Source organism: Oryza sativa, chromosome 2, assembly GCF_034140825.1.
Source record: "Oryza sativa Japonica Group chromosome 2, ASM3414082v1".
NCBI classification, from domain to species: domain Eukaryota; kingdom Viridiplantae; phylum Streptophyta; class Magnoliopsida; order Poales; family Poaceae; genus Oryza; species Oryza sativa.
Genome location: NC_089036.1, coordinates 11,428,320 through 11,499,545, shown reverse-complemented (window position 1 = coordinate 11,499,545; position 71,226 = coordinate 11,428,320). Strand labels below are relative to the sequence as shown.

The following is a 71,226-nucleotide window of genomic DNA, read 5'->3' as shown; positions in this document are numbered from 1 at the left end:
TAAATTTTAATCAAACAACCATGAAAAAAAAATATTTTTCAACTTTGATAATGGTGCTATATGTCCCTAAGAAATTTCAGCGCCAAATACAACTTGTATAAATAGTAACAAAAAAGACAAATGTTATTAAGTAGTAAAGTGATCTATTTTCAATAGTTTAATAGTTTAAGAGAGGTAAAAATGAACCAAAAATATTTCAACGGGTTAAGTGATACATTGAATTAAGTCGAGGGAGTAAAATGGAGTTTTTTCTTTTCATTTTATACTGACATGTCCTTGAAAAAGAAGAGTAAATTTCACAAAACTATAAGTATTTTGACCAAATTATCACAAAACCACATATTTAAGACATTGTATCTCAAAACTCTAAATTTAGCACCAAATTTATCATAAAACTGCAGATTTAAGGTAAAGCATCACAAAAATGCATATTTAATATTGAAGTTATCACAAAACTACAACTTTTGGAGTTTAAATTCTTAGCACCATTGTTACGGTGAAGCTATAAACATTATTGCTTTGTAACTAAATTGTTTCTAAACATATAGTTTTGTGTTAATTTAGTTACTAAACATATAGTTTCATGACACTTCATCTTAAATGTGTAGGTTTGTGATAAATTTGGTGTTAAATGTGTAGTTTTGTCATACACCGAGTTAAATATGTAGTTTTGTGATAATTTGATCATAGTTTCTATATTTTTGTGAAATTTACTAAAAAAATATGCTATACTTGCTAAGGGTGTGTTCTAAATAGCCTTTTGAGATGGCTACTTCCTAAATTCATAAATGGTGTGTTTCGTGTAAAACAAAAAATATATATATTTTCTTTAAAATAAAGTTTATAATAATTAATATTCTATTAATCATGCACTAATAATTTATCTCATTTCGCGTGCCGCCTGGCAATCTCAGTCCAAATGCTGAAACGAATAAGCCCAAAAGAACCATTCGTGACAAAGTTTAGACTTCACTATGGGTGTGTTTAGTTCACACCAAAATTAGAAGTTTGGTTGAAATTGAAACGATGTGACGGAAAAGTTAGAAGTTTATGTGTGTACGAAAGTTTTGATGTGATGGAAAAGTTGAAAATTTGAAGAAATAGTTTGGAACTAAACTCGGCCTATGTGGCAATATTTGAAACAATGCGTTTCTTTAGATTGAAGCCAATTTTTACCCACCCAAAATTTTGGCAACAATGTTTAGTTTCTACCATAGTTTAGATTCTATATTATTAAATTTGGTAATACTAAAACTTGCCAAGGCAAGTTTTTGGCACTATTAAAATTTTAGTAGGGCAAAAATTGGCTCCAGATCAAACGAGCCCAATATTATCATGTAAAGATTAATTCTTTTCAAGAGGATAAAAAATGGGATAAGTAGTGAAGAATTTCTTACACGAAACTGTAGGGAATCTGCAACGTTTGATTCTGAAATTCAGTGAAGTCAAAGATAATCTGGTCAGATGTCCTGCAGGGCTGCTTATGACTTTCTCAGTTAATTGAAAACCACATGAGGAGAGCTCCGATACGTCGTTTTCAGGCAACTTAACTTGTGAGGAAAGGAGGCTACTTTTTCTGTGAAGATAAGAACAGAGTAATGGACAAAAATTGTTCGAATTTAAAACATAGAAAAATCCCAAAAAATTCCTTATAATAGTATATGATTTTTAATGATACCTGGTAATAAAATTTTGTGGAAATGCTAAGCTAACTCCATATTTTGGCATGATGACGAAGTCAGTGGACATTATACCGTGAAATGGTAGTTGTGGACGACGTAAAGTCCAAATCCATTGGCATTAGTCCTTATCTTTTCGCCTCAAAGGCCCTAGCGAAAGACGGTGTCTTGGGCGGAAAAAAAAAAGCTTCAACTCCTAGCCCCTTCCGTTCCTTCTCCGGCAGCCTCCCGGTCGTCGGTGTTCAGGTGAGACGGTCCGGCTCCTTTCTCCACTAGTAGATAGGTTAAGATTTAGACGGGTTTCTCCCGTTCTTTATGTAGCTAAAGAGGGCCGCCGACGTTCGACTCTTCTTGTCTCAGCTTGACAGACATATGATGGACATCGTTAGCGTTCTTGCTGGCATCGTCTTCTTACCGGTGAGGTTGGGTTTACCTCCAACATGTCTTCAGTTGGGAATTTTGCTGTTTTGTTTAGGGTTGAAGACCTGTCCTTTAGACTATCGAAGAAAAGTTTGCGCTAGTTATTTGCTCCATCTCCTATGAGTCTCTGGCACCTACGATGGTCGTCAACCTCGTCTCCAACGGTAGCTTTACAAAAGGTGGCTGATGATTTCTCCTATGGGCCAAGACTTCAACCTCCATCGAAAAGCCCCATTTGGACATGCTCCTTGGCTCTACACATTGCAGCTAACCATGGTTCTTCTGCTCCTGCTGTTGCCGTGCGTGAGGATCCAACCATCGCCGATGTGGTCGTTGCAAGAACCTGATTGTTTTTTTATCTTCTTTTTAGGTTCTCCTTCGCATATGTTATGTTTGAAGTGTAATTTGCTTATCATTCAGGGGCTTTTATGTAAAACCAGCCATTCTCTTAGCTTTACGGTTTTACCACGCTAGGGAATGTAAATCATGTAATTTGTCCTTAATCAATAAAACATATGAGTTTCTTTTTTTGAAAAAAACATAGTTTTGGACATTATATTATAGCATTTCTATTGTTGTCAAATGTGAAGTTATGTTTTTCTTTTTTTTTCGTGATCCTCTTTTCCTCAAGTTAGAGACTGTGGTTATCAACCCTTACCGTGGTTACGGTGGTAACCATGACCTTACCATTGAGATTGAAAAATTTTGAATTCAAATCTTTGAAGATGAAACCGTGGTAGAAAGACAAGCCTCTGGTTAAAGATGTGAGACATTCTTACGTGCAGCCACTGCACATATATAGCAAGAGCCAAGAGGCACGCCAATGCTTAAGACAGTGGGTCCATTTCAAGCTGCAAAGTCTGCAACATTGAGTTACGATAGTATTCCATATTACTTGTCGTGGTAGATTTGTTATAAGTTAAGCATTGGTATCTTTTTCACCATTAATTCTTTTTAGAAACATATAGCACAAACACAAAGACGTTTATAACGGACGCACGCTCACCCCTATAAATACACACATACATCTTAATTACCCATATGAGCTCCTTCGAAAAGCTAAGCCAACATATCACTGCGAATGTCTTGTTGTTGGTGGATACGTTGTTGGGAATCTCTCCCTCTATCTGGTGCTATATACTCACTAACCCAAACACTTAAGCTTTGTTTGATAGGCGCACACAAAGAACAAGACAAGAGAAGCAATATTTGGTGACGCAGCTATTACAGCTCACGTCTCTTTTTTCTCTTGTTAAATTAAAGTAAACTGACGCGCAGTACATACACACATACATGTATACATATATACATACATACATACATATAGACAGACAGACAGACAGACAGACAGACAGACAGATAGCCACACAAGCGGGCACTTCAGCAAGACCCACTCACAGCACGATCTACCTAATGACCAGGTAATCACTCACCTGCATGCACTAACAAGCTAACCCTCGGCAAGGCTGCATGTACGCCTACACGCCAGCTAACAACCAGAACGTGCATCGATCTATCCATGATGCAACTAACTATACTAAGTTACTAATTAACCAGCTGCTAAACTCATGTACTGTTGCCACACATGCCACACACGCATACATTTTTGCCGTCTCACACGACACCTCGGCCCTCTCGCCATGTACACTCCATCTCAAAATCACCGGCCGCGTCTCACACGTTCAGAGGCGTTTTGATCCACTGCTTCCACATATATTGCTCGTGCAAACTCCAGGAACACTGATCACTACATGCATGATCTAACCTATCAACCTATTCTCTTAAGTACAATACATGCAACAAGATAAACCCAATATACGCCGCCTACCACTGAATAAAGCGAGCATCTGTATCAAGTATAGGACTTGAATTCAGGTAGGCTAATTTTACCATAAGAAACTTGGCCAGTTGAGATACACTCACTTCGCTTTGACCATTGATTTTTAAAAATTCATGTAGTTTAATTTATATAATTCATATATTATGAGATATTTCTCATATTGAATCTAAAAACATAAATAGTATGATGCCAAACTAAATAGATTTCTAAAAATTAATGACCAAAGATAAAAAAAATTGGCTATGAAGCTAGAATGGTAAGTATTTTGAAAACTAATCGAAGGATTTTATTTTTCTCAGAGAAATTTGGGTATAAAATCTTGGTTTAGACATGTACACCGCTCAAGATGAACACTATTTTCTTAATATGCTACTTCATCCGTTTCAGAATATAAGACTTTTTAGCATTGTCCATATTCACATAGATGTTAATGAATCTAAGCATATATATGTGTCTAGATTCATTTACATCTATATGAATATGGGTAATGCTAGAAAGTCTTACAATATAAAATGGAGGGAATACACTAGAATTAGGTTATTTCAAAATGTGGATACATATGTATATATACTAAGGCAGAGCCTAGTATCAACACTCTCAAAGAAAGAAGCAACATACTTTTACCCAATTTTTTATTTCCGGAGAGGTGTTTGATCGGCACCTGCTCAAACTAGTGTGCCAACCGAGCTAGCTAGCTATACGCAACGCTCTGCCCTCAAGTCACTAAGTCAGGTTGCTTTGAGGATGGAACTACTATATACTGAATTATGTCTGTCGTTCCTACCCTCGCTACACCCACTTGAATTTGACCACGTATATATAGTATATTTTGTTATGAACACACTTTCGCACAGCGCCAATTACATGCATATATATCGCTGTTTCAATTCCATCCCTTTGAACAACACAACACTATTGACTGTATATTTGACCAGATCAGTCCATCCTTTTCTTCTAGATCAGGCAATGCCATGACCCGATGAGCTTTGGAATGCTGCTTCCGACTGTGCCTGCTTGCTAGTATTAGTTTCCCCAGTTGCCACCCTCCCCCTCAGCTGGTCTGGTCAGCCATGCATGCGGTTTAGAGGGGGTCACATGTCCCCGTCCCCGCCCTCGTCAACCATGACGGGGCTATATTTTCTCCAGCCCCGATCACCACGCGGTGAATTTATCCCTGTGGTTCCACCGTCCCCGGTTAAACAAAACAAATCAACTCAACACGAATCAGCACTTCAGTAGTTGATTTCTTCAACAACGGAGGCCGTTGGCTGCAGATGGTGTTCTAGCGAGTGGCGACGAAGGGCGCTGGCGGCGGATGGTGGATGGACGGCAGGACGACGGCGGCAGGTGCCGCGCCCGCGTCGACGGCTGCAGGTGCCGGGCGGCGTGACAACGGCGGCTCCCGGCGGCGCGATGACGATGGCTGGGGCGGTGCATCCACAACTTGGCCGTCTGGAGCGGCGGCGTGCCCAGTGGCTGGCCGCTGGCGGAGTGGCGGTGCACGCGTGCAGCGCAGCCACTGCCGCCGAGCGCCCGATCTGAAGGAGTGGAGGATTTGGAGTTTTAACTGATTGACTAGGGTTAGGTTTTATATATACCTATTATTTGGGCTTCAATATTATGGGCCAAAACATCTAAAAAGTGTAGAATTGGTCCTCTCTACAGTAAAGTCGAGTCACCGTGAGTGGATTAAGCCGTATACATTTTGGTTAATTGTAATTCCATTGAACTTTGTCAAATCGTTGTGACTTGTGTAGATACTTTTCATGTTCTATGATCAAGATCATACAAGAGCCATGGAGAGGGGTAACAAACAAGAGCCCTACAGGTGGGAGGAGTGAGCGATGAAGAGGAGTAGAGAGAAGGCACGCACCGTGAAACGACGGGGACAATGAAGAAACGGATGGGGAGGAGGAATATAGGTGTATGTGGAGAATGATGGTTGGGGATCAAATAGGGAGGAGTCACGGGGTTTTGATGTGGAGATAGGAGGCTGGGGATGGGGTGTGGTCCTTGCAGACAAGACGTGCATGCATGGAGATGGGGTGAGGGAGAGTGGAAGTAGATGTGTTAGTATAATTTGTAAAAAGTGTGGACACATGTTGATTATACAATCAATATCCAACACCTCAAAAGATCAACTGAGATTGGGTGGAAAACAATGCCTAACCAATCTACTTTCCTTGCATGCATGAGCTGCATTTCTAATTCTCTATATAGAATTAATTCAACAACAAAGACATACTAGTTTTATCTTTAACCTTGAGATGTTCATGGCACATGAGCTTATAACTTATTAGTTTATTGTGTGGTCTCACAATGTATATCTATACTAATATAAAAAGTAGAAGTTGTACCCTCCAATCCTACAGGCCAAATGACCTCCTCTAATCTCATCCGTTCATCCGCATCTCATTGGAGTCAGACCCTATGCTCTCCACCGCCCGCACTCGCGTACCTGCGAGCCCGTCCCCGTGGGGCCACGCGCTAATTGCTCCCTCCCGGCCCTATGCGGTAATCGCTCCGCCCCCGCGCTATTACGTGCCGCGTGCCTCCTCGATCCGCCAATCGCTCCCTCCTCCCGTCCCCACGCGCTATTCGCTCCGCCCCCCGCGCAACTCCTCGCGGCGCGCCTCCTCGCTCTGCGCCCTCATCTCTTGTTCCTGCCGCCGCCGCATTGCACCACGGCCTGCCCCCGCCGGCGCCGTGGTGGTTCCCGCACGGGAAACCGGTGCCGACAGCCATCGTTGCCGCGTCCATCAAGGTGCTCAACGTCATTCTCTCTCTCTCTCTCTCTCCGTGATCTCTCTCGGTTGGAGTTGGTGAACTGTCTCCCGATTAGCCCAGTTCGGCTTATTCGACTGGAATTATTTTATTTCTGTGCATGAGGAATTATGGAAGGTTCGATCTGATGATTCTGATCTGGACGCGCTTAAGGTCAAAGTATCTTCGAGTTTCGCTGAAGCTTGTATTATTGTTCGCTGTTAGAATTTGTTAGCTTATTGTGACATGTGATGTGTTTCTGTTGGTTTGCATCACTGCATTGAAAGGTGCGTGTGCTGCTTCTGTTGGTGCTTGATATAATTGCTTTAAAATTAAGGGAAAGGGAGAGATGAGATGTGAGTTCCGGAGCTTTGTTCATTTCCCTCTTGTTGTGCTATTGATCGCATTTTAGTGGACAAAATTAAGGATATAGGTATGATTTCTTCTGCCTAGCTGCCTGTCAGTCCACGAGGAGTTTCATATGCTTTATTCCTGCATGTTGGACTTGTTGCATCTCCTGCTTCCTTTTCCTGGATCCATGCATGCTTGATTCTCTATAAACACATAGGGTGGATCAGTACAAAGCTAGCATCTAGTTAAACTACAATTTAGGGGGATAGAGAATACCAAGGGATGTATTATTGTCGGGGTTTCAAAATTCGTGTAATATTGCTAGCACCTGTAATGTTTGATGGCAGTTTGATGGTTTCTCTACAATTAGAAAATATAATTTCTCTAAGCAGCTGCCATCTTTTGATAGCAGTTTGAACAGATGGTTTCTCTACAATTAGAAAAGGAGAAGTGAAAGTGCATCTAGGACCCCTCATTTATTTTGGTGTTAATGACAACACAATTAGAGGGTAACTAATGCTTTTTGTTGAGATGTATGCAAGGATGAAAAAGGAGTGGATGTCAACACAATAAGTATTGCGGCATCTTTTGTGGTAATTGTCTTCTAATCCATGTATATCTTGTGTTCTTGAGTATTAGGATGCCGTACTATTAAGAGGGATGCCACATGCATATAATTGGTAGAACACTAGTGCTCAAAATCATTTATTTGAAGTGTTCCTATTTTATGTCTGTCAGACTATCCGATGTTGATCAGACTATCCGATGCTCAGACTATCCGAAATTTCACAGAACTTTGCTCACTGTCTTGGGTCTGAGTGTTGGCTAAAAAATATCGGACTATCCGATATAAGGTCGGACTATCCGATATGTTGGACTATCTGAAATTTCTCAGAACTTCACTCTCTGTTTTGAATTGCTTTTTATTCCTTTTGAATGAGTTTTAAATCAGACTATCCGATGTGATCGGAGTATCCGATGATTCAGAGACTCCGAAATTCAATGGAACTTGAGTCTCTGTGAGAGGATGAAATTCTTGGTTCAAAAATAACGGAATATCCGATATGACATCGGACTATCCGATCGATCGGATTGTCCGAAATTCTCCAGAATTTCGTTCTCTGTCTCTGGCCTGCTTGGGGGTCAAAAACATCAGACTATCCAATGTCACCTCGGACTTTCCGAGGTGGGATAAAAAGATTCTCTCCCAACGGCCACATTTTGGGGGCTTCTATAAATACCCCCCACCTAACCCTTTTCTAGGGTTACCCAACTCATTTCATTCTCATTCACTTTGGGTTGAGCTTGGTGCTAAGGTGCTTTGGATCTTTGAGCTCTTTCTCCCTCTCTTAAATCCCTCCTCGTTCTTTGTGTGGTGGATCTTGGTGGTTGTGGATTTGGTGTTTGAGGGCTTAGTGTGTGTTTCACTCGATCTTGAGCACTAGGGTTTGACCAAGAGTTGTGTGGTGTTTGTTACTCTTGGAGGTTGAGGACTCCTAAACGGCTAGGTGTCAGTCCCGAGCCACCGATCTACGTGTGGTTGGCCGGGAGAAGTTTGTGAAGGCCGGATCTCGCCTCCGCAAGGAAAGAGATACCCCTTAGTGGAAAGAGGAGTGCTTAGTGCAGCCTCTTGAGGAAAGGGTTAGCAAAGACCCGGCTCTTAGTGAGCTCCTCAACGGAGAGTAAAATCCCCTCAAGGATTTGAACTCCGAGAACAACTTCGTGAACTTCATCATTGGTGATCTCCCTTCATCCTTCTTTTAGCTTTGCTTAATTGTGCCGCTATAGATCTAGTCGCTGTTTGTGCTTTACTCTTGTTTGTGTGATAGATCTACTTGTTGTGCTTCATTGGTGGATCAGACATTCTGATCCAACATCAGACTGTCTGATATTTTTGGATAGTCTGACTGTGGATCAGATTTTCCGACCTTATTTCAGTTTTAGCTTCCGCATAAAGTTTTAAATTAGCATATTCACCCTCCCTCTAGGCCTAATTGACCCTTTCAATAGGTATCAGAGCCTAATCTCCTAATTAGGCTTAACCGCTTGGAGAGATCATGTCGGGTCAAACGGGGAATGGCAAGGATGGTGATAAGGGAGCTACGTTTCCTTATGACTATCCCTCCACATCTACATCTTATGTGAGCACCTATAGCGGCAAAGCTCCGTACTTCAATGATACGGACTATGCCACTTGGAAACATAAGATGAAGATGCATTTGAAATCTATTAACCCTTTGATTTGGAGAATAGTCGAAAAAGGCTATGTTTTGCAGAATCCCGAGGAACCCACCAAAGAGGACGACGAGAACGAGCACAAGAACGCTCAAGCCGCTAATGCAATTCTTAGCGCCTTGAGTGGAAGTGAGTTCAACCGTGTGGACGGCATTGAGAGTGCCAAAGTGATTTGGGACACGCTTCGGAATTTGCATGAAGGCACGGATAGTGTTCGCGAGTCCAAGGTGGAGATTCTCAAGGGGCAATTTGAGCGGTTTGTGATGTTGGATGGTGAGAGTCCAAGCGACATGTATGATCGATTGAGCAAGATCGTTAATGAGATCAAGGGACTTGGCTCCAAGGACATGACCGATGAGGTTGTGGTCAAGAAGATGGTTCGGGCAATCACTCCAAGGAACTCTACCTTGGTGACCATCATTCGTGAGCGTCCGGACTACAAAACTCTCACACCTCATGACTTGCTCGGGCGTATCCTTGCCCATGACATGCTCGAGCAAGAGTCCAAGGAGGTCATCCAATACATCAACCAAACCTCAATCACAAGCATCAAGAAGGAAGACTTGGCATTGAAGGCGAAGGAAGAAGAAGAAGAGAGTCGCAAGAGCAAGAGCAAGGCGGAGATCGATGATGAAGAGATGGCTCTCTTCGTGAAGAAGTTCGGCAAGTTCATGAAGCAAAGCGGCTTCTTCAAGGGAAGTTCGTCCAAGTATTCCTCCAACAAGTCAAGTGGAAGACACTCCGCAAGGGTGTGCTATGTGTGCAAAGAGCCCAGGCACTTCATTGCGGATTGCCCCCACATCAAGGATTGCCTCCACTTCAAGGAAGACAAGAAGCTTGAGAAGAAGGAGAAGCACAAGCATAGCAAGCATGATCGCTATGGCCAAGCTCACCTTGGGATGATCTTCGGCTCCGACTCCGAGTCAAGCTCAAGTGATGAAGAAGGAGTTGCCACGTTCGCCGTCAAGCCTTCATCACCACCGAGATTCTTCAACTACTCAAGTGATGAGGACGCTCCCATTTGCCTCATGGCAAAGGAGTCTAAGGTACCCTCTCCCCTCAACTCATTTAATGTTGATCTTGTTAGTGATGAGGAGGAAGATGTTGAGGATGAGGTTATGGATGACGAGTTGTTCAAATCCATAACCAAGGAATCTATACCACACTTGAGTGAGTTGCTTGGGAGACTTGAGGACCAATATGCAACTCTTGAGAGGCAAGAGGCTTTGCTCATTCGTGAGAAAAAGCGATCTCATGAACTCAAGAGTGAGCTTGCTAAGGAGAGAGAGAAAAATGAGGCTTTGGTACGGCTCTACAAGCAAACCAAAGAGTCTCATGCTAATCTTGAGGTGGCGAACGCTCAACTTCAAGAGAGAGTGGATGGCTTGGACAAAGCATACCTCTCTCTTGAAGAAAAGTTCGAAACCTTAAAGAATAGTGTCTCTCTCCCTAGTGAGCCGTCTTGTTCCAAAATTGTCCCAAGCAATGAATCATGTGTGAGATGCAAAAATATTGATATTGAAGCTTGTGCTACTAACTCTATTTCTTTGAGTGCTTTGCAAAAGCAAAATGAGAAGCTTATGTGACTCTTTCACAATGGCACTACTTAAGTGCCATATGGGTAGTAAGGCCCTAAAGGAGTACCTAGGCTATCAAAGGGACAACTTCAACCATGAGGGTCTTGGGTATGTTCCTCCACCAAAAGGAAAGGTGGACAAGAGTGTGATGATCAAGAGGCCCCAAGGTCTTAGCAATTTTATTAAGGCCAAAAGTATCCTTCCTAATGATTATGCTTCACATTGTTCTTTTGATGCATCTTATGTTCTTAGGAAGAATGCTAGTGGTCGTGTTGTTGCTAAGTATGTAGGCCCGAGGGGCAAAAATGTTTCCATTAAGAGAGTTCTTTGGGTGCCTAAGGCACTTGTCACTAACATGAGAGGACCCAAGCAAGTGTGGGTACCTAAAACTAGAAATTGATCTCTTGTAGGAATCTCTCTCCGGTGGAAGAAGTTGGGTGATTGATAGTGGATGCACAAATCACATGACCGGAGAAGAATCAATGTTTTGCTCCCTTGATCTAAATGGCACTTCGCAAGAGAACATAGTCTTTGGGGACAATGGAAAGGGAAAAGTAATGGGATTGGGTAAGATTGCAATCTCCAATGATCTTTCCATTTCTAACGTCCTTTTGGTAAAATCTCTAAACTATAATCTCTTGTCCGTTTCTCAATTATGTTCCATGGGCTATAATTGTCTTTTTACCGATGTTGATGTGACCGTATTTAGAAGGGATGACTCCTCGGTAGTCTTTAAGGGTGTTCTCAAGGGCAAGCTTTATCTTGTGGATTTTTCCTCAACTAAAGCCAAACATGAGACATGCTTAGTGGCTAAGTCCGACATGGGGTGGCTTTGGCATCGGAGGCTAGCCCATGTTGGTATGAGGAATCTTCACAAGCTTCTAAAGCACGATCACATCCTTGTCTAACAAATGTACTTTTTGAGAAAGATAGGGTGTGTAGCGCGTGTCAAGCCGGAAAACAAATTGGAGCTCATCACCCGGTCAAGAACGTAATGACAACTACAAGACCGTTGGAACTTCTACACATGGACCTCTTCGGGCCAATTGCTTATCTAAGCATTGGAGGTAACAAATATGGTCTCGTTATTGTTGATGACTTTTCACGCTTCACGTGGGTGTTCTTCTTGCATGACAAGAGTGAGACACAAGCAATCTTCAAGAAGTTTGCAAAAAGAGCCCAAAATGAGTTCGACCTCAAGATCAAGAACATTCGAAGCGACAACGGCAAGGAGTTCAAGAACATGTGCATCGAGAGTTTCCTTGATGAAGAAGGCATCAAGCACGAGTTCTCGGCTCCATATTCACCTCAACAAAATGGAGTAGCCGAGAGGAAGAATAGGACTCTCATCGAGATGGCGAGGACCATGTTGGATGAGTACAAGACATCGGACTGTTTTTGGGCCGAAGCCGTCAACACCGCATGCCACGCCATTAACCGCCTCTATCTTCACCGCCTTCTTAAGAAGACTCCCGATGAGCTTCTTACCGGTAACAAACCAAATGTCTCTTACTTTCGTGTTTTCGGTAGTAAGTGCGACATTCTTAATAAGAAGGCTAGGTCCTCAAAGTTTGCTCCTAAAGTTGATGAGGGGTTCTTGCTTGGGTATGGGTCAAATGAATGCGCATACCGCGTTTTCAACAAAACCTCCAATATTGTTGAGATCGCGCGTGATGTGACATTTGACGAAACTAATGGCTCTCAAGTAGAGCAAGTTGACTCACATGTGTTAGGTGAAGAGGAGGACCCTAGCGAAGCAATCAAAAGATTGGCTCTTGGAGACGTGCGTCCTAGGGAGCCACAACAAGGGGCCTCTTCCTCAACACAAGTGGAGCCACCTACATCAACCCAAGCCGACAATCCCTCCACTTCAAGCTTGGATCAAGGTGAAGAAGGCGAGCAAGTGCCACCCTCTCCGATAAATCTAGCTCACCCAAGAATCCACCAAAGTATCCAACGAGATCACCCCACCGACAACATCTTAGGAGACATCAACAAGGGAGTATCCACTCGTTCTCGTATTGCAAATTTTTGTGAGCATTACTCGTTTGTGTCTTCTATTGAACCTCTAAGGGTGGAAGAAGCTCTTAATGATCCAGATTGGGTGATGGCGATGCAAGAGGAGTTGAACAATTTCACCCAGAATGAAGTGTGGACTTTGGTGGAGCGACCTCGGCAAAATGTGATTGGCACAAAGTGGATCTTTCGCAATAAGCAAGATGAGGCCGGGGTCGTAATAAGGAACAAGGCGAGGTTAGTGGCGCAAGGGTTCACCCAAATCGAAGGATTAGATTTTGGTGAAACTTTTGCGCCGGTAGCTAGACTTGAGTCAATTCGCATATTGCTTGCTTTTGCTACTAACCTCAATTTTAAGCTATATCAAATGGATGTTAAAAGCGCCTTCCTCAACGGGCCCATCAACGAGTTGGTATACGTGGAGCAACCACCGGGCTTCGAGGATCCGAAGTATCCCAACCACGTGTACAAGCTCCACAAGGCACTCTACGGGCTTAAGCAAGCCCCTAGAGCTTGGTATGAGTGTTTTCACAATTTTCTTGTGAAAAACGGCTTTGAGATCGGGAAAGCCGATTCAACTCTTTTTACTAAAAGACATGATAATGATATTTTTGTGTGCCAAATATATGTCGATGACATTATATTTGGTTCTACTAACAAGTCTTTTAGTGAAGAGTTTAGTAGGATGATGACCAAATGTTTTGAGATGTCCATGATGGGTGAATTAAAGTTTTTCCTCGGCCTTCAAATCAAGCAACTCAAGGAAGGAACCTTCATTTGCCAAACAAAGTATTTGAAGGACATGCTCAAGAAGTTTGGAATGGAGAATGCGAAGCCAATCCACACTCCCATGCCATCAAATGGCCACCTCGACCTCAACGAGCAAGGTAAAGACGTCGACCAAAAGGTATACCGTTCCATCATTGGCTCACTCCTTTACCTTTGTGCATCTAGGCCCGATATTATGCTTAGTGTGTGCATGTGTGCAAGATTTCAAGCCGCTCCGAAGGAGTGTCACCTTGTGGCCGTGAAGAGAATTCTTAGATATTTAGTGCACACATCTAATCTTGGTCTTTGGTATCCTAAGGGAGCGAGGTTTGATCTCATTTGTTATGCTGATGCGGATTATGCCGGGTGCAAAGTGGATAGGAAAAGCACATCGGGTACTTGCCAATTCTTGGGTAGGTCCCTTGTTTCTTGGTCTTCCAAGAAGCAAAACTCCGTCGCCCTATCCACCGCCGAAGCGGAATACATTTCGGCGGGGAGTTGTTGTGCTCAACTTCTTTGGATGAAGCAAACCTTGAGAGACTATGGCCTCAATGTGTCCAAAATCCTACTCCTATGCGACAATGAGAGCGCCATTAAGATAGCCAATAATCCCGTACAACATTCCCGAACCAAACATATAGATATTCGCCACCATTTCTTGAGAGACCATTCCACAAGAGGCGACATAGACATCCAACATGTGAGAACCGACAAACAATTGGCGGATATCTTCACCAAGCCTCTAGATGAAGCTAGGTTTTGTGAGTTGAGAAGTGAACTAAATATCTTGGATTCTCGGAATGTGGCTTGATCTTTTGCATGCATTTGTTTTCAATTACTAGAATAAGATTGCATGCCACATCATGACAAAGTGATCATTCAATTCATGAATGAACACTAGTCATAATCTAAGTGGATAGCTTGAATCTATGTGTACGGGGATATCTTGTCTCATGATAATTCACTCTCCTTTGATCTTTGGATCATCCATTTGACTTGTGGCTATTGTTTTGTGTGGTTGATTGTGTGCTAGCCATGAACTCAAATGGGGCCTAAATGTTCGACCATTCCTTTCTCTCCAACTCCCATCAAAAGTTTGTGAAAAATTGAATCTCTTCAAAATTCCCGGTGCAATTCCCTTAAAAAATTCATTTCCAAAAGTTTGCAAAATGTTTTCATCAAAATTCCAGCAAAAATCCTCCCTTTTTGGTGCTTAGATGCCAAAGGGGGAGAAGATCTATCCTTTTATTTATTATGGTCGAACATGAGTGGTTCTTATTTGTATGAGACATGTGTGTTTCTTAAGTTAGTTTAATGCTTTGTAAGTCATTATTGTTTAATTATGAATGCTTGGGATGTAATGTGATATATTTGTAGATGTGATGAATGTGATGAGCAAAATGTGATATATTTGTTGTCTTGTGAGCTTCAATGTGGATGCAAAGATTTAGGGGGAGCTCTCTACTTGCTTTAATGCACACTTTTAGGCGGATCTCCACCAAAATCCTAATCTTTTATTACTTCTAAGTATGTTGTCATCAATCACCAAAAAGGGGGAGATTGAAAGTGCATCTAGGACCCCTCATTTATTTTGGTGTTAATGACAACACAATTAGATGGTAACTAATGCTTTTTGTTGAGATGTATGCAAGGATGAAAAAGGAGTGGATGTCAACACAATAAGTATTGCGACATCTTTTGTGGTAATTGTCTTCTAATCCATGTATATCTTGTGTTCTTGAGTATTAGGATGTCGTACTATTAAGAGGGATGCCACATGCATATAATTGGTAGAACACTAGTGCTCAAAATCATTTATTTGAAGTGTTCCTGTTTTATATCTGTCGGACTATCCGATGTTGATCAGACTATCCGATGCTCAGACTATCCGAAATTTCACAGAACTTTGCTCACTGTCTTGGGTCTGAGTGTTGGCTAAAAAATATCGGACTGTCCGATATAAGGTCGGACTATCCGATACGTCGGACTATCTGAAATTTCTCAAAACTTCACTCTCTGTTTTGAATTGCTTTTTATTCCTTTTGAGTGAGTTTTAAATCAGACTATCCGATGTAATCGGAGTATTCGATGATCCAGAGACTCCGAAATTCAATGGAACTTGAGTCTCTGTGAGAGGATGAAATTCTTGGTTCAAAAATAACGGAATATCCGATATGACATCGGACTATCCGATCGATCAGATTGTCCGAAATTCTCCAGAATTTTGTTCTCTGTCTCTGGCCTGCTTGGGGGTCAAAAACATCGGACTATCCGATGTCATCTCGGACTTTCCGAGGTGGCATGAAAAGATTCTCTCCCAACGGCCACATTTTGGGGGCTTCTATAAATACCCCCCACCTAACCCTTTTCTAGGGTTACCCAACTCATTTCATTCTCATTCACTTTGGGTTGAGCTTGGTGTTTAGGTGCTTTGGATCTTTGAGCTCTTTCTCCCTCTCTCAAATCCCTCCTCGTTCTTTGTGTGGTGGATCTTGGTGGTTGTGGATTTGGTGTTTGAGGGCCTAGTGTGTGTTTCACTCGATCTTGAGCACTAGGGTTTGACTAAGAGTTGTGTGGTGTTTGTTACTCTTGGAGGTTGAGGACTCCTAGACGGCTAGGTGTCACTCCCGAGCCACCGATCTACGTGTGGTTGGCCGGGAGAAGTTTGTGAAGGCTGGATCTCGCCTCCGCAAGGAAAGAGATACCCCTTAGTGGAAGGAGGAGTGCTTAGTGCAACCTCTTGAGGAAAGGGTTAGCAAAGACCCGGCTCTTAGTGAGCTCCTCAACGGAGAGTAGAATCCCCTCAAGGATTTGAACTCCAGGAACAACTTCGTGAACTTCATCATTGGTGATCTCCCTTCATCCTCCTTTTAGCTTTGCTTAATTGTGCCGCTATAGATCTAGTCGCTGTTTGTGCTTTACTCTTGTTTGTGTGATAGATCTACTTGTTGTGCTTCATTGGTGGATCAGACAGTCTGATCCAACATCAGACTATCTGATATTTTTGGATAGTCTGACTGTGGATCAGACTTTCCGACCTTATTTCAGTTTTAGCTTCCGTATAAAGTTTTAAATTAGCCTATTCACCCCCCCTCTAGGCCTATTTGACCCTTTCAAGAAGTTCTCTTAGCAGCTGCCATTAGAAGGAGATAGGTTTTTTAACTCATGATGCATACTTAATGATGAACCCTAAGTTTCACTCGGGATACTCAAGGCTGTAGTTGGCCCGATCTTTCCGTGAGTTGAAGATAACTACGATTTGGGAGAAACGTTGACGACCCGACTACAACCGTACGAGACGTTGTTGTGTTGCGCCTTAGCGATCGATACACCTCTCCGTGGGTTGTTGATCTTGCCGGTGCAGATCAACCTTATTCTTGCAAGCAAATCGAAGAAACAAACAAGAACAAGATAAAAGCAATCTAAATTGCAAATAGCAATTGAGTACAAATGATAAGTTTGGTGTTCCGTAATGAGCAAAACGACGATTTAACCGTTCACGGGATTACCCGGTAAAGTAGCAAAGCTAAACTTTAATCTAAACAAAACCCAAGAAACCCTGAAGGGGAACCTAACTATTTATGGAGATGGGAGGACCCAAGGTCGTCCTCCACCTGGTTGGGGCGCACCCCACATGGGCCTCACTTGGGCCGGGGTCCCAAACGAAGTTACAAGCCCATAGGCCCATTACAGGTGATGCATCACCTTGTTCTATCAATTGTAGCTCACTGAGATGGAATTTCGCAATGAGGATAGATCCGTTGGAAGGAGGACTCCGAGAGATTTCTATAAAGTACTCACGGGCCGAAAACGGAGCTCGTATGCAGATTTGGCGGCCGTTTGAAGTCAGCAGTGTAGCAGGTAGCCGAATCGGATTCCAGCTCTTGGAGGACTTGATCCTTATATCATCTTGTCCATCCATGATGTGAGCAATGGTTGTATCTGTAGTAGCCATGGTCACATCATCCTCCCCTTCTTCACGGAAAACCGTTCTCGGTTTTTCCGTATGGTGCTCGTCACATAGGCCCTGTTTGATTCAGCTTAGGATTATTATAATTTGGATTATTAGGAGTAAGCTGAAACAAACAGATAGCTTATTACGATAGATTATTACAATCTATAAGCTAGATTACTATAATATGGTAATCCACTCTAAAGGTGCTTTTTCTAGATTATTGGGTGGCTAACAGCTAACATACAACTAATAATCCAAAGAAACAAACAGTTAACAGCTTATTCCATGTCGGTTTATTATAATCTAACTTATAGTAATCTGGCTTAATAATCTAGATTACAATAATCTTAAGCTGAAACAAACAGGGCCATAGTCTATTCAAAATAACTTGTTTCATCCAATCAAAACTAGAGAAACTCGAAGTTGTGTGATTAGCAATAACATGTTTCTCTAAATCCGAACAAATGAAAACTCTATGCACCAAATATATTCCTCTATCATTATATACGCCAAAGATATGAAAAATAGCATTAGTTGGACATGGAAAATCATACTTAGCAAATAATTTATCCTCCAAATTATTGAGCTCACAAAAATCATCAAACTGAACATAGCCAAAAGTATTTAAAGAAGTTATCAATTTATGTTCCTCAACATCATTAGCAATGTGAACAACATGCTTAAAATCAGCACACAATGAAACACTAGAAATAGCATGTTCATTCACTAGTTGTGGCAGTGATATAAGTGAAGCATTATCACACAACTCTTCTTTATCACAGGGAACAACAAGTAAATCAACTTGTGACAAAGGCAAATCAGAAGTAGTTTCCACCAAAATTTGCTCTAGATTAGTATGGATAGTGGTCAAATGTGACTCATCAAAAGCACACCACCTTGAGTAATAACAGCACCATTTAATTTACCTTCTATGCCCTCTTCAGATAATGTAGGTGCATCAGTCTTCTCTTCTTCCTTCGTGAGCGATGGAGATGGCATCTCGATCATATTGCTCTTCTCCTCATGGTGAATGTTCTGAGCTCCCTGCAAAATGTCAGTAATAGGAGGCACAAGCATAGATTGTTTCTCCCTTGGGTTCTTTAAAATATTGCTCTCAACACTACAAGCAAGCATGAACAAGTGGCCTATATGATTATATGTCACGTTAATAAGCCCAGTCTGAATATCAGAATTAAGCCCTCTAAAAAATCTAGTCATTGTGCTCTCATTGCTTTCTTTTAAACCACTATAAGTGGTACAAATTTTAAAGTCATGAAAGTACTCCCACACGGCTTTATCACCTTGTTTTAGATGTTCTAATTTCTCAAGGAGAGTACGTTTATAATATGAAAACACAAAATTTTTCCTCATCATTGTTTTGCATTCATCCCAAGTTTCAAGCTTATTGCCAAAAGTATACCACCAAAAAGATGCAGAACCGGTACACTTATTACTAGCAGCCTTAATCATTTGAGCATTAGAGAAATCATACTCATCAAATTGTTTGTCTACTGCTAGCTCCCAATTACCATAAGCGGCGGAATCATAATTACCATCAAAAACAGGCAAATTAGATTCTACCCTTGCAAGATCATTATCATGTACCTTATATGCAAAGAGAGAAGAAGACGATATATCTCATTGATGGTGAAGAAGTAGATGTTGAGCATGACCATCTCGTTTCCCCTTGCACAATCCTGCCATGGTTAGTAGCAAACAAGAAACATACACAAGAATATGCATGCTCCTATCAACTACTAGGTAGTGGCAGCTGAAATATCACACACACTCAATCTTTTCACCAAGCTCTTACAAGTTCTTACCAAAGCAAGCGGAATAGTGACATACACCGACTCAACCAAGCACCCCAATGGAGTTTGGATGTATCGATGCCTTGGCAAACACTTGCTGTTTGGTTGCAATCAGATCTGTGGAGCTCTAGGTAGGTTTAAATATGTAGCAAAGAAAAGCAATGGTTCAAATCAGATAATGCAAAGTTGAATAATTGTTCAAAGTCAAGTACTGTGCTGGTCCTAGGCTAGAACGTACTAAAGATGCGAGCCTAGACACGAACGATACCACAAGATAGCACTAGAACTAACTCAAGCACACTCTGATATATGAAAGTAATCTCAAAGATACAACTGATTCTTCTCTTTTCCTTCTTTTTTTTCCTTTCTTTTCTTTTTCTTTTATTTTTTTGGTGCGGCTTTTCTTTTCTTTTTTTATGCACCTTTCTGCCTTTTTTTCTCTTCCTTCCGTTTTTTTGATTTTTTTTATCAAAACCGACAAAAGGACCTCAATGCAAGATTATAGGGACTCAAATATAAATATGAAAATTTATAGGGACTCAACTGTAAAAGTCCAAACCCAAAATTAGAACTATACAAAAATGAAATGCTCTCGTCCCATAGGTTCCGTTTTGCAAACAGATCTCCAATCCGACACTCTAAAAATTTTTACCAAGCTGTCTAGCATCTCACAGTATGCATTGAAACCGACAGGGAGGGAGTCGGATAGATGGGAAACCGACTGTCTCGGCTGAAAGTTTGGATATCTCGCATGAAAGGAAACAAAAATCAATCTCAACAGAAACCGATCTAATCTAATCTACCAAACAGACGCCCCCTTCCCTTTTTTTTTCACGCGCAACAGCACGGCCACGGGACCTGGCAGAACAACACGCCATACAACATAAAACCTACACGCAACTCCAAAACCGACCAACAAAAACTTGTGAAAACTACAAAAATAGAACCGTGACGGAAAGACGATTCCGTTTTCGTAGGTCCCGACAACAACAAGCACGCGACGACTGTGGTATAAAATGTGACCAGAACTCGAAACTCTAAACGCACTAGACGCTATGACCAGCAACACGACATGACGATGCAACACAAAACTCAACAACGCAAAAATAGAAAAGAACAATGCAATGGCACAAATATGGCTAGGTACAGGATGCAATTTTTTTTGTAGGGCAATTTTTCTCGATATAGGTAAATAAAAAAAAACTCACCGAGCAACGAAAGCTTTGATACCACCTGATGAACCCTGAGTTCCACTCGGGACACTCAAGGCTGTTGTTGGCCCGATCTTTCGGTGAGTTGAAGTTAACTACGATTTGGGAGAAACGTTGACGACCTGACTACAACCGTACGAGACGTTGTTGTGTTGCGCCTTAGCGATCGGTACACCTCTCCGTGGGTTGTTGATCTTGCCAGTGCAGATCAACCTTATTCCTGCAAGCAAATCGAAGAAACATGCAAGAACAAGATAAAAGCAATCTAAATTGCAAATAGGAATTGAGTACAAATGATAAGTTTGGGGTTCTATAACGAGCAAACCGGCGATCTAACCGATCACGGGATTACCCGGCAAAGTAGCAAAGCTAAACTTTAATCTAAACAAAACCCAAGAAACCCTGAAGGGGAATCTAACTATTTATGGAGATGGGTGGACCCGAGGTCGTCCTCCACCTAGTTGGGGTGCACCCCACATGGGCTCCACTTGGGCCGGGGTCCCAAACGAAGTTACAAGCCCATAGGCCCATTATAGGTGACGCAACACCTTGTTCTATCAATTGCGGCTCACTGAGATGGAGTTTCGCAATGAGGCTGGATCCGTTGGAAAAATGACTCCGAGAGCTTTCCATGAAGTACTCACGGGTCGAAAACAGAGCTCGTATGCAGATTTGGCGGCCGTTTGAAGTCAGCAGTGTAGCAGGTGGCCAAATCGGATTCTAGCACTTGGAGGACTTGATCTTTATATCATCTTGTTCATCCATTATGTGAGCAATGGTTGTATCTGTAGTAGTCATGGTCACATCACTTATCTTTGTCCTAGATTTTCTTTTTGAAGTTGTGTATAAGCACTAATACTGAGATGTGCACCTCTGCATCAGCATACCAGAGACATGAGTGAAATCAATGGAGTCAGAAGGTATTTTGAAATATTTGATTGAGAAGACATGCTTGAGCATCATAAGGTTTATCTTTATTTTTCCCCCAAATGTTGCATTATATCCTCAAAGAAAACGGTGTTATACATGCAAATATTGATGATGGTATTAATTAATCATGGCTTGCATTTGACAAACATGAGGCTAAAAATAGTTAGTACTTTCTGGTTATGTAAAGTCCTTTTCCAAGAGTTCAATTCTTTTATCCATGAGGAATAAGTATTATCATATTAATGTGCTTTATCAAGGTGGTTTGTACTAGGGTCACAAGCTTTAAGACTTGAAATGCTATGTTTTTTTTTTGCCTCCATCCTTTTTTGTCTACACATATTCTACAGAGTGCAACTAGATCAAATCAGACTTAATTATCTCCAAACTCCAATAGAACTGAACAATATGTCTATCATGTGATATATTGTTGATCTTTGCAACATTCTGTTTAACTAATGTGAAATTGTTAACTACTTTCCTCAGTTGATGGCGTATAACTCTTGTCCACATCTCTTCCAGGTAAAACGCATTATTCTTCCCCTTGGTCTTGGAGGTGATGATCAATATGATTATTATTGGAATTACCTTGTGTACATTGTTTCTACTTGTGCAGAACTTTTTTTACATTGATATCTTTAAACTTTGACACTTTTTTTACAGTATAAAAGCAAATACTTTGGTTCTTTAACTAAAGAAGGAACTTCTATGGCCTAGAAAATTCGCACCGTGTTGAAGATAATAAATCGGCAGTACTAACTCCCTACACAACTGTTGTCCACAAACCTCAATATAGAGTTGTATTGATCAAACCAGAGAAAGCCATGCATATTACTAGATCTTTTGGTCTCAACATGGTCATGATGTATGTTGCCGGGGAACGGTAATTGATCATTTCCGAACCCAGTTCATCCTCGTATCTCTTTTTCACTTTTTATTCTACCTTTACCCCTGCTACCCAGAGAAGTATTCCTGTCAAACTCTTCTCGACTATGGAGCAACCTCTCTTGGAGCTATCCGCTCTAGGGGCGAATTTTATGAGCCATCTCCTTCATCGGAGCCAATTTATACAACTGGCTATGAAATTCGCCCCGAACTCATCAGTATGATTAGAGAAAATCTTTTTTCTAGCTTTGATCTAGAAAATCCCTACCATCATCTGTGAGACTTTGAGCAAGTCTGTTCATGCCTTAAGATTTGTGGTATGAGACAAGAAACTATATGGTGGAAATTGTTTCTGTTCTCCCTTCAAGAGAGAGCGAAGCAATGGTACACCTCTACCATTGGATGTGTAAATGGTAGTTGGGAAAAGTTACGAGTCAGATTCTGCCTTGCCTTCTTCCCAGTTACTCGTATAGCTGCCCTTCGAGTAGAGATCCTTAGTTTCCAGCAAATCAAAAATGAATCAATCAGTGCAACCTCGTCGAGATTCACTAATTTAGTGCAGTCCGGACCAACCTTGTCCATACCCGAATATGTACTCTTGCAACATTTCCATACGGGTTTGGATAAGGAATCTGCATTCTATCTGGACATAACCATCGGAGGATCATTCATGCACAAAACACCATCGGAAGGAAAAGTAATTTTAGATCGCATTCTAGAAAATACTCCCTTCATGGCACAATCTGATGAACCCCAGCTAGAGGCATCCGTGTCCAAGATAGAGGAACCTTCAGCAATTGAGTCACAATCTGAGCCTTCCACTTCCACTGACTTGATTGATGAGAAAGTTCCTGAGCAGCCATCCGTTGAGAATGAAGAAATTCAGACTCCGGCTCGTGCCACAACTCTGTTCAGGGACGGTTTTGACGAAGATTATGGCAACTCCCTGAACTATTTCAGTAAAAAGAAACCACTCGTCCCCTTAACGCCTACTGATCCTATGGAACTTGGGTTCCTCAGGGAAACTGTTTGGGAGCTAACATCCATAATGAGCAACGAATGGCTAAGAGAGGCAGAGCTTTCATCCGAAGTAATTTGGATAAATACCCCTCCCGAATCATTCCTTGCCATCTGGAAGGGAACGATGTTGGTATTCTTTACAGTCCAACTGTCGGGGTTAATCTCATCTCTGAGTCATTTGCATTCGCTTATTTGAGCGATAAGGCAGTAACCCCGATAAACAAATTCTTCAAGCACCCGAACGGAAATATTATTGAAGGATTTAGGATTATACAAGATGTGCCTATCTGCTTTGAAGATAGGGAGGCAGTCTTGGATTTCCACGTCTTTGAAATTCAAGATTTTGACATTCTAATCGGGCTTCTCATTGAGCAACTCCTAATAAACACGCCCCGGTTAGATAGCCTCAAGATAACTTTGGGAGGGAATGAATTCTCAGTCTCATTCTCGCGGGCAAGGTTCGCCTTGAACGACTCTCTCCCAGAGATTGAGTCAGCGGAGGAGGTTACAGCAGTTCCCCCTCACGAGTCTCCCAAGTCCCTTTTGGAAGATGAAGTCCCTGACTTCATCAAGGAAGAAGCGGAACCCCGAGAGACTCTCGATCTTCCAATCTTGGAACCACTACCTCGACCTCCGCATGAGCTTAAACCTCTACCTCAAGGCATACGCTATGCTTTCTTACACAATGACAGAGAAGCCCTTGTCATAATCAGTGACAAGCTCTCCGAAGACGAGACTCGACGTCTTCTGACTATGTTAGAAAAGCATCGCGCTGTTCTTGGCTATTCCCTTCAAGATCTTAGAGGGATTAATCCCGCGCTTTGCACCCATCGTATCACTATTGACCCCGAGAGTACCCCCTCCAGGGAACCTCAACGACGGCTCAATAATGCGATGCGAGAAGTTGTAAAGAAAGAGGTCCTGAAACTCCTGCATGCCAGGATTATTTATTCCATACCATACAGTGAGTGGGTTAGTCCGGTCCAGGTTGTGCCAAAGAAGGGAGGAATGACGGTCGTTGCAAATGCTCAAAATGAACTTATTCCGCAACGAACCGTAACTGGATGGAGAATGTGCATAGATTACAGGAAACTTAACAAGGCTACAAAAAGGATCATTTTCCGCTACCCTTTGTGGGGACACCCAATAAAGTCATGGTGCACCCACGAATACGTAACTGCCCAGGATATTCAGTTACGCATGAAATGATATAAAAGCATAAACTTCGATTATACAATACTTAAGTCACTTAGTTCACAACACAACATAAATACAAACCATTACATATATGGCCTATAAAGCCTTATTTCTACAAACAGATAAACTGCTAGACTTCACCACAGGAACTGCCTGAGCGTAGGATGACCTAGTAGAAACCATAGCTGTCCCACTCTAACGGGTCAACAGGATCTTCACAAGCATCTTCCTCCTCATGATCTGAACCCATTTATGAGTACAAAAGGTACTCAACAAGACATTCTTATGATAATAAATACAATAATTGCAATATAAAACATGTAGTATCGAGAGCTGGAAGGTTTAAACCCTAACCTTAACAATTATTTCATAGAGCCTAACTTAATAAACATTTGATATAAACAACACTATTGAACATTTAATTTAAACAATAATAATGAGCATAAAAATATATATGTTACTTATAAATAACTTGAATAGAACATCAAGTAATAAATAAGTTAACCATATTAATTAATAGCCATTTTGTTTAACTTGTGCCCATAATCTGGAATCACCCATAGACACATCTCCATTAACCGGGAGCACGGTGTATTCGAATACTCAACGACTCTGCAGCGTCTACCCAGCTTTACCCACACGATACCCACAGCTGGCCAGGCTGAAAAGTAACAAGGTGTAATATTGCTCCATATATCTCTCTCCCTTCTGCCTAGTAAGTTAAAAGGATGCTCGGGATGTTGCTCAGAGTGATCCGGTCCGAGGTGTGTGCCAACCTACCTCCGCATCCACTTACCATTGTTCGTTACTCGATGAGCAGCCCAGAACTTCATGGGCCCATAGGGCAATTCTGAACTCTCGGGGCCCATCGAGCCCACATATATAAATCATATAAACATGAACCATGTCACTTTGCTTCACACACTTGAAAGCTAATGGCCAGGACACTGAAAGGCCTGCAGAAGTTTAATCAATTGGAGCAATATACGACTAGGTTCGATAACTCGATCGTGTGGATGGGCGAAACTATATCATTCTTATTGACACAAGGGGTTGATTATTATATCAATTTTAAATAAGAAATAACCATAAATATATCCATATATCCATCACGACCATAAACAGGTCCATAAAACCAAACACATGAACTCTATCGTGTGTACCACCCGCTCACATGCGGTGTCAACAATTCTTAGCATATAGCCATAAATAGTTCCATAAGCATGTTTCATATGCAGTAATAATATCCATATTAAATCGATAGCATGCTAAATAATTACCAATTTGTTTAAGTGTTCCTCAAATTTTATCCTAAGTTGGTTAGACTCCAAGGCTCATTAAGGTGTTTATAACAACAACAGAAAATATAGTGCAATAATAGTAATATAATTAATTTAAAAGAATTCGTGCAGTCTATCGTACTCCAAAGGACGAGTACGCTACCAAAATAACTCTCTCTATCTACTGGGATTAAATTGTTCAAGGGAGGGTGCATGTCTTGCAACCTTCGGACTCGATGTAGTCGTACAAACCGTCTCCTCCTGGCACGGAGATTTCACTCGCTTCGACTATCGGACCAACATTGGCGTTTTCTATTTACGCAACAATCATCACCACAATAAATAACAAAAAAACAAAGATAACCAAAAACAAATAGTATCCTAAAGTGCAACAATGGGTGAAAAGGATTTAAAGAAATAATTTTAGGGATTTTTGGAATTTCGGTGAACGGTGAACCCTATGGCTAAAATTAGGGTCACAACAACGGATACTCGGATTGCAACGAAACTAACACGGATGGATTCGGAATAATTCTAGGAGTTTGGAATAGGTATCAGATTTCGATTTTGAGGTCAAACAGATGATCAACCTGATAGAATAAGAAAAAGGATTTTTCTGATTTATTTTTCAACAGGAAAATAGGATTTCCTGTCCTTCTCGTTCTCTGCACAGGAGCCGGTCGGCAACTCCCTGACGCCGGCAGTGGAGATGGCCGGTTTTGGGCAAGGGGGCGCCGGTTTTGTGATCTAGAAGCCAAGGCGATTCCGTTTTTGTGGTCGGCGGTGAGAGAAGTGCCGGTGGCGAGGCTGGCGGCGGCGAGCAGAAACGGGAGGCGGAGGCGGCCATGGCGGCAGCGACTCCGGCGAACTCCGGGGAGGGCGGTGGCCTGGTGAGCATCAGTAAGGCGAGGGGAGTCTAGGGGTGGCGGCAACTTAGGCTGAGGCGTCTTGGAGCTGCGGCGCACCATGTGGCCGGCGGCGGCCGAACAGAGCAGTGGCGACGGGAGGCGGCGCCGGCGATGTTCCGACAACGGATTGGATGATGATAGAGAGGGGAAAGGGAGTATTCAGCATGGCGAATCCAATTTTACCTTCAATTTCAGAAGATTTGCGTTGTATGCGACGAATTTTGGAGCTCAATCAATTTCAGAAGATTTTTCCTTCGGTGATGACGATTGAGTTAACGGGAGTAGGGGCGGATTTGAGGAGGTGAAAGAGGTTGAAATTGCACTTCTTTTGCCTCTGGTCTTGAGCCTTCTAGTTGAGAGACGAAGGAAATACGAAGGCGGGAAGCTGGAGGTGTTATCCGGGGATTCGTCCGTCGATCGGCCTCGTGTGTGTGCGTGCGAGCGTGTGGGATGCGCGGGCTGGCACGAGCTGGGCGCGAGCGCGCGCAAGCGCGGCGCAATGTGGCACGGGATTGGCGCGAGGCAGCACGAGCTGGCTCGGCCTAGCCGAATAGAGGAAGAAAGAAAAGGAAAAACAGAGAAAGGAAGAAGAAAGAGAAAAACAGAGAAAAAGGGAAAAAGAAAAGAAAAATAATAGAGAAAAGGAAAATTTGGGGAAACTTAAAATAGATAGAATTTGAATTGATGTCATATTTAGATGGTGCGATATTTGGGATAGATTTAAATCGGATTCAAAGGAATTATTTGAGGGATGATATGCACTTTGCGACAAAAATTAAACGAGAAAAGAAACACCGGAAACAAACTTGGAAAATAATATTTTAAATAAATGTCTAACTCGACGGTTATATTTTTAGAGAACCAAAGCAAACTAATTCGGTTTTAAAAAGTTGTCAAATTTTAGGGCTGTTACACCCTTCATTGATGAAATGTTGGAACGACTGGCAAATCATTCCTTTTTCTGTTTCCTTGATGGGTATTCCTGGTATCATCAAATTTCTATCCATCCGGAGGACCAAAGTAAGGCTACATTCACATGTCCGTACAGTACCTATGCGTATCGTAGGATGTCCTTCGCACTGTGCAACGCTCCTGCATCCCTTCAAAGGTGTATGATGTCTATTTTCTTGGACATGATCGAGGACATTATGGAAGTCTTCATGGATGATTTCTCTGTCTACGGAAATACCTTCGGTCATTGTCTGCAGAATTTAAACAAAGTCTTACAACGATACCAAGAGAAGGATCTTGTACTTAATTGGGAAAAGTGCCATTTCATGGTCTATGAAGGGATAGTTCTTGGTCATCGAGTGTCCGAACGATGAATCAAAGTTGATCGTGCCAAAATCGATGTAATAGATTAGCTTCCTCCTCCTATGAACATTAAGGGGATCCGCAGTTTCTTGGGACATGCCGGCTTTTATAGAAGGTTCATCAAGGACTTCTCTACAATCACCCGACCTCTGACCAACCTCTTAGCTAAGGATGCTCCCTTTGAGTTTGATGACGCGTGCCTAAAATCCTTTGAAATTCTCAAAAAGGCACTCGTCTCTGCTCCAATCATTCAACCTCCCGATTGGACTCTGCCCTTCGAGATTATGTGTGATGCAAGCGATTTCGATGTTGGTGTGGTCCTGGGCCAAATCAAGGACAAAAAGTATCATGCAATCTGCTACACTAGCAAAACTCTAACCGGAGCTCAGTTGAATTATGCAACTACTAAAAAAAATGCTCGCGGTTGTTTTTGCTATCGATAAGTTTAGATCTTACTTGGTGGGAGCTAAGGTGATAGTTTATACTGATCATGTTGTTCTAAAGTACCTGCTCACTAAGAAAGATGCTAAACCACGTCTCTTAAGATGGATTTTGCTGCTCCAAGAATTTGATTTAGAAATTAAGGATAAAAAGGGAGTAGAAAATTCCGTAGCGGATCATTTGTCTAGGCTGCAAATCACTGACACGCAGGAACAACTGATAAATGATTTCTTGAGAAATGATATGTTGATGACGATTTGCGACTCTAACCCGTGGTATGCCAACTTAGTGAACTACATGGTATCCAAATACATACCACCGGGAGAAAATTAATGGAAGCTGAAATATGAGAGCCGCTGTCATATATGGGATGAGCCATACCTATATAGGGTCTGCTCTGGTGGCTTACTAAGAAGATGCGTGCCGACTGAAGAGGGACTTAAGATTATAGAACGATGCCATGCCTCACCTTATGGTGGCCATTATGGTGCATTCCGCACCCATGCCAAGATTTGACAATGTGGTTTCTTCTAGCCAACAATGTACGAAGATTCAAAAGAATTTGTCAGAAGATGCCCAAACTGCTAGAGGCAAGGAGGAATCACTGCTTGCGATGCAATGCCCCTCACATACAACCTGCAAGTTGAGATATTCGATGTTTGGGGTATTGACTTCATGGGACCTTTCCCTAAGTCCCGTGTCACGCCCTGATAAATCCATCCCAAATTAAAAATCATTCTCTAAAAGAAATAATATAATTAATTAAAATTCAAAGTTAAATTGGCAAACATTAAAATGCGTACAAGAAAAAAAATCGAATGTGGCTTGGAGTATTTTTCTTAAATCCTCCATGCTCTAAATTGGTGCCTCAATTTTTACTCGAATTTTCAGAGCACAGGAAACAATTTTAAAGCAACAACAACCAATTTCAGCGTTAATTAAAAATGAGAAAACTAAAAATAATTCTCTCTTCTCTTTGGGCCATTTTCAGCCCAAAGTCCACTTCTCTTCCCTTCGCTCCCTCTCTCTCTCGGGTCCCTCCTCCCTCTCGGGCCGACCTCCTCTCCTCCGGCCCATCCTTTTCCTCAAGCCGGCCCACCCTCCTTCCCTCTCTCCCTTGGGCCGCTTCGGCCCAGTTCCTCCCCTGCTCGCTCGGCCGTGGCCCAGTCGGCCCAGGAAAGGGACACGTTGTCGTCTTCCACCTCCAGCCGACCGCTCCTCTTCCCGGCAGAAGAACTCCAGCGCCGCCCCTCCCCACTCGCTCTCCACCAAATCGATTGCAAAAATTGGTTCCTCTCCTCCTCATCATCAATTCCCCCACGTTTTCTCCTCTTAATTCAGCCTTTAATCATTGAATTTAATCTCCGATCAACTGCCGCCATTGATGGCAGCCTGGCGAGCTCTCCGGCCGTTTCTCTCCTCTCCCCGGCCGATCCCCTCCTCCCCCCAGGCCTATAAAAAGGATTCCTGACCCCCTCCTCTCTCCCGACATACCGCTGCCCTCCCCCTCTTCTCTACCTGGCTGCCACGCCGCCTTCTTCTCGTGTCGCCGCCATCGCGCAACTCCAGCCACCCCTCGCCGGCGGTCAGGACCTCCTCGGAGCCCGGTGTCGCCACCATCCGATCCGCAGTAACGTCATCTTCCCCGGCTTCATCTCCGTTTCGCCCAGAGGATGCCGGGAGTGCATCCTCGTCGGCAACTAGTGGCGCCACCGCCATCGTTCACCGTCAAATCGAGCGACATCGCAACGTGCCACTGCCTCCACTAGCGTCGCAGCCGCCTCCTCTTCCTCGGCCCAACCTCTATTTCTCCTGGAGACAGCCGGAAATTCGTCCTCACTGGTGTGCAATGGTGACCTCGACTTCATCCTTGTCCTCCGGCAGCCCTCCCTCGTCGCCGGAGCGCCGGCGGCTTCATCTCATCGTCTTCATCGTCGGCCGCGCCTCCTCACTGCCCGAAGACCCCAGGAACGTCGCCCCATCGCCTCGCCTTCCTCCGGTCGTCGTTCTCGTCAAGATGAAGTCCCGCCCGTCGTCGTCGTCGTCAAGTCCACAGCGCCAAACCCGTCGTGTCCGCCTCTTCATCAAGCCTGAAGATCGTCAGAGTCGTCCTCTCTTCGTCGATCCGTTCGTCTCTGTCGCCCTCCTTCGTTCGTCGTCGCCGCGCCAAGGTCGTCGCTGGTCGCCGTTGTTGTTCCCTTGCCGCGTCGTGCCCGTGGTGAGAACCTCTTCCCTCGCTGCCCTCTCCTCGTCCTCCCCGTGTGGTCGCCGCGTGGATTGCCCACGTGTGCAGCTCACGTGGTAGTCCCGGTTGCCAGTTGCTCGATCCTTTCTCTCTCGAGCAATGTTACATTGCGCATAATTTAACGGTATAACAATAATAATTAAACAACTCAGAAATATCTACTTTAATTGCACTTAAAATTCGAATGGTCATTTCTCGGCCATACGAGCTCCTAATTGACCCATTTAAATTGTTTAATTTTTGTTATAACTTAAAGAACTTGTGTTTGTTGTTTTTATGTATTGTTATTGTCTCTTCCTTAGATTTGTAGCCTTGTTTTGTGTTCATGTAGCTGCTGTCGTTTCAGAAGTTCCCGAAGTGTAGATCAATTCATCAGAAGACCTTCTCTTTGAGCATGGCAAGTCATACCATATTCCTTGAACATATTGAATCCCATTATTGCAAAAACTATGTTGTTTTACTTCTATATGCACCGCTTTTATAAATTATTCCGTGCTCACCATTGTTTATTTAATAGTTAATATTCCAATGTTCTTTGTTATATAGCCATGTTGTTGAATTGCTACCCATGCTCTTGACAACCTTAGTAAAAAGATAAAATGATTAGTATGGCTCCCTATGTGATGGACTTACTAGTTGCTCTAGGTTGGGCTTATCTATGCTTAGATCCAACATAGAATCCCTTTTTATAAATTAGACTGTGGGTAACAACTAAAATATGTAAGAATGATGATTAGGTGGCTACTTGAGCCATGATATGGTGGAATCTCTTTCAAAACTTTCTAAATCTGTTTTTGGTGGGCCGCGAGGTGCATGGTTTTGTTAGAAGCACCTCGGCCACTATAAGGACCGGTCTTCGGGCCTATGTTGCGAAGCATAACAGTGCAACCACAAGTCTAATGGATAAGGCCTGACTAGAAGTCTAGATCATCTCAAAACAAACGCCATTGGTATGATAGGTCTGGGGCCAGGGGAGGCCGATTTTGACCTGGCGCAAGAGGGGGCATGTCTCGTCTCAGGGGATCCGGCAACCTTTACCTTGTCGGGGACCGGCGGGCGGCGAAACCTTAGCGGGTCCTTCTGTTTTGGGTTGAGCTAGGTGGATAGTCTTGTCATGATCTTGACTTTTCAGGTGCCTTTTCGGTATCACGATGCATGGCTGACATGAAGTCAAGTATTGTGTCCTGTGGGTAAAGATGTACAGCACTGATCAGAGTAAAACTATTCGAATAGCCGCGCCCTCGGTTATGGGCAAGCCTAGCAATGTACCAAGTTAGTGTTTTTCTTCTAAGTGATGGATGGAATTCATGGCACTTTGGATAGGTGGTTAACCTGGGTTTAAGGCAGTTTGCGTGGTTTCGCAACCGTGATAATATTGCTTAGATATATGACCGAGTTTAAACTATGCTTTCAAAACATCAAAATATTGCAACTTTGGCTTTACGCAAAAATGAACCCTTTTATGCCAACTCTTTGTTCCCCTTTGCATTATAATTCATTTCCTAGCATGGCTTTCTGAGTATGTTGGTTGTACTCATTCTTGCTCAATCTTTTCCCCTCCAGTCAGAGAAGCTTTTTGAAGAAAAAGTTTTAGGTTGAGTCCTGGCTTATACCCCAGTTGAGTGCCTGTGAAGATAGAGTCGTAGGCCCGCAAGTCCGTTGCTGTTTTTTTTTTGTTGTCAGGCCTAACGTGCCTTTGTAATAATGTAAATATTATTGTAATAATTAATAAAGATGTGCCTTTTGTATCAAGTTTGTTGTGGTGTACCCCGGCTTTTCTTGGGATGGGGATTAATACACTAGCGTTCGGAAAGGTATTTTCCGGGCGTGACATCCCGCAACTGCGAGTACATTCTGGTGGCAGTCGACTATGTATCCAAGTGGGTTGAGGCTATGCCGTCCAGCGCCGCGGATGCAAAGCATGCCAAGAAGATGTTCACAGAGATCATCTTCCCAAGGTTTGGTACCCCTAGGATGGTCATAAGTGACAGAGGTTCGCACTTCATCGACAAAACCTTCCGAGACCTCCTACAAGACATGGGAGCCAAGCACAATGTCGCCACACCTTATCATCCACAGACCAGCGGTCAAGCAGAAACTTCAAACAAACAAATCAAGAATATTCTGCAGAAGACGGTCAACAAAATGGGAACAGGATGGAAGGATAAATTGCTGGATGCACTGTGGGCATACCGGACAGCATACAAGACACCTATTGGATTGTCCTCCTATCAGATAGTCTGTGGGAAGTCATGCCGACTCCCTGTAGAACTCGAGCATAGAGCATATTGGGCCATCAGGAACTGGAATATGGACTTTGAAGGAGCAAGAGAATGGAGGAAAATGCAAATCGCTGAACTTGAAGAATGGAGTGAAAAGGCATATCACAACACTAAGATATACAAAGAAAGGACGAAGTGCTGTTATGATAAAAGGATAAAAATTAAGAAATTCAAGCCAGGAGACAAAGTGTTGATGTTCAACTCCAGGGTTAAGTTTTTCGGCCATGGGAAATTGCATAGTCAATGGGAGGGACCATTTTCAAACTGTGGTCTCCCATGCTCGTTTGTAGTTTGTTGTGATGCGCTTTCGGAGGTAGATCGAACGAATCAAACTCAGAACACCTGTTCTTCCTCCTCTCCTCCACCTTTGCAAACTCCCTCTCCATCTTAACTAAATTCCTTAATTTCCACCCTTAACTCACCAATGGCTGGCAAATCCTTGATCCCATACATTGCCTCATCCTCCAATTCCACCTACAACCTAGACAGAGAGCCGACACCGGCAAATCAATTGATCCCGGTGGAGAACTATACAATGAAAGGGGTAAACGCACTGTGGGCACAACCCCTTGTGACGGTGCCCGGCTCCCCAGCAAATTTGGAGCCGGCCGGCGAGCTCGCTGGTTAGGCCGAACCCTTCTCGGCCCCGTTCGGCAGCGCGATCCCTCTCCCCTCGCCATGTTACTAAGATAAAAATCCGGGGGGACTCACCTACGCAACGGCTGACAATGGGTGAGCTCGGTCTCTTGAAGATGCGACGTATTTTCCAACACGATGAGAAGGCCGCTCCGCCTCCCACTGAGCGGTATGTGGGCACCCTATTCACCAAGGCAGGGGATGAGGTGCTCCACAAATACACCACACCTACCGCCACTCCGTCCACTACCAAGGAGGAGCAATTTTGCATTCGAGGAGTGCGAACTCCCGGCAGTGGGTATGGAAAAGGATTGCTCCGGCCTTTGACGACATCGGAGAAGGAGGGGGCAGCGGAGTCCCTTAGCCCTCCACCTATGAAGGTGAAGCATCATTTGACGCCCCCTCCAATTGTAAGGGCACCCGGCCAGTTTCAAGAAGATGAAGTAAAATCGCCGGAGCCCTCGGTCCATAAACTCGCCGTTCAAGTGAAGAAACTCCGCAAGGAGAACATAGAGCTTAGGGATCGCAACGCGGAACTAGGGGTAGAGCTTACTGAGCTTAGAAACAATTTTGATACCCTTAGTCGTGGTTTGTGCACTAAGATTAAGCGTGCATTCATAGAGATGGGGAAGGAGAAAAAGTATTATGCTAATTGGATGTCTCCTCTCCCATGAATAAAGTAGTAGTGGTTGCTTGGTCATTTATTTTCCAATCATGCAAGTACTTGCTATAAATAATGTGGCTCATTGGTGTTAACCCCAATGTATGCCAAGTTTGTTTTTGTTTCATGTTTAAGAAAGTTCAGGTTTCGAATAAGTGTGGGGGAGATATCCCATCTTCTGACGTGCACATACTCTGAAAATTACTGAATTTCTGAACACCTGGAAAGCACTGAACTCTGCATAAAATTGCAGTGCTGGCCCCAATCCCTCTCATTTTTTACAGGTGAGCAGGTAAGCACGTCTATTATCTGTATATCTCCATCATGGTATAGTACTAGAGCTGAAAATTCTAGAAACAATTGGTTCAAGCATAATTGAAAAAAATAAAATTTCCAACTAATGAAATTCTTCCTATGATTACTCTTGTATATTCATTATTCTCAGCTAAACTTGTACTTATGAATAACCATCCATGTTTAGGGAACCTTATACATCTAAGTGATTGCTACATGTGAGATGATTAAAGATGAAAGGAATTATCGCGACTGTTGTCATGATTTATGGGAATTTGTTTTTCAAAATAAAAAATGTTTTAAAGGCTCATTCCTCCTATTGACTTCATTTTATACCTACCAAGGCCATATGCAAGTATATCATTGATGAACCTTATCATGCATATGACTGCTTGACATTATATTGAGCTTTGTCAAATGTGTGTGACTCGTGATAGACATCTTTCATATTCTCATGATCAAGGGGTCATTTCCACTTTCATTTCCACATATTTAATCAAGCTAAGCTTCTACACCGGAAGTTAGCTTCCCACAAAAATTCCATTCAATAAAACTCCTACTTTAGACTATGTTTTCTTCTCCTAGAAGATCCTTGGCAAAAAGAAAATGAGAAAAGGAGGGAAAGGCATGGCTATAGAAGAAAAGAGAGAGAAATAAAGAGAGAAATAAAGCTTGCTCTCAAAACATTGAGCATGATGAAAAAAGTGCATATAGCCATGCCCCTTCCATATTCATGCAAGAAAAGAAAATTGGAGGAGAAAGTAAAGGAAAAAAGGAGAACCATTTCTTTATTCCATCATTCCACAAAATATTTTACTTTCCCATTTTTCCACCACAAATAAAGACCCTTGATTTAGGAGTATGACTGATGATCTTCTTGAGTCCATATTTTTGGCTTTGCAATATATATGATGCAGGTATGTCACAATTTATCACTACCGAGCTCCACATATCAGCCTTAGAATAGAGATGAGTTCTAGCACACTTCGTCTTGGTGAGCATCCACAAGAAAATATATATCCTTGAGAGATAAAAGTCAATATGAGGAAAAGAGCTGGTTTGCGAAAATTCATAAAATCCCATGAGTCTGACAGGAGAAGCAAGAAGGACTGGAATCAAGATCGTTCCATTTATCAATTACTCAAGATGGTAAGTAGCTACTGATAAAGTTCGAAGGTGCAGGTATGGTTGTGAATGATTTATATGCCTGAATTATATCTTGGAGAAATTCATTCTACGCTAACCTTTACTCAGGGACAAGTAAAGAGCGAAGTGTGGGGGGTTTTGTTGGCGGCTGTTAAATGCCGATTCTATACCGCCAACATCTGCATAAAGTTCAGATAATAAAACATCAAACATAGTGATAGGTGTTTAATCTCACATATTCCATGAGTGTTGGTGTATATTTGTATGCAGGTATTAAACCCCGAAGTTGGGAGGAAATCTAGACTAAAGTGAGGAGAAACATGTATCCATACAAGGATGGGTTGTGAACTTCATCAAAATATCAAAGACTCAGCCAAAAACTCCGAGAAATAGATAGAGGAGGACAAGGGGAGGAGATAGGCCGAAGGCCAGGCTAGGTGGGCCTAGCCCAGGTTCAGCCGAACCAAAATCTCAGCCGTTCAGGCTGGGGTTTGGCGTGGACGGTTCTGATCATCTCCTGATGGCGGTTGCGGGGCATTTCTGACAATTCGCGTTGTACAACCGTCATACCTACCTCTATATAAGGAGCTTCACTCCCTCACACACTTCTAAGGTTGAGCTGAATTATAAGAGGCTCTATTGTACTATATTTTATTCTGTTTATTACTCTGATTTCAATATAATATTCTTCCTGAGTAATTTAGATTTATCTTATGAGAATTATCTCTTGGTTAGTTCCTAAATAGCATACCGGACTAAAATATAGTAATTACTTTAGTGAGTTATAAACACTTAAGTAGATATTAATTGCTTAGACGTAGTGTTTAGGTGATTATTATCCAATAATTGCTGCGTATCCCATAGTACGTTTGAGGTAGGTGTAGAGGTGGTGATAGCTATCGAGATCACTTAAGTCCTCCCTGTCCGGGTACGTAGTAGAGCGACATCTGGGAACAACGGGTTGCCAGTGCCTGAAGTATTACGTTAGGATTAAACTTAAGCTTTCCCAGACATTGTTTCTCACCAATAAATCATCTATATCCTGGCCTATCCTTTGCTTGGTGTCCTTGAATGAACCGGAGGAAGATCTGACTACATACGTTCCCTTGGATTCGATACCCTTGGAATACTCTGTAGGGGAAGTGCTACATTAATATATCGTGCGCTTGCGGATTTTATCTGTGACCGTAAGAATTACCAACACCTACCTAGGGAGATGAGTGTGAGAGAGAGGAGGAAGGGAGAGGAGGGGAAAGAGAGGCTGACATGGAAAGAGGAGGAGAGAGAGAGGAAGAGAGGTGGAGAGAGGAGGGGAAGTAGAGGCTGACATGTGGGACCCACGTGGGTCCAACGCTGAGTCAGCTGCCACGTCGGTCAAAACCAGAGTCAAAAACACCGAGGGACCTAGTTTGCATTGGTTTTGTAAGTTAGGGGATGCGTTGTATCCGGTTTTGTGGTTAGGAGATGCTTTTGTAATTTGCCTTCGGTGTACTTTTTCCTTCTCAGAATCTGAATAAACAGACCCCTCGACTGGCACATGCGAGCTGTTTGCGTGAGAGAGCGATGGCCTACAGCTTGCTTAGGCCCTGTTTGGTTCACAGGGACTAAAATTTAGTCCTTGTCACATCGGATGTTTGGACACTAATTTAGAGTATTAAACATAAATTAATTAAAAAACACATTCCATAACCTTGGACTAATTTGTGAGACGAATCAATTGAGCCTAATTAATATATGATTAACCTATGTGATGTTACAGTAAACATTTGTTAATTATAGATTAAATTTAGGCTTAAAAAATTTGACTCGCGGATTAGTCTCATTTATAAAATTATTACTGCAAATTAGTATCTACACAGGACTAACAAATTTTAGCCCATCCAAACACCCCCTTAGTTTGATTGCACTAGGCCGTGTCCTGTGGGCCTTTCAGTAGACAAAATGATGGCCCGGATGTATCAGAACTAGGCTAGGGCCCAGCCCAGAGGGCAGTGTTGACCAGCTTTGACCACCGGATAAAGTCTACTTGAGGTCCCTTAAGTACGCCGAATCTAATTCGTATCTCTTAACTAGAAAACTAGATAAAACCAGTGCAATTTGACTCCTTTAGCGGTTTTGGAGGGTAGTTTTGCTGACATGGCACTGATGTGGCGGCATTGACCTGGTCTTTGTTCCACGTGGCGCTTAGGTGGCATTAGAATTAAAAAAACATATGTGAGACCCACTTGTCAATAAAAAAAATTATGGGACCCACTGACATGTGGGACCCACATGTCATCCTTTCTCCCTCCAACCCTTCTTTGTCCTCCCTCTCTCTCCCTTATCTACGGACTAAGAAACAGATGGTGGCGGTTGAGGAGGCCGGAGGCCCTGGAGCGGCCTCTTTCGCTCTTCATCAACGGCTGGATGTCCTCGCACCCTCGGCAACTACTTGAACGGAAGGAGAGAAAGAGAGAGAGAGAGAGTTCATAGCTTGCGAGTCGGCGGCACGCTCCGGCGTGGGCCCGGGTGCGGGCACCGGACCATCGGTTCAACGCGGATACACAGAGCGGTGGCTGCGGGTTAGCGCCACCTGCCCGGTGTGCTGTGACTTGCCGTTATCGTCACCGTTGGCCACACAGCTCGCAGAGGCCATGAAGAAAAGAGAGAGATAAGGGAGGCAGAGGGAGGAGGAAGAAGGGTCAGAGGGAGAAAGGATGACATGTGGGCTGCACATGTCAGTGCGTCCCAATATTTTTTTAATGACAAGTGGGTGGGTCCTACATATAATTTTTAGTTCTACCACCATGTCAATAAAACCACCCTCGAAAATCGACGAGAGAGTTAAATTGCACTGATTTCAATAGTTCGGGAATCGTCTAGTTCTCTGGTTAAAGGGTACGAATCAATTCAGCGTACTTTAAGGAGTCAAAGTGTACTTTTTCCTTGACCACCTTATCCAACTCCTTGTGCGATTGAGCCCAACCCCAGCAGCGAGCGCAACGGCAACGCCTTGTTGGCGACCGGCCGCCGCCGCCGCCCGCCGGCGGCCGGGCGGCCAGCGGGGGGTGGCTGATGAGGGCTCCGCTGGGCGGCCAGCATATGGGGGTGCGGGCGCCACAGTCCGTAGAAGCGCGGGGAGGCTGCGACTGGGTAGCCAGGCGCGTGGAGCGGTGGAGGCAAGCGGCGGCCGGTGGGGGAGGCGGCTGCGTGCGCTCGGTGTCTGCGTCGCATCGAGCATTCGAGCTGGTGGAAGGAGCCTATCGAGGAGCTGAGCAAGCGAGCTGTGGTTCTCGATTACTGATTTCCTGGTGGCTGAAAATCAGCGACGGAAGGTATCTCAAAGAGGTAGGTTAGGTTAGGTAGGACATTGGGCAGTATGTTTCCGATTAATCCTATTTATTTGGTACAAAACCGATTGAATGACTGAGATTCATCGCTTGTTTGTCAGATTTGAATAGCTATTTTAACCGTGGGTGATGTGCCACCAACCCCAACTACTTGTGGTAATGGAATTGTTGCGGTGGAAGAGGCTGGTGAACAGGTAGAAGAGGTGGAAGTACAATTGGGTTCATTTCATATTGCTTGACGAGCTGAACAGGTAATCTAAGCATGTTTGCATGCGGATTAATTTTAGTTGTTGGTCTATTTAGTGTCATATAAACGATGTAGTCGCATTTGTGTTTAGGCGAAGTTGTTTTCGGTTTTATTGTTGATCTTCTCTGCGGCACCCGGGCACACCTCAGATTCTTACCATCCTCCACCACCACGGACAGATATCAATGTTTCAACGGGCTCGGCCCTCTAATTATTTAGATTTTGTTTAAACAAACTATGTAATATAGGAATGACGGTAATATATATATTTGCCGGTTGCCGTCAGTCTTGATTAGCATCGTTGGGACTAGGGAGCCCACAAGATCAAAGAGTTATATAGAACTCATACTCCAGTTCCTTGAACCTTATTCCCTCACATCTTGGATCGATTTGCGGATAACTGAATTAGCTGAACACCCTCCACACGCTGGCACTGAGAACTACACCAGCGTGGAAGCGGCGACTTCAGGGGCTATGGGAATAGGATAGGAGATTGTGAAATCACATCACTGCGTACTAGTTAAGCTGCTAGTAAGTTTCAAAGCTGGGGCCAAAAGTCTTGTTTGCAACATGATGGTGCACATATCCTCTATACTTGTAGTTCTGACTTCTTATGGATTAATTCACTCAATTAAGAAGAAACAAAAAATTAAACTCCTCTAACTCCAGATTTTACAAGATCATACGCGGGTGGTTCTCAATATGAGAGGGGAGCCCAGGCAGTTCGGTGCCTTACAGCATTTATATACAAGGAATTGATAAACTTTGTCACAAGAAAGAAACATGCATAGGCACATTAGTAAATCTCTCAACTCAAGGCTGGAGAGAGTGCACTTCAGCTAAGAATAACTACAATAAACTCTGACCTAATGTGGTGAAAAGAAACAGATTCTACTTATGAACAGAAATGCATCATCTTGCATTGTCATCTCCCAATTGAAAGATTACTAATCGTGCCTAAACTCTTCAACGACGAGTCAAACCCTTGGTTCTGCATGAGTGCTGACAGGCTGAAAGTAAAGCGCATTGGTGACATCTCTGGGAGGGGCATATCTCCGTTGAGGTACTGCACAACTTGTCGCATGGTTGGCCTTACATTAGACATTGGGTGCGAGCACAAGAGCCCTAACTTCAATACTAAACTTGCTTCACTAATGTTAATGTTGCCGTTAAGTCTTGGGTCAATAACAGCAAGGATCTGTTCCTTGCTGCAATTCTCAAACACCCAGTCCGTCAGCAGGAGTCGATGCCCTTCGATGTCTTGCTCGACAGGCCTTCGCCCACTGGTGACCTCAAGGAGAAATGCGCCAAAGGCGAACACGTCGGTAAGAGGGGATGCCTTCCCGGTTAGTGCTAATTCGGGGGCCATATAACCAAAGGTACCTGCAACAACTGTTGTTTGTAGCTCGGTGTCACGGTTGTAGAGCCTTGCGAGCCCGAAATCACCTAGCCGTCCATTCATGTCGTTGTCAAGGAGCACATTGCTTGGTTTGATGTCCCGATGGATAACAATTTGCTCCCACTCCTCGTGAAGATAAAGCAAGCCAGATGCAATACCTTTTATAATCTGGAACCTTTGAGCCCAATTCAGAGTAGGCTTGTCATCATGGCTGTACAAATATTTGTCGAGACTACCATTTGGCATATAGTCGTAGACCAAAAGAAGTTCTTCTTTGAGCCGACAGTAACCAAGCAGTTGTACGAGGTTGCGGTGCCGGAGGCGACCAATGCTTGCTACCTCAGCAACAAACTCCTTTATTCCTTGCCTTGAGTCGTGTGATACCCTCTTCACAGCAACCTCCGAACTAGAAGTAGGAAGCACTCCTTTGTACACCCTCCCGAACCCTCCAATTCCAAGCAAGTTCTTGTTCTTGAACCGTTCTGTTGCCTGAAGCAAATCCTTGTATGACAGTCTATGTGCTCCAAACTCAAGCTCCCAATCTTCACGCAGTTCGACATATCTCTGAAACTTCCTCTTAATCAGTAGAAAAACACCAGCAGCAACGACAATCACAAGCACCACCGAGACTATTGGTAGAGCTATCACCATGGTCTTGGGCGGATAAGACTTCTTGCTTCTTCTGCCAGGTAACTTGGGAAGCTTGTCCATGTCAATGGCCGGAGCTTGCGTGCCCACACCGAAGCTCCAGCCGAGCACGTAGTGTTGCGAGGTCATTGTGCCTATCGACGCTGAGAAGCCCACATATGCTTCATCGGTGATCACTGTTGAGAGGTTGGATCTCGTAGAGACCAATGGCTTCATGGGCTTCTTGATTCCTACCGGAGCAAGCCTCACGTCAATCTGTGTAGCATCGTCGTCATAGTCCACCCATACTTGCATGGCTTTCCCACTAACCAGTGTTAGACTCTTGAACTCACCGGTGTTGTCATCATAGTAGCCGGCATCAGAGGCATTTGAAGACACAAGGCTATTGATGTCGATGCCGACGTGGTTGTCGTCGATGTCGGAGAATTCGGGGCTCTGGATGGTATCAAGCTCAACCGCGAAGATGTGATTTCTGTTGTCGCCGTTGCTTGATCTGTTGAGGAATCCCAGGTATGTGCTGGCGAGCCCGGAGGAGAGGTCCTTGGTTGGGGTGATGACGAGGGCGATGCCATGGCCGCCGACACCAGGGGAGGCAGTGACGATGCCGAACACAAAGGACGCCGAGAAAGACCGCACTGCTGCCTTCTTCTCCCCGCCTTCTGGTGACGACAACTCCTCGAAGCGCAGCGGCGTCGGATGGAATGCGTGGCCTTTAACCTGCGGCTTGCCATTGGTCAGCTCGAGTAGGCCATCTGGTGTGACCATGGCCGTGCCGTCGAGGGTTAGGTCCTTCACTCCGGCAAAGCCGGAGTAGGCAAACTGGTCCCCGCCGTTGCCGTCACCGGCAGCAGCAACGGCTGCTGCAAGATGAACGCCATAGAGGAGGCTACACTGTAGACACAATATGCAAACTGGCTTAACCATATGCTGCATATCTGAATTCTGTGTTATCTCACTAGCTAGCTTCTCTCTAGTGTTAATGGACAATGTATTCTCTCATTAGCTTGTACTTACCAGAATGGTTTATATGAACATGAGCTGAAGGTTTCAGTCCAGCTGCGCAGCTTGTCAGTTGAACTATTCCTGGTGTGATAGTAATGTGGAATCATGGAATTTTTCTTTGAATAATCATCATGCAGGGAAAAGCTAGGTCCTGTGTGTGCTCATCTCCTGGTAGATTAATTCAGAGTTTCAGAATTCAACACTTGGGGCGGCGTCCAACTCTAATTAATGTGTTCTAAGGAAAAATATCTCAAGTGCTGAACAGGACTGGGTGTACCTGACAATTATAGAAGTGTTGATGTAGAAACTTTGTGGAGAAATGGTGCCAAAGTTTGATTAGTTTGGTTTGACCTTGTAGAGAACTCAACGTCCAGTGGCTACTGCCTAGTGAATCCAAGTGAAGATGCACCTGTTATCCAGGCTTTGGTTCAGGGAGAAAAGTTGGGTGTTCTTGCTTGCAAGTTGTTGTGTACCGTCTATACAGTAGACTTTAGTTATTTGATTTGCAGACAATTTAGCTTCGGTTTCATTAACTCAGGCAGCAATTTCAACCTGCATGTCCATTAATTATCTATTTGTAGTGCTTGTTATATCATATGCCATTAATCTTTTTATAGGTAAATAATATCATGCATACGTGTGCCTATTGACTTCTCATTATGCCGTACTATCGTAACTTCGAATAATATAATCTTTTGTTTTCTGAAAATTTAGATGGCCATAATTTTTTTTTAAAAAAACATTTTACTCCTCCTAACTATTTCACCGGAGCACATAACTCCCTAAACTATTTTTTTTTCATTTTACACCCTTAGCTATTGAAGCTATTGAAAAGGGTTCAGCTTCATTCCTACCACTATTTCTCTCTTTTTTCATCTATACAAGTCATAGTTCGCATTAAAAATTTAGGACAATACAGATGCATTCACAACTTACGTATCAACATTGTTTTATTCTTTTTCTCACTTCGCGTAGGATGAAAGCGCATAAGCCCGATTTAAACACCAAAAATTTAAAGTTAAAGCAAACAACCATGAAAACAAATTTCAACTTCGATAATGGTGCTATCTATGTCTAAGAAATTTCAGCTTTAAATACAACTTATATAAATAGTAACAAAAAAGACAAATGTCAATAAGTAGTAAAGTGATCCATTTCAATGGTTTAATAGTTTTAGTGGTAAAAATGAACCAAAAGTAGTACAACAGGTTAAGCGATACATTGAAGGAAATTGCTATGCATATGATCCAAATGTCCGACTCATGTAAGACTGTATTTTAGTGTATATGAACATGCTCTCCTTTGATTGATCTATGGTTACATGTCTCTATTCGTACAACGGGTCATACGTATAGCAGTACTCTACATTGAATTAAGTCAAGGGAGTAAAATGGAATTTTTTTTTCTTTTCATTTTATACTGACATGTCCTTGAAAAAAATATGCTATACTTGCTAAGGGTGTGTTCTAAATAGCTTTTTGGGATGGCTACTTCCCAAATTCATAAACTATGTAAAAAATTTTCTATATAGATGTTTCTTTTTTTAAAAAAAAGTTTATAATAATTAATACTCTATTAATCATGCACTAATAACTTATCTCGTTTTGCATGCCGCCCAGAAATCTCAGTCCAAACGCTGAAACGAATAAGCCCAAGAGAACCATTCATGAGAAAGTTTAGACTTCACTATGTGACAATATTTGAAACAATGCGCTTGTTTGAATTGAAGCCAATTTTTACCCACCCAAAATTTTGGCAACAATGTTTGGTTTCTTTCATAGTTTGAATTCTACATTATTAAATTTGGTAATACCAAAACTTGTCAAGGTAAGTTTTTGACACTACTAAAGTTTTTGGCCAAAAATTGGCTCCAAATCAAACAGGCCCAATATTATCATATAAAGATTAATTCTTTTCATGAGGATAAAAAATCGGATAAGTAGTGAAGATTGTCTTGGTCGTGTAAACACGAAACTGTAAGGAATCTGCTACGTTTGATTCTGAAATTCAGTGAAGTCAAAGATAATCTGGTCAGATGTCCTGCAGGGCTGCTTATGACTTTCTCTGTTAATTGAAAACCACATGAGGAAAGCTCAGACACGTCATTTTCAGGCAACTTTAGAACATTAGCTAGCTTGTGAGGAAAAGGAGAGTAGGAGACTACTATTTCTGTGAAGATAAGAACAGAGTAATGGACAAAATGAAAACCCAGGGACAAGAACAGATGAAGAATTGAAGCTTCTCCCAGATGAAACAACCCACAGGCCCCTTTACATGAGAATGTTCTCACTGTATTACACTGTATATCATCTTAAAACCTCGTATGCAACTAAACACTGTTTAGTTTTGAACATTAACATGTAAACAAAATCTAGATTGAGACATGAATTTTGTAGAGTTTTGCTAGATTCATTACCATATATGTATTGAATCTAGCAAATTAGGGGTTAACTAGCAAAAAAAAAATCAACAGCTAATATATATTTCTCTAAAAAAAACAGCTATCATATATATGGTAGTGATGATATGTATGCCTGAATTTAATTTTAAATATCATCAGGCGAGGGCTCTTTAGAAAAGTTAGAAAAATTGAAGCCGGGATGCAAAGCCGTTGACATGTAGAAAGCAGGGTTTCCCAAGCTACCAGCGATAGGGTTTGATAAAAATTGTTCGAATTTAAACATAGAAAATCCCCAAAAAATTCTAATAATAGTATATGATTTTTAAGATACCTGGCAATAAAATTGTGGAAAATGCTAAGCTAACTCCATATTTTGGCATGATGACGAGGTTTGATCCTTGAAAATCACTCTGTGGACATTATATCGTGCAATGATAGTTGTGGACGACGTAAAGTCCTAATCAATTGGCATTAGTCCTTATCTCTTCACCTCGAAATGCCTAGCGAAAGGCGGCTTCTTGGGCAAAAAAAAAAAGCTTTGACTTTTGGCCCCTTCCCTTCCTTCTCCGGTGGCCACCCAGTCGTCGGCGTCTAGGAGAGGGGGTTCGGCTCCTTTCTCCACTAGTAGATAGGTTTAGGTCTAGTTAGGTCTCTCCCGTTCTTTGTGTAGCTAAAGAGGGTCGCCAATGTTCAACTCTTCTTGTATCAACTTGACGGACATGGTGGACCTCATCAGCGTTCTTGCTGGCATCGTCTTCCTGCCCGGTGAAATGATGGGTTTACCTCCAACACCTTTAGTTGGGAGTTTTGCTGCTTTGCTTAGGTTTGAAGACTTGTCCTCTAGGCTATCAAAGAAAAGGTTGCGCCGACTATTTGCTCCATCTCCTGCGAGTCTCCTACACCTACGGTGGTTGTCTACTTCGTCTCTGACTGTAGCTTTGCAAAAGGTGGCTGATGATTTCTCCTATGGGCTAAGGTGACTTCAACATCCGTCGAGAGGCTCCCTTTGGATATGCTCATTGGCTCTACACATTGCAGCTAACCATGGTTCTTCTGCTCCTGCTGTTGCCATGAGTGAGGATCCAACCATCGCCAATGTGGTCGTTGGAAGGACTTGATTGTTTTTATCTTTTTATGTCCTCCTTTGCATATGTTATAATTGAAGTGTAATTAGCTTATCATTCAGGGGCTTTTATGCAAAACCAGCCGTTCTCAACCTCTTAAGACAGTGGGTCCATTTCAAGCTGTAAGTCTGCAACATTGAGCAACGATAGTATTCCAAATTACTTGTCTCGTGGTAGATTTGTTATAAGTTAAACATTGGTATCTTTCACCATTAGTTCTTTTTAGAAACAATGTAAAAACACATACGTTTATAATGGGTATACACTCACCTCTATAAATATACACATACATCGAGCTTCTCCGAAAAACTAAGCTGACATATCTTAAAATTAACGAAGTCACTACAGATATCTCATTGTCGATGGATACGTCGCCTACCACTGAATAATACGAGCAGTACATGTGTTAAGTCTAATACTTAAATCTGGGTGGGCTGGTTCCACCATAAAGAACTTAACCAGTTGAGCTATACTCACTTCGCTTTGACCATTGATTTTTAAAAATTCATGTAGTTTAATTAATATATTATGAGATATTTCTCGTAATAAATCTAAAAACATAAATACTATAATTAAATAGTATGATGCCAAACTAAATAAATTTCTAAAAATTAATGACCAAAGATAAAAAAATGGCTATGAAGCTAGAACGATGAGTAAGATTGAAGAGTTTGTATTTCTAAGAGAAACTTTGGTACAAAATCTTGGTTTAGACATGTACCGCTCAAGATTAACACTGTTGTTGATATGCTACTCCCTCCGTTTCATATTATAAGTCATTTGACTTTTTTTTCTTGACAAACTTGTTTAAATTTGGCCAAGTTTATAGAAAAGTATATTAGAATTTTCAACACAAAACAAACATATTATAAACATATATTAATATTAGATTTAATAAAACTAATTTGATATTTTAAATATTTCTAATTTTTTATATAAAGTCAAATAATTTATAATATGAAACGGATGGAGTACACTAGAATTAGGTTATTTCAAAATGTGGATATGTACTAAGGCAGAGCCTAGTATCAACACTCTTAAGAAATTACGAAGTACGAAGCAACTTATTTTTACCAACTTTTTTTTTTCGGAGAGGTGTTGACCAAAGGGGATCACATGCAGTGGCTATAGCCACTGCGACTTAAGCAGTCCTACCGACACCATTGGATTACAAATTAACGCCCTAGATTTTTCCTAAATACTGTTCACAAAGGACCGTACAAAGTTAGTTCCTGTAGCATGTACTGTAGCAATTACTGTTTAATACACCTGTAGCATTTGTTTCAGCTGTTAATTGTCTTGATCTAATGATGAAAAATGATTCCAACTGCTAAACTTGTAGTCTCTACTATGACTGCACCGGATCCTAATCCCTAAGTCAGGTTGTTTCGAGGATCGAACTACTATATTTAATTATAATTATGTCTATTATGCCTACCCTCGGTACACCCACTTGAATTTGACCATGCGCATATATATATAGTATATTTTGTTATGAACACACATTCGCACAGAGCCAATTACATGCATATCGCTGTTTCAATTCCATCCCTTTGAACAACACTATTGACACGGTATATTTGACCAGATCAGTCCATCCTTTTCTTCTAGATCAGGCAATGCCATGACCCGAGCTTTAGTTTTCCCAGTTCCCCCACCCTCCCCTTCAGCTGGTCAGCCATGCATGCAAATGCAATTATGCGGTTAAGGCTGTGTTCGTCCCTATCTCTTCTCTCACGCGTATGTAAAACACAACGAGTTATTAGCGTTTGACAAATTAAGCATTATCTAAAGAAATTTAAAAATAGATTAATATGAGTGTTTCAAGCAACTTTTCTATACAATTTTTTTTTGTTAAAAAGAACACCGTTTGCGCATGAAAATGAAGATACAGTTGCAAAAGGCAAGTTTGGATATGCTAATAGTGGCTAAGATTAACCAGGCCTCAAAACGGCCATTTTAGTCCAACATGAATATAATGTATCATATATTTTTAATTATCGAATGAATTTATTAGAGCCCCTAAATTAATCTAGAATATATAAAGCTAGAAGTTCTCACAACATTTTACGATTTTTAAAATTTCCTCGTTAATTGGAGGGGGAAAAAATCTTTACCATCCAAATCTACTAGACAGCAGAGTCGCGCGTTCGTATGAGTATAACCTCTCGTATCTAATAAATGTTATAACATGTTATTATATATTGTAAATAGGTTCTTGAGGAACAGATTTGGTAGGAAGTGTAGTAACATTCTTTTATTTATCATGATGACAAATAATTAACATGCCAAGCGTATTAAATTTATTGTAAATATAATATTAGAAGGTTCTCAGCTATGTACTCCTATTAGCATGTATTATATTTGAAGTATCAGTCCAAATAACTTTTGAACACTTAAATAAGTATTAATTTCTGAATATTTGGATAACCTTGTTTTGAATTATATACTTTTGTTTTAGTCATTCGTAACTCAATCCCCCCTTTCTCTTGTTCGTTCATCTTTGATTTCTCCATCTGCACCCGCGCTTCCTCCTCCATCCCAACTCAAACCCGCGCTATCATCTCTTCCTCCCTAACAACGGTGGTGTGGTAGGTGGACATGAAAAATAATTTATTACCTATTTGAAAAATGAGATGGGAGACATAAAATCTTATACATAGAGAAGAGAGAGTAATCACATGGAAAAAAGTGACTAAAATTAAAAGAATATAGTGTCATAATTCTTGCAAACCCCTTTTTTTCCAGCTTAACTCTGAAATTTTTATCGATGATATTCCTTTTCTGGTTAAAGTTATCCATGACTTGTTTTTTTATTCCCACATGCCTTCTCGAGATCTTCTAAGGGCATCCACAATGTATAAAAAACCAGGTAATAAACATGAAAAAGACCCCTACTACCTAGTAAGAAGCATTGTGGAAGTGATAAACAACAACAACAACCAGGTCATAGTGCTATTGCCGGTAATAAGAAATAAACTATAATTTTGATACAGTACTATAGGGTCACATGTGTTAGATTTAATTGGGTAATTGATCCATTTAAATCAATTAAATCAAATAAATTCTAAGGCTCATTATGCTAGGAATTCATGTGTATTCATTCTTTTATGGGATATCAATGGGATGAATAGTTTTGAGAATTAATCCATTTGATTAGGGAATTAGGGAATTGGTAACTTATATCAATTAGTCCTAATTGATGGATGGTTGATGGTTGTGTAGTGGAGGATGGTTCATGGCTAGTTGATGACAATTAGTTGCTCTATTACTCTTCCTATTCTGTTGGTAACTTACATCAATTACTCCTAATTGATTGTTGGTTGATGGTTGTGTAGTGGAGGATGGTTGATGGCTAATTGATGAGAATTAGTTACTCTATTCCTCTTCCTATTCCATGACTCTTACTCTTCATCTTCCATTCCTCTTATAAAATGATAATGGATTTGATCTCCCGCGAGAGAAGAGAGACACACTTTCATCCATTTTCCAATGCTATTGCTGCTACGGTAATCCCATCCCAACGAGTGTGTGCATACGCGTTGGGAGAGTAGGCCTCCGAAACCAGCGCTGCTGCGACGTTTGCACGGACGGGCGGGCGATCATGTTTTTGGGGAGCACAAGGCACGACTACTCACTGTTCGTCAACATCTACTTCACCTTCACCAACATGTCGAACACTGGAGACAACGGCAACAGTGGAGACAAAGAGAAGGAGGCTCCCGTCAACACCAACGGAGGCAATACTGCCCCAAACTCCGGCGGAGGACCATTCTTGGGGTATAACCTTCTTACATTATTTCAATTAAAAGTTTTACTGTTAATGTTCATCGCAATGTCAACATTGTGTTATTATGTGATTGTTGATGCTTATTCTACGTTAAGCATGCTCATGTTGATTACATTCACCACTACCACTGGATCAAATCCCATTGTAAATATCATGTTTATTATCTTGTTATTTTGGATTAAAATATACCGAATTATGACCAAATTTCCAACAACATGATGCTGAGAATAGATGCTTTTCTTTAAGAGGGTCCCAGCTTATTTTCTAGTGCTTACACAGATACATTGTGGACTCTATCATGTACCACTACCACCTCTCACTCTTGGCCCCACACTACTATCAAGTTTGGCAACATACATTGAGGTTGCCCTAATGGAAGTGCCATGACTCTTCTCCTCCCCTCCGTTCTTTCCAAATCCAACACCTCATCTTAAAAAACATATATAGGTGGCTCATCAGGAAATAAAGGAATCCTATATACTTATATAGTTCTTCCCCACTAAGTATAGTTAATAGTATTTTTCTCTTCTCTCATTAAGCCATATCACGCTAATTATTTCTAGCCTTTGGATGATAGATCTATGGTTCAAATTATCTCTTATTTCTTTTCTCATAAAACCATGCAATCTCAATTATTTTTAGGCTCAAAATTGTATCAATTTGTTTTAGTTTTGATCTATTACTCTCTTCTCTCGTTAAACCACATCACTCTAATTATTTCTAGCCTTTGAATAATAGATCTATGGTTCAAATTGTCTCTTCCTTTTCTCTTATAAAACTATGCAATCTCAATTATTTTTAGGCTGCAAAATTGTATCAATTTGTTTTAGTTTTGATAATCATATTACATCTTATTTGTATATATTATGCAACTTAATTTTTCACAGCAATGCGGTGGGGTATTCATCTTTTTTAATTATTGATCCAATGTTAGTCTCAAAAGGTAGTGTTCAACGTCTCGCTTGTTCGTCTACGCCTCCATGGCTGGTAATAGAAGAGATCGGGACCATAGAAGATAGGAGCATGTTGATTAATTTTCAATTAGTATCAGGATTGGATATATGAATCTGAATTAGAGCCACCACGTTTGCTCCGAAGACTAAACATTTTAGTCAGAGGAAAAAAAATAAATATATTGTTTGTTACATCGTAGCGGGTTCTAATTATATTTCTAATTATATAATTGTATACAAAGTAAAAACATAAACAAGTTATAGTCAATAGTCCATAGTCAATATTATACTTCATTCAGCTACCTACTACCATTGTACAACTAGTCCATATGAAGAAAATAACTAAAGGTATCTATAAGCATATGGATTACCCATATGGAATAAATAATACTATCTATCTCTATTTCTCTCTCATATCCTAATGCTACCTTGTATCTATATACATTGTGGAGATGGCTATAGTTAAAGTTTCTTTATGTGGGTCCCATCTATATGGATCACTTTTACAATATACATTGGTGATGCCCTTAAATCCAATTGAACTATTATCTTAAAAAGAAATCCAATTCAACTAATATGTATCTATCGTATACAAAATTATATGCACATATGAACACAGGATCAGTGGCGGACCCAGGATTTGAACCCAGGGTAGGCCTAGCCAAAAAAAAAAATCCGAATGCAATACAATATGATTCGATATAAAATGTGGTAAACAATATGGTATATAACTCTAAATGGTTCAATACAAGTAGTAGAAAATAACAAATAAGTATAAATCTTACCTAAATGAAGATGTAAATTGTTCAAACATACATAAAGTCTTCAGATAAATTGGATATTACAGTACTTTTTTTGACGCAAGGATATTACAATACTAGTCAAAACTCAAGAGCTTTTGCTTCTTTGTTTCAACAAGCTTAATATAGAGAGCTCATCAATGTTGTTTAGGCCTTTTAATCTATCATCCTCTCTCATATCATCAATATATGTATCAAGTTGGAGCTCAAGTTTTATCAAATCGGAGCCTTCAATGTCCTTAGGATAAAAGCTTGCAAGTCCTGGGAAAAATTCTACCCCATCCAAGTTCCCTGTTGGCAGTAACAAATTAACGCAGCAAAATGTGGACTACTGGACTGTATTCTGTTTTCACATTTTCCAATCCAAACTTCTTTGGCAACACCATCATGGCCATTAGAGCCAGTACAAACGTGCACTGGACCGGAGACTTGGAGGAGGGGGGGGGGGGGGGTTGCCAGGTGTCCAATCAGCGATTGCTGGTGCCTCTGCCTCTGCCGCTGCCACCGCCAACGCTCCCGCCGTCACCGCCGTATGCTTGGTCGCGTGTAAGTTTTCCCCTTCCCGTGCTCGAGTTGCCTGCAGCCGACTGACCATGTGCCCGTGTAAGGGCTTCCCAATGAGCCATCAAATCGGGACGCCGGGAGTTAAGAGTTATATAACAAATCTAATTTAATTAACGCCAATTTTTTCTACACCGCACTAGCTATTGTAATATAAAAACTTTAGGTGACACTCCATCCCAAATTCATTATTACTTTCTCCGTCCCATAATATAAGTTATTTTGGGTCCAAAATAACTTATATTATGGGACGGAGGGAGTACCAGAGGAATACCGTGTTTATACCATAAAAATCACATCTGGACACGTAAAATACTAAAATGAGGGAAATAATTTAATTATTTTAAACTGAAAATAGATTTATCTGATATTTTAGAATGACTTTTATATAAACAATTACTTTTATAAAATACACCGTTTACAATAGTTTAAAGGACGTGTTAACCAAAACTAATATAAAACAAAATATGTATCTTAAAAGAACGGGGCGTATATCTTCCTTCTATAAAACTAATGCCCATAAAACACCTAAAACTTAATATGCAAGCATAGTATTTATTAGCGCTCCTAAAACCTACATGTAAACATGCCACATCAACCCATTAAACACACAAAAACTCAACATGCAAGTATACTACAATTTATTTCATTCTAAAACTAGATTACTGTATTTAAACTGCAAGTTTCCTGGATTCAAAGTTTTTTCACGACGAACACTCGACATGGCCTTTTGTCTGCATAATTTGTATATCCGGACCAGAAACTCTTTTCATGCCATAGCAATGATGCCGTTTTTCTAAATCACCATTCTTAAATTATTTTCATAATACTTTAATCTATAAATCATTTCATCGTTTCTCTAATATCAAAGATATATCCCACCATAAAGCACGGGCCATTTTATATCATCATTCCCATCGGTTGACAACAATGACGGCAGATGAAGCAGTTACTGGGCCTGGTGGGCCCATGACGCTGGGCTCTGTTAGATCATTTCTCAGATTCTTCCTCCTCCCCTCCTCAAGTCTCCTCCTTCTCCCGAAATCCCTAATTCTCGCGCCGTCAATTCGCATCTCCCGCGCGTCGCCTGCTTCACCTCGGCATCGCACGCCGCCGGCCACGGGCCATGACAGGAAGTTGAGACCGGTCACACGGCCAGGGAGCGGGCAATCCGCCGCCGCCCGCCGCCCGCCGCCGCCGAGTCCTCCGGCGAAGGACAGAACCACAGGCGCCAACAGGAGCGAAGAAGAAGCAGTGAAACACAAGTGCTCGACGAAATGGGGGCGTCGGGTCGGAGTGCGAAGAGGAGGAGGAGGTCGGGACCACCTGAGATCGGAGAAGCGGAGGAGCATCCGGCGGCGGCGGAGGAGGACGAAGAAGGCGCCGACCACATCAGCAACCTCCCGGACGCCATCCTTGGCGACATCGTCGCCCGCCTCCCCACCAAAGAAGCCGGCAGCACGCAGATCCTCGCCTGCCGGTGGCGCCACATCTGGCGCTCCTCTTCGCTCAACCTCGACTGCACTACTACCAGCCTAAGCGCCAAGAACGACGCCCTCGCCGCTGGCGTGGTCTCCAGCATCCTCTCCACCCATCCTGGCCCCTGCCGCCGTCTGTGCGTCCCAGCGCACCACCTCGTCGACCGGCCGGACGCCGTGGACGCCTGGCTCCGATCCGCCACGCTCGACAACCTCAAGGAGCTTAGAGTTCATCAGCGAACGCTACTGTAGAGAAGGAGATGCGCCGCCGCCGGCACCCACCTTCCGCTTCTCTTCCAGCCTCCGTGTTGTCACCATCGGCAGATGCCTGCTCCCTGACGCCACCATCCAAGAGCTACACTTTCCCCATCTGTAGCATCTCGGGCTTGAGCATGTCACCGTCTCTGAGGGCTCACTTCACAGCATGATTGCCAGCTGCCCTGTCCTGGAATGCTTGCTGCTTAACTGCAACCTTGGTTTCCATTATCTTCGGATCAATTCCCCTAGCCTTCGAAGCATCGGTGCACGCATCATATCCTATCGTAATAGCATTGGACACCTTCAATTACAAGAACTCATCATCGAGGACGCCCCTCTTCTTGAGAAATTGCCCCATCTTGAATCGCGCAATGACCTGCATGTATTTGATAATTTCCGCGCCTAAACTGAAGGCTGTAGGCTGCCTTTGTGATCCATGGTTTGTCCACTCCAGGTTCACGTTTGGCACCACAGTTATTAAGGTAACCATGCTCTTTTTTTCCCCTTTAGAAGGCTTCTAAGTTGGTGTGGATGAAATTTATGTCTGCTCTTATAGATGGCCTATGCTTGTTGAAGGGAGTTAAGTACGAAAGTTTGGCGGAGGTTGTGTGCAATGTGAAGATTTTAGGTATCCATGTGGATATGCTTAATGTGGATAATGTTATTGACTTGATGCTGCTTTCCTTGCTTGGATAGGTTATACTTCAAGGTAACTATTCTTTACCAATTGTTTATTGTTTCAGGCTGCCCTTGTGATTAATTTATTACTGCTCCACCAAAATGGTTGATTTTTATTCTTTGTCCTTTTTCAGGCTTGTCAATGGGATACAAAAAGGTCTGGTGGCATAAATACCGGAATCTTAACAAGAACATTGACATCTGTCTCAAGACAGTAGTTTTGGACAATTATCGGGGTATCTGGTCACAAGTTCACTTTGCCCAATTATTTGTACTGAACGCGAGAGTGCTAGAGTCTATGAAATTTGTGGTAAACACTGGAGATTGCTATGAGGAGTTTGTTGCAAAACAATGTCGGATGCTTCAGCTGGACAAAAGGGCTTCAAGATGTGCTCATTTCTATTTTACCACTGATAGATGTCGCTGTGGAGATTCAGATATTAAGCATGTCCAAGATTTGTCATTTACTGACCCCTTTGAATGTAGATGTAGAAACTGGTTTGGTCCTTGAGAACTTTCTTGCTGATCAAATCTTCTGTCTGATACTTTTTTGATAAATGTGATCCAGTTTTGCAAGAAAGCCCACAAAAACAGTAGTTCACACAACACCACACAGCAAATGGGGTTACAGGTCTTTCGAAGAACCGCACAAAGCTCACTGAACCATCTGGGGATGCTAGCAAACCTGATAAAAGATGCAGACACTAAAGAAGCTAATACAGAGCAGATAAACTAGCCGTACTGCTATCACATATCTGGTGGATCTCTATAACATGAATTATGATGTTGGTTCTTAGTGCATCTCAATTAGACAAGTTGCTATCTCTGTTTTTGAGCAGGTAAAATAAATGTTAGTGTTTGATGTATGAAAACTGAGGAAACCAACGGACCTGAGCCTCCCTTTGAAGGTCTTAACATTTTGTAAGATAACATCTGTCAGTTGTTACTCTGCAAATGTGAACATGGTCGATTTAAGACACATAATTGAGAGTTTCAAGCTATATATTTGACTCTATTAGGGAATCATAATTTCACTTGCCCTTAGGTACCTATCTCTTGCTGTAAACCTGCAATGTTTGGTCTGTGCAAGTCTGATGTTATAGTTTCTGTGATCATGGACTGTTGTTCATCTAAGCTTGGGGCATTCTTTGCCTGGGATGTGTTGGCTCATAGAAAGCCCTGAATCTGATTGTTTAGTCACTCTTTCTGAAGCAGATGATTCTTCAGATTGGAAGCTAAATTACTGTAGTTTGTAATCAGTTCAAATTTTGCTGCACGTGGGGGCTTCCAAATGGTTGTTCCTGCTGTTAGGAATCTGAAAATCCCATCAGTTCAGTTTCAGAAGGTACTAGCTAGATAAAATATGTTTAATAGGCATCATATGCCAGTTCGTTCTTGTGTTATTGTAATGAGGAAAGCATTATCCGCCTATTCTTTGTGTCTGTGGTAGATTGCTCCGTGGAGGATCTGTCGATCTGTCATATTCAGTTCAAGAACGTTGGGAATGATATGCTCTCAATATCCTCCATATGGTCTATTGACAAGAGGTTCCAAACTGTAAACCTGATTACTTGAGCTTATCTTGGAATCTCTAGAAGATTATGTGGAATGATCCACATTTCCAAATATGCACGAGCAGTTTTGCAGGTTCTAAAATTTACTAATTGTTTCTCCAAGATGGATCTGTTGAAAAGGAGGATGGAATTTGAAGATGGCCTATTCTTAGGTGCCAGAGAATACCCTGCTAATATTTTATCTTATGCTTGATTGATCTATGCCATATTTCCTGAAGCTATGTTGTCATGGCTATGGCCGTAAGGCCGTGTATCAAAACCAGCCAAAATAATAGTTTGGCTCCATCTCGGGGTGACTGCCTTGCATGTTACAGTGGTTATCATCCACAATGTTACAATGGAGCCGATTGTGCCATCCAAACATGTCTGAAATTTCAGTACATGTTTTCATGTGTCATGTACAACTATGAACAGTGATAAAAGATTTATCTTAGCTCTATACAGAACTACAAAGAAAATATGTAGTAATGTTTCTCTCTTCCTTCTGAGTCCCAGTATTTCGGTTGTCTGATGGATTTAGAAATCGATATTTAGACATGCACTGCACCCATAGTTTCCAAGAAGCACAAACATGAAGAAGCTAGTACCACCAATCGGATGGGTTCATTTACAATCTCAATCAACTAATTTGTCTGAACCACAAATCTTGCTCTGATTATCATGTTCTATGAAAGTTTAACATCAATAATCTACATACACAGTGAACAAATGTCTGCGACGGACATACATCACTGAACAATCTATACTATAGTCAACTACATGAACATGTTTTAACACAAACAAATTGCATGTTCAGAGACTCGGTGTAAAAGAAAAATGGAACCTATCAGGCTAACACACTACTAAAAAAACAGAGTTAGACAACAGGGGCCAGCTAGCTGAATGCATGTCGATCATCTCCCACTTGAGAAGCTACTTAGTTGGCTTATGCTCGCCATGGACGATAACGACTTAGAGATGGCATATGAATCAAGACCTCGGCTTTGCGCCATGGATAACATGCTGAAGCTCGTGTGAGACGGGACGAGCTCAGGGAATGGTAACTGACCATCGAGGTACTGCATGACTTGTCGCATGCTCGGCCTTAAATCGGGCAATGGATGCGAGCACAAAAGCCCTAGCTTCAACACTAAACTCGCCTCATCAGTGTTATACTCACCTTCAAGTCTTGGATCTACCATATCCATGGGTAGTGTCTCCCTGTCCAAATGCGCAGATATGAGATCAACCAACATGTGTATGCCTCCTTCAGTGTCTCGCTCCACAGGTTTCCGTCCAGTGGTAACTTCAAGAAGGAATACACCAAACGCGAACACGTCGGTTAGAGGGGATGCCTTTCCGGTTCGAGTTATCTCAGGAGCTAGATAACCTAAGGTACCCGCAATAATTGTTGTTTGCATATCGCTGCCATGGTTATACAGCTTAGCGAGACCAAAGTCACCTAACCTAGCATTCATCTCGCTATCAAGTAGCACATTGCTTGCTTTGATGTCTCTATGGACTACAACTTGCTCCCATTCCTCATGAAGATAGTATAAACCAGACGCAATGCCCTTGATAATTAGAAACCTCTGAGCCCAACTGAGGACGGGCATGTTGTTGTGACCATATAAATATTTGTCGAGACTCCCATTTGGCATGTAGTCGTAAACCAAAAGTAATTCATTTTTAAGTCGGCAGTAGCCAAGCAACTGCACAATATTCCGGTGCCGGAGGCGACCAATACTGACAACCTCGGCAACGAACTCTTTCATTCCCTGTCTCGATTCATGTGACACCCTCTTCACCGCGACCTCCAAACGAGATTTTGGTAATACTCCCTTGTACACCCTCCCAAACCCTCCAACACCGAGCAAGTTCTTGTTCTTGAACCTTTCCGTGGCTCGACGCAAATCCTTGTAGGGGATCCGATGCGGCCCAAACTCAACCTCCCAATCCTCACGCAATTCACCGTGGTTGTACCGTTTCCGCACAAGTATAACACAGGAAACCATAAACAGCAGGAGAACCACAGAGAGTATGGGTAGAGCTATCACCATTGTCTTGGACTGATCAGACCGTGTCCTCCTTTTGGGCATCTTGGGCAGCTTGGCCGCGTCGATCGCCGGAGCTGGCATGTCGACGCCGAAGCTCCAGCCGAGCACGTAGTGCTGCGTGCTCAGCGTGCCCGTCGCCGACGAGAAGCCGATGTACGACTCACCCACGATCACCGTCGAGAGGTCGTGCATCGCCGACAGCAGCGGCCTCGCCGGCTTCCGCACCCCGAGCGGAGCCAGCGTCACGTTGACCCGCGTGGTGTCGCCGTCGTAGTCCACCCACACCTGCATTGCGTCGCCGCTGATGAGGGTCATGTCGTGGAACCGGCCGTCGTCGTCGTCGTAGTAGCCTGCCTTGTCGTTGTCGCGCGACGCGAGGTCGTTGATGTTGATCCCGACGTGGTTGTTGTTGATGTCGCGGAAGTCGGGGTTCTGGATGGTGTCGAGCTCGACGGCGAACAGGTGGTTGCTGGCGCTGCCGACGCTGCCGGTGCCGTTGAAGAGGCCCATGTAGTTGTTGGCGAGGCCGGTGGTGAGGTTCGCCCTGGGCGCCACGACGAGGACGACGCCGTGGCCGCCGAGGTCCTGGGTGTCGGCGGTGACGATGCCGAACACGAAAGAGGACGAGAAGGACCGGACCGCCTTCTCGTTCCCGGTGCCGTTCGTCTTTGTCGACGGCGTGCGGCGGAGCCTCACCGGCGGCGGGTAGAACGCGTGGCCCGTCTGCTGGACCGTGCCGTTGGTGAGCTTGAGGAGGCCGTTCGGCGTGATCCTGGCCGCGCCGTAGAGGGTCAGGTTGACGCCGGCGAAGCCGTTGTACAGGAACTGGCCGTCGTCGGCGAGTCCGGCGACGGCCGCAAGGCGGAGGAGGAGAGCGAGGCACCACGACACGTACTTTGTTCCGGTCATGTCTGCGGCGCGGCGCGGCGACACGTACGTACTTTTGTTACTGTTTGATCAATGCAAATGATCTACTATACTGTTTATACTGTTTCAGCTCAATTGTGGTTCATATCAACGCGTACGTTGAATTCCGAAGTCTTTTGAATTTGCCTAGTCAATCTCCCTACTCATATTTGGTTTGAAAAAAAAAGAAGAGAAAAATTGAGCCTTGCATTCATAGCGTGATGAGGACGTGTGACTTAACGAGTGACAGAATTAACATGATGGAGATGTTCGAAACGGTCTAGTAGCTTGTATTTAACTGTTCATCTTGGACCAGGCTCTCTCGGTTATTATAGTTTGATTGATATATGGCTTTAATTTGGGTTGTTCATGGTAGCAGTAGCCGACAAAGCTGATAGGGAAATTCGTGGAGAAAATGGAGGCAAATTGCTTTCAATGATTCAGTGCCAGTAAAGCGAAGGTCAGCTGGCTCTGTGTTTTGCCATGGATGTAAGCAAAAGGTATATACGGCGTACGTATATTTCTGTGGACACAATGGTTACGATGAAATAGAACCTACTGTTGCGTCAAAAAATAGAACCTACTGATGCCAATCTAGAAATTTTGAAAGAAATACGGGTTGGTGCATGACCTGATCGGTATGGCATTTGAGATTTATGGGGATGTGACTAATTAGGATGCATGAACCCAGACTTGGAGGGGGCGTTATAGTTTTAAAAGAAATTGTTTTGGACGAAATTTTTGCCAAATTTCTCGTCATAAGGAATCTGGTAACGGAAAAGTTCAACTTTTTTTCTCTTGTCTTCAAACTCTGCTCACAATCTAATTTTTCATCCTAATATGAAAAAACTAGTTAGTTATAGATTGAGCACAGTTCTAATTGAAATCTCAAACTGACTTCAATATCTGGTAGGAGTAATTCTTACGCACTTACACAGAAGATGAACATATGCTTACATGAGCTGATGAGCACACACCCATGAGTGCACCCTCTTAACACATCACTAAGTTCCTATTAAAAGTACATAATTGTGTTCTTATGACCTGGGTGAAGTCATGTATCCATGACTCCACTGCACCACTAGTGCTTTCGCTAGATTATAAAAAATTAACCTTAAACATGTCTAATAAATTATCATCCTCTTTTAATTTATTTGCTTAATTTTGAAATTATTGTATATGGTTGACCTTCTTTTCTGAACTAATAATTGCTTCTCTAAATTGTCAATAAGTTAAGAAGTTAATCATGGCTCTAAAACAATATTAAGTCAATAAATTTTAATCATGGCTCTAAAACAATATTAAGTCAATAAATTTAGGCTATTCATTTAATACTAACGTTGGGTTGAAATTTGAAAATGACAGGACACTCAGACTCCTTACACACCACAAAGTTTCAATCATTATTAATTATTAAGTTGAACAGATGTGGTGTAGTGATAATTATTGAGTTGATTTACCAGCAATGCGACTGTTTTGTAAACGTCCATTAAATTTTGGATATACCTCGTTCGGCAGATATCATTGGAACAACAAAATAATTAATTACAAATCCAAAATTCAAATCCTTCAATCAAATTGACTAATTATATATGTTTAATTATTTCTTTACTTGTCGAGCATTGCGACTATTTTGTTTCTAGAACACGCAGGAGATCTACGTTGCGAGTATTCTACCTATCCTATGAATTGGAGCGCTTGAGACAGGCACCTTAACAGCCTGCCGATGGCGTCACAAGGCAAAATCAAGTTATCATCTAAAGTGCCGCTCACCAAAAACTAAGAGACTCGAATATTTTTAATTCCCTCGTCCGACGATTAAATTATGAGTGAATAAAATGAAACCCTCTCTATCAGATGTTGTAATGTTGAATCTCAATTAGCAATAGTTTTAGCAAGTGATTAAATTTAGCTCGATGGAATAGAAAAGCACAGACATTAATTAGGTGCCACTAATAGAATTTTCCTAACCAAGTAACCAATCAACATAGATGCAGGCAGCATCATGCAGCAGCAAGCTAGCAGCAACACACTAGGAAGGCATCATGCATCAGCAACACTAAAAAAACACCAGCAGAAACTCAGTTGGATCTTGCATAGATGCTGTTGGGACATCAAGCCATGCAACTAGAAAAAGGAAAATCCCTAGAACAATACATCCATGGGGAGGTGGGGGTCCCGGCCGGTGGCTAGCTGGGCAGCCAGCCCACCGTGCCGTATGGGGCCCTCCGCCTCTGAACAAACCAAACATATTATTGCCAGTAGGAATAAGTCTACTTGGTCTCCCTCAACTCATGCACCTAGTTGAATCGCATCCCTCAACTATAAAACCGGGTATAACCCATCCTACAACTCACAAAACCGTTCCAAATCTACTCCTTGGACGGTTTGGGAGGCGGTTTTGTCCTACGTGCCGTCTTTGACTCCGTTGACTAGCCGAGTTAGCACGCGAGCCCCACATGTCAGTGTAAGGTATGGTCGGTGAAAACTCATCGAGGGAAGAGGAGGCAACCACTGCCATGCGGTCTACGCCGCCCACGCCCAACGCCCTCACCTCACCTCCTCTTCCACCCACCGGCCGCCACCATCAACCTGGCTGACGGAGATGCCCTCGACTAGGACCCCAAGGCCACCAACGCCGCCATCAACCCAGCTGCCGACCCCAACACCATCAACACCGCCATCAACCTGGCCGCCGCAAGGTCGGAGGAGGAGAGCGCGGGGATGAGGTGGGGAGGAAGGAGAGGAGGCGGCTGAGGAGGGGCACGGGAGGGGAGGCGGCGGTGGTGAGGTCGGAGGAGATGCCGCCACTCCGCCGTTCCTGTTGTCTTGAACTGTGCTGACACCAACACCATCAACACCGCCATCAACACGATGAGAAGGGAGGAGAGGAGGCGGGGATGAGGAGTTGGTGGCGAGGAGAGGTGGTTCGCCGAGTTCCCGTCGCCCCACCGCTCCAGCCGTCCTGCTACTCCCTCCGCTCCCGTCGTCCTGCTACTCCCTCCGCCCCACCGCTCTCTCCATCTTGCTCGCCGCTGAGTACAAAGACTGAGGAGTTGAGTAACTACCACGTGGACCCAAAATTTCTTTTTATTTTTATTTAGGTTTGTTTTTATTTTAGTGCCAAGTAAGCGCCACGTCGATGTCACATGGGATAAAGACCAAGTCAACTTGCCACGTAAGTGCCACGTAGGACGAAACCGCCTCCAAAACCACCAGGGGAGTCAATTTGCAATGGTTTTGGAAGTTAGGGGACAGGTTATACCTGGTTTTGCGGTTGAGGGGTGCGATTCAACCATACGCATGAGGTGGAGGGAGGCAAAGTAGACTTATTCCTTGCCAATACTACCTTACCAAATTATAGTAATTCTATAAGTTTTCACTCTGAAAAATTCTATAAATGCTGGTAAGGTTTTAAACTAAACACATCCAGCGTCGAAAAAATTTTGTAATAACAAAATGTACCAAAATCGTTAAATTTTAGTAGAGTTGAAAGTGGCTATAAAATGAACAAGCCCTTAATTCAATTCAGTTTTGTCCGATTTGATCAATCCAATTGAGATATTAGCCTAAGTCATAAATTCATGACTTTTTTATTGGGTTTCTCATGTTGACTAGTAATGCTAATGTTTATCTATAGGTTTGCTATCACAACTTATAAAATGCACAGAGAATCAAAATCGAGTTAAATTATATAATGAAAACAGCAGCAAAGTATCAAATCTACTGTTCATTATAATATTCGAAGGTTTACAGTTTTTTTAAATGTTATATCATAGTGGTCAACACATCCCTATTGTGTGGTTTAGCCCAGGGACACCACAAAAACATGGCCTTGGGGAAAGACACTCCATAACCGTGGATATTTGCCGATGAACACCATGCCATCTAAATGAAACTTGTCGTGCTGACGTGGCGGTCGGTAGCCCGGTTTTTTACGCGGTCGGACCGAAATGCCCCTACGCCTTATCCTCATATTGCAGTTTAGGATCGAATCGCCACCACCACCGGCGGTAGAACCCTAGCTCCCGAAACACCACCAGTCCGCCGCCCTCGCTGCTGGCTGTGCCCAGGCATTTTCGCCGCCGGAATGCAAGGTTGACCTACGGTGATGGCTTCACTATCGCAGGAGGTGGTGGAATCTGTGGTGGCGGCAACGCCGGCGACGCCAAAATGGATGCCCAAAGGATAAGTATTTTTCCTCTCTTTGATTCGTTTTCCCCCTCTTTGATTCGTTTGGGATGCATGGTTTGTTGGATCTGATTTGGGGGCCTGTTTTTCTCCTCATTTGCCGTCGCATTGTAGGATGGATCCGAACTATGCATGCAGAGTTGTGGTTAGGGTTGTTGCTTATGTTGAGTATATGGATAACGGTAGCCAAGATTATCATGTTTCTAGTACACATAAGTGGGTAGTAGATAAAGACAGTATGCTTGATAGATTTGATGAAGGACTTGGATGATGAAATCATCCGTGGTAGTGCGCAGGAGCTTACAATGACTTTCTAGGACAAGAGAGCGGGTAGGGATGTAGAAATTTCTTCTGATGTTGTGTTGTTAGAGGCATTTAACCAATACTGGGATGTTAAGAAGCTTCCATTGCAAGTGACAGTGAGTGAGGATATCATGCCTTGTACCCAAATTGTGTTTTGTGTGGATGATGAAGCTGACACAATGGTTCCACTGAGTATGGTTTTACCCACGCAAGCAAGTCAGGCTGATAATGTACCTACCAGAGATGCTACCATAAAAAAGGTGCCCACCAAAAAAAGTAGCATGTCCAGGGACAAAGCTACAGATCAATCAATGCCAAATCCAGATCCATGGGGTGAGTTTGATGAGGTTGAGTATGTGGGAGTTAGTGATGAGATGGAGAATTACAATGAGCTGGTGTCAGATGATGAGGCTAATGATCCAGATTATACTCCTGATGATGATGATGGTGATGAAGAGAATGCTGATCCAGTAGATGATTTAGAAATCAATGATAATAGGGGTTGTGAGCCTCTAATTCATATAACTGATGTAGACAATCCAAGGATAGAAATTGGTGTTACTTTTGAGGATGGACTTTGTTTTAAGAGGTGTATAAGATAATATGTTGTTTCTGAAAGAGGTTGAACTTGCAGTTCCCTACTCTGAGGCCACAAGATACATGGCTTATTGTAAGGCAAAGAGGTGCAAATAGAGGATCCATACTTCTAGGTTGCCAGATGGTAGAACTTGGCAGGTATGTAGCTAAATAGTTTTTTTACTTCTTTGTCATTTCTGTTTTGCAACTGGACAATGATGCATTGTGTACTGTCCCTTTTCTACTGTAGATAAAGAAGATGCCATATGAGCATATGTGTGCTAGCATAGGCAAATTGGAGAATAATTGCATGACCAGCAATTCTTGGGTTAAGGACAAGGTTATCAACAAGCTGAGAGAAGATCCAACCATAGGGGCTGCTGCTTTAAAGAAGACTTTAGAGAAGAAATATTTAATCAAGCTGTCATACTATGTAGTGTGGGATGGTAGGCATATGGCTTTAGATGAGATACTTGGTGGCTGGGAGCAAAGCTTTGAGGCAGTGTACAGTTTTAAAGCTGAGATTAAGAAGAGATCTCCTGGTAGTATAGTGGAGATAGAGTATGATGTGATTAATGAGAAGCATAGATTCAGTAGGATGTTTGTTGCTTTGAAGCCTTGTATAGATGGATTTTTGAATGGGTGCAGGCCATATCTAGGCATTGATTCAACTGTGTTAATAGGCAAGTGAAGATGACAGTTGGCTTCAGCTATTGGTATAGATGGCCACAATTGGATGTTCCCAATGGCCTATGCTGTTTTTGAATCTGAAACAAAGTAAAACTGGAAATGATTCATGGTTTGTCTAAATAAGGCAATTGGATCTCCCAAGGCCTAGTACTGTCTACTAATGCAGGCAAGGGCATAGATGCTGCAGTGACAAGGGTGTTCAACAATGGAGTAGAGCATAGAGAGTGCATGAGGCATTTGTACAATAATTTTCAGAAAAGGTTCCATGGAGAAGTATTTGAAAGAAATCTATGGCCAGCTTCAAGAGCATATAGGAAAGATGTTTTTGACAGGCATTTCAATATCATGAAGGAGGCTTCCCCAAGATCAATGCAATGGATTGAAGAGAATCACCAGCATTTGTGGGCAAGGTCTACCTTCTCCACATCTAAGTGTGACTATGTCACAAACAACATTGCAGAGACATTTAACAGTTGGATTAGGCTAGAGAAGTCACTACCTGTAGTTGAGCTACTTGACAAAATTAGGCAGATGATCATGGAGAGGATGTGTACAAGGCACAAACTATCTCTCAAGCTGCAAGGCAATATCCTGGGAAATGTAATGAAGCAACTCCATGACAAAAGTAGGAATCTCAACTACAATCGCCACAAGAGTCTGCCATTTGTAGGTGAAGTCAGTGGTGCAAACATGGACTTGACAACATGGAGACACACAGTGGACTTGACCAAACAGGAATGTAGCTGCAAGGAATGGCAGCTAACAGGCCTCCCATGTAGACATGACATCTCTTTCATTAGATCCCTGAGAGAAGTGGATCTAGAAAACTATGTCAGCCCCTACTATTCAGTGGCCATGTTCAGGATTGCCTACTCCACAATTGTGCCTCCAATGCCAGACAAGAGCTTATGGGAGAAAACCACACAATAGGGATATCCTATAACAAAATTTTCCATAGTTTAATTATATTCCCTTTGTCCATAAATATTTTATGGGATTTTAGCTATATGCATACATTTGTCGATGGAGGGAGTACAAACTTGTGTCAAAAAAACAGCTCCTCTCTTGTCTAGTACTTTGTCCACAAAATTTGTAGTTATCTGGAATCTACCTTTAGAGACGCTCCTGTTTGAAAAAAAAAACACTTTTTCGACAGTGTAATTTTATGGTAAGACATGCTTGCAGGTTGCAGAGTCGCCGCCATCTGCTGCAGCTAGACAACAACATTGTAGGAGATCGTGGCCGCGATTACACAGGTGGCATAAAACAAAATGCTCGACCTTAACTCCATAAAACAGTAAGACCAGCTGAATAATTTACATGATGAAACAAGTAATGGGAATCAATGCAACGCCAACATTGCATCCAGTCAATGATACAACAGATTGTATAAACAAAGTGCTCGGCCCTCAGAATCCATGCTACATCGCCTACTTACATCGCAGCTAGTCACACTACCCAAAAACAAAATGAGACTAGAACCAACTGAACCAAAGCTAGGATTAAACAGTAGTCGTGGGATCCACGAGAGCTTTCCATGTACAAATCTGGCAAAGGAACTGTAGCTCTATATAGAGGCACCTGCTTTGATGAACGTACTGAATAATATGGAAGGTCCAGCTAGGTTGCCGAAATAGAAACCTTGCCATCACAGGTGAGGTCGTGTCGTGTTCGTGTGTTCTTCTAAACTAGGGTCGAGTTGGGTGGTGTGATTCCTTGTGATAAGTAGTATGCCTTCTCGGCATCGGCCAGCCTCGTTTGAAATATCTCCCATTCTTTCCTACAGCGTGCTCTTACCTGAGACAAAACGTACCATCGTAAGAGGAATTTATGTGCTGTACAGAGTTCATGCGTTGGGAATATCTACAACATTTAAAACTGCAGATTACATAAGGATATGTATTTGCTTACCCCTTCCCATGGTGCTTTTCCATTCTCTGCGTTGCCCTGCAAGGTAAAGTAGTGCAAGATCAGGTTACACAGTTTCACTGAGCAAAATGAAGGACAGTACACTAAATAGTTGGCTAGGGGCTAACCTGGTTTCCAAGTGATGGCACAGCTTGATGAACAATCCATTGAGCATCGACGACTCCAATCTTCTCATGAGCAGGCTGATTAATTTCATGTAAAACAGAAGTGTTTAAGCTCAGTGATCCATGGATGATTTGGAATAGCATTCGAAGTGGAAAATGATATGAAGGCGGAGCACAAAAATAATTGCTGATGATAGACTTCAAAATTTAGGTGAATTAATGTTGTTAATCAGACTAAGAACAGAAGCTCTGAACTTCTCTCATTGCTATTCGGGGTTCAGGAGAAGTGGTTTCCCACTATCCAACCACAAAAACAAAAATCCAATATATGTAGCTTCTTCCCAAGAATCCCAACCCCCACCCCATTTCATGGCCCACTCCAGCCACCCCAGAATATAATCAACCCATAAAGTCAGCATCATTTTTCCTAGGTCACTTCATAGGAAAAGAACAAACAAAGAGTACCTCCACACATTTCCTTAGAGCGAAATCAAGACCCCATCCATGGACCAAGTCATTCTGCAGAAGACAGTGTGTAAGAATACCACTGTTATAAACAATGTTAAAGTTGAACATGTAGTGCCACTCCACCTGAATCATATGCCAGACACAGCGCCATGCATCCCTAGAGAACACGGTTGCCATGATTTCAACAAATCTGCACATCAAATTGAATGTAATACAGATATTTGGGCAAAGAAATTTAAATACACAATAAAATTCTGGGCCCTTAGCCCCTTACGCTGCACATGGTGGCAGATGGGGATCAGTGCACCAGCCTGGCCTCTCCTCAGTAACTCTGTTGAAGAAAAAAGTTACTCAAGAATCTTATATAGGTGGCCAACGATTAATCATTGAATAAAACCATATGGATTCAGCGGCTCACTTGTGAACTTCTTGATCACCTCGCCGTTTTGTCATTTGCCATGTCAGTCCCTTGTCAGGTTGCAAACCAGGCTGAGAGATATCTAGCCCATGCTTCCTAACAAGTTCAATATACCTGAAAAAGAGTACAAACATAATCGCACCCAAGTGGAACACAAGGTCAACAGATAAAGGAACAAAAATGCAGTTCTTACTTCTCTGCATTGAAATGCTCAACACCTAGGTCCTCATCCCAGATGAATATGTAGTCATATCGGGCAACAACATCAGGATGCAAAAACCGCTTTGCATACCACCTTAGGTAAAACAACAAGTACATACAGTATTAAGACTTCACAGCAAAAATTCAAATGGATTCAGCACAGATAACATATTAATAATAACAATAACCTTTACCTACCACTTAGTCTGCTTCCTGACACTCACATGGATAGCTCTTTTAGACCACTCAAATTCATCCCATTCAGTAGTCCGGCCATCATAATGGAATAGCATGATAGTGAATTTATCTGAAAACTATATGAAAAGCTTCTATGAATTCAGAAGCAATAATTGCATATTTACATTAAGAAAAAGTGACTACCAGTTCACCGGAATGCAAGATTAACTGTTTATCTGTTACAGGGTATAGTTGATTGATGCACCAAATTTAAGCAATGCAAGATGTCCGTCTCAGTTACCTTTTTGACAGCAGCATCAATATTAGCCTTCTGTGTAATTCCAACTGTAAAAGTAACAAGGTACCGTGGTTCGCTACTCAGGTCCTGACAGTACGACCATATGTTTCAGATTGTATATCATAGAAGAAAAATGATATAGAAACCATCTAATTCAATGCCCTACTGAGCAAAGTTACAACAAAAGAAACCACAAACCTCACTAGGATCACCCCACAATCTCCGTGGAAAAAGATCTGTTTCAGAAACAACAATGCCTGGTGGGAGCCTTTCAGCACCTTTAGGGTTTGTGGGAACATAAATCTGCAGAAAGAATTGCATGTGACTTTAAAACAAAATAAACAATAGGAAATGTGGTCTATGACCAGTAACCAACTACTTTTCAGTTAATTACTAGTTGAGAAGAGTCCCTTGTAGTACACTAATATCGACAATTCAAGATTCAATCATCGATTATCATAATTTTATAAGATGCAACAGAAAACTTTTAATATAGACAGAAAACCCTGATATCGTCCTTCATGTAATCTTTCAGCCTAGAACTTCACACATTATGCATGAGAAACACAGGAGTGGTATTAACAGACCCCACATATCAAAATGTAGTCCCCAACCCAACTAGAATATTGCCCAACTCAACTAATACAAACAACCTTAAAAAGTATTAGAAGTATTGATGTGAACGTACCTTAGGAACTTCTTCAGAGGTTGAATCGGAATTGTTTTTGTTATGACGATTTGCAGATGCCCACGCATGATTTAACAATGTCTGGGTTGTGATGCCAGAGTTCCTATCTTCTATATAGGAGATAATACTGGAAGGGAAGTGAAGCTGCGAAATGCAGTAATGTAGAAAGTAAAGATTATTTTCCTAAACAAAATACATGATGAGAAAAAACAAGAGAAGCAAACGATCTACTTCACCTTGGTTATATTTACTGTAGGGAAGGAAACCCCAAACAAGTATCCCAACATAACACCAACAACTGCCGAGAATATGAGCCTCATCCCCTCATTTGATCTTGGCGTGCTGTTGATGATGAATGTTCACAATTAAATTACAATGTGCAACCATGAGCACCGTAGAAAGAAAAAGAACACTTGGTTGGTGTTACTAGACAAGTGGGCAACAGATAAATTATCAATCAGCGCTAGAAACGGAAAAGAAACAGTTAAGAATAAACAGTAGCTGCAGTATCAAACCTACCTACGGCCAATGCTATTAGCAGGTTTTGCCATATGAACTGCGAATCTTCCCCTCTTTCTTTTCTACTACAGTTGCTGCCGAAGAAACCTGTAGAGCTGCAGCTGTCGATTCACAAACCACAGTCACAACGAAGCAAGATAACAACAAATCAGTGCTTCCCAAATAGCATAAGTTGGTTCAAAATTCAAACACAATAGAAACAGCTCCCTAAAATTTGAACTAATCGTTACTAGTAGACAACCCGCTACAACAAGCTCATTCGAGATGCGGACCGATGAATCTCTCCCCCCAAGTCGACAATCGCCGACCATTCTCGGGAACGCGAAACGCGACCACTAAATCACTAATCTACCGCAACCCAGCAGCCGCCCCCGCACGAAATTGGACGCGGTCCCGCGAGCTAGATTTGAAATTGACCGCGTCGTCGCAGCCTCTACCTACGCGCACACAGCAAATCGAACCGCCCCACCCCCCCCCCCCCCCCAAACAAAAGCTTGAGAAATCGTACCGACGGAAAGCGAATCAGCCGCACACCCGGACAGATCTCCCCCGCAGCAGCAGCAGGTCGGCACCGGCGGCGGCGCAGTACGGCGGCGGGGACGAAGCCGAATCGGGGGGAGAGACGGCGCGCAGATGAGACGATGATTGGGAGAGAGGAGAGATTGGAGGACAGCGATGGAATTGGGGGGGAGACGGGGATGGGATTTGTATCGCGATGAGCAGCTAGGATCTGGTTGTCCCACACATGCGCCCCAATCATTCGCCGCCGCGAGAACCTCTCCTCCCTCTCTCTCCTCTCTCTCTCTCTGGCTAAGTAAGCGATCTGCTCTCCTCTCGTCTCGCAGCTTGAAAGAGTCGAGAGGAGAGAGGGAGGTCGGCGGTCACTGGCAGGTGGGGTCCACCTCGAGTCCACCCTGCGCTGTCCTGTGCTGTTGTCTCTCTCGCTTGGTTTGGTTTGGTTTGCCCCTGAATGAAAATTAAAAAGAAGAAAAGAAAAGGAGAGAGAGAGAGAGGAATACTTGGGGGAAGATGTCTGTTTGACTAGCGGTAATCTTCTGGTTGGTTAGAAGGTTAGGATTAGGAAAGTTCCTGGGGCTGAACGCAGATTTGTATGTACTATCCTGTCCTAAAATAAGTGCAGCCATAAATATACGTGCTGAGCGTTTTAATCATCCATCTTATTTAAAAAAATTATAAAAAATATTTAAAAAATAGTCACACATAAAATACTATTCATGTTTTATCATCTAATAACAATAAAAATACTAATCATAATTTTTTTTCAAATAAGACGAACGGTCAAACGTTAGACATGAACAATGCTAAAACTGCACTTATTTTGGAACGGAGGAAGTACTGCGTACATGCTCCTTTGGGTATGGGTAGAGAAGGGACGTGTATTATGAAACCGTGTGCAGTCGACTTGTGTTTATTGATCTTTTCAAAGTAGTACTACATCCTCTAGATAGGGATATTTGTCACTCTAAAAAGAATAATAGGGTAATTTGTTTTATAAAAAATCACTTGGTAAGCTAAACAGCACAACCAATTTTAACACTGCTCTTCATACATCTCTCGACCGTTCGATTGAACGACCCATGCCACTTCTAACTTGTCC

At 42.5% G+C, this 71,226-nt stretch overlaps 5 protein-coding genes, 1 long non-coding RNA gene and 1 pseudogene across 8 annotated transcripts; 4 read left to right on the top strand and 3 right to left on the bottom strand.

The window, feature by feature from the left end:
* Positions 1 to 32,633: 32,633 nt before the first annotated feature.
* Positions 32,634 to 33,637, top strand: LOC136355082 (uncharacterized). Its single transcript, XM_066307219.1, has one exon. The coding sequence runs from the start codon at positions 32,737 to 32,739 to the stop codon at positions 33,514 to 33,516; it is 780 nt and encodes a 259-aa protein (XP_066163316.1). The 5' UTR covers positions 32,634 to 32,736; the 3' UTR covers positions 33,517 to 33,637.
* Positions 33,638 to 38,789: 5,152 nt separating this feature from the next.
* Positions 38,790 to 43,084, top strand: LOC4329083 (uncharacterized). 2 transcript variants are annotated; one of them, XR_010739162.1, is made up of 3 exons: positions 38,790 to 39,189; positions 39,293 to 39,442; positions 42,846 to 43,084. It is a non-coding gene; the product is annotated as an uncharacterized lncRNA (long non-coding RNA). The 2 variants fall into 2 exon arrangements; XR_001543628.3 differs by having other exon boundaries at positions 42,625 to 43,084.
* LOC4329084 (L-type lectin-domain containing receptor kinase SIT2-like) lies at positions 39,398 to 42,610 on the bottom strand. The gene has a single exon (XM_015770915.3). It carries the CDS (start codon positions 42,416 to 42,418, stop codon positions 40,364 to 40,366), a length of 2,055 nt encoding a protein of 684 aa, XP_015626401.1. The 5' UTR covers positions 42,419 to 42,610; the 3' UTR covers positions 39,398 to 40,363.
* Positions 43,085 to 53,165: 10,081 nt separating the features above from the next.
* LOC107278594 (putative F-box/LRR-repeat protein At3g18150) lies at positions 53,166 to 55,710 on the top strand. The gene is made up of 5 exons (XM_066307242.1): positions 53,166 to 53,731; positions 54,307 to 54,334; positions 54,549 to 54,561; positions 54,665 to 54,840; positions 55,099 to 55,710. The coding sequence occupies exons 1-5, from the start codon at positions 53,394 to 53,396 to the stop codon at positions 55,264 to 55,266; spliced, it is 723 nt and encodes a 240-aa protein (XP_066163339.1). The 5' UTR covers positions 53,166 to 53,393; the 3' UTR covers positions 55,267 to 55,710.
* A 1,021-nt stretch (positions 55,711 to 56,731) lies between these two features.
* Positions 56,732 to 59,129, bottom strand: LOC107280155 (L-type lectin-domain containing receptor kinase SIT1-like). Its single transcript, XM_015770916.3, has one exon. It carries the CDS (start codon positions 59,047 to 59,049, stop codon positions 56,998 to 57,000), a length of 2,052 nt encoding a protein of 683 aa, XP_015626402.1. The 5' UTR covers positions 59,050 to 59,129; the 3' UTR covers positions 56,732 to 56,997.
* A 4,692-nt stretch (positions 59,130 to 63,821) lies between these two features.
* LOC136355213 (uncharacterized) lies at positions 63,822 to 65,736 on the top strand (annotated as a pseudogene).
* A 332-nt stretch (positions 65,737 to 66,068) lies between these two features.
* Positions 66,069 to 70,428, bottom strand: LOC4329082 (uncharacterized). 2 transcript variants are annotated; one of them, XM_015771618.3, is made up of 15 exons: positions 70,117 to 70,428; positions 69,609 to 69,709; positions 69,326 to 69,431; positions 69,090 to 69,233; positions 68,600 to 68,704; positions 68,405 to 68,488; positions 68,125 to 68,240; positions 67,919 to 68,020; positions 67,726 to 67,839; positions 67,582 to 67,638; positions 67,431 to 67,497; positions 67,305 to 67,358; positions 66,843 to 66,917; positions 66,718 to 66,753; positions 66,069 to 66,603 (listed from the first exon to the last, which is right to left on the bottom strand). In XM_015771618.3, exons 2-15 carry the CDS (start codon positions 69,638 to 69,640, stop codon positions 66,490 to 66,492), a joined length of 1,206 nt encoding a protein of 401 aa, XP_015627104.1. In that variant the 5' UTR covers positions 69,641 to 69,709; positions 70,117 to 70,428; the 3' UTR covers positions 66,069 to 66,489. The 2 variants fall into 2 exon arrangements, with proteins under 2 accessions (XP_015627104.1, XP_015627105.1); XM_015771619.3 differs by having other exon boundaries at positions 69,609 to 69,703.
* Between the last annotated feature and the right edge of the window lie 798 nt (positions 70,429 to 71,226).

What these genes read in the sequence shown, in the direction of transcription:
- LOC136355082 (XM_066307219.1), top strand. Translation starts at nt 32,737, where the DNA reads ATGCCGTCCAGCGCCGCGGATGCAAAGCATGCCAAGAAGATGTTCACA.
- LOC4329084 (XM_015770915.3), bottom strand. Translation starts at nt 42,418, where the DNA reads ATGCAGCATATGGTTAAGCCAGTTTGCATATTGTGTCTACAGTGTAGC.
- LOC107278594 (XM_066307242.1), top strand. Translation starts at nt 53,394, where the DNA reads ATGGGGGCGTCGGGTCGGAGTGCGAAGAGGAGGAGGAGGTCGGGACCA. An exon ending in CCTGGCCCCTGCCGCCGTCT is followed by an intron (nt 53,732 to 54,306) that starts GTGCGTCCCAGC and finishes TGTCCACTCCAG; the next exon opens with GTTCACGTTTGGCACCACAG. An exon ending in TAGAGTCTATGAAATTTGTG is followed by an intron (nt 54,841 to 55,098) that starts GTAAACACTGGA and finishes AATGTGATCCAG; the next exon opens with TTTTGCAAGAAAGCCCACAA.
- LOC107280155 (XM_015770916.3), bottom strand. Translation starts at nt 59,049, where the DNA reads ATGACCGGAACAAAGTACGTGTCGTGGTGCCTCGCTCTCCTCCTCCGC.
- LOC4329082 (XM_015771618.3), bottom strand. Translation starts at nt 69,640, where the DNA reads ATGGCAAAACCTGCTAATAGCATTGGCCGTAG. An exon ending in TTGATGCTGCTGTCAAAAAG is followed by an intron (nt 68,241 to 68,404) that starts GTAACTGAGACG and finishes CTTTTCATATAG; the next exon opens with TTTTCAGATAAATTCACTAT. An exon ending in GAGCATTTCAATGCAGAGAA is followed by an intron (nt 67,840 to 67,918) that starts GTAAGAACTGCA and finishes ACTCTTTTTCAG; the next exon opens with GTATATTGAACTTGTTAGGA.